Source organism: Cloeon dipterum, chromosome 1 (assembly GCF_949628265.1).
Source record: "Cloeon dipterum chromosome 1, ieCloDipt1.1, whole genome shotgun sequence".
Lineage (NCBI taxonomy): Eukaryota > Metazoa > Arthropoda > Insecta > Ephemeroptera > Baetidae > Cloeon > Cloeon dipterum.
In genome coordinates this window covers 39844123-39916065 of record NC_088786.1, presented here as the reverse complement: position 1 = coordinate 39916065, position 71943 = coordinate 39844123, and the positions used below count along the sequence as shown (strand labels likewise).

The window sequence follows — 71943 nt, the reverse complement described above, 5'->3', positions numbered from 1 at the left end:
CGTTTTTAATTCATAAATTTTTGTACTGCGTTTTAACAAGTCGAATTTTTCTGTATTGTATTTTTGTAATTTTTTGAAAATGAAATTTACTCTATTATACAGATGACTGCTCGCAATTCCAACGATATGAAACCTTCACTCTGTTATTGTGCTTTAATGAACAATAGATGTGATATTTTATGTCATATATTTATTAGAGAATTAAAGCACCTGAAAAAGCGGTTGCATATTAATTATTATTTTTCTAAGAGGCATGAATTTCACGAAATCGCACACTCAGATTATGAGTTTAACCGAAAAGAAAAACGATTTGTATATAACAAAAGAAAACCTTCCATCCTTTCATATTTTTGTGAGGTATTTTCAAAGATTTCTTTTGACATCACCTCTAAACTCTAGAGATGAAGAAAAATAGAAATATCGTTTGCCATCTCAAATGCTGCTCATTGTCACCCAAGAAAGAGGATCAGGTGGACGTGCGCATCGCGATCGTTGAGGGGGAAGAAAAATCTCATAGAGTGACGAGTAATCAAGTTTTTTTTAAATATCTTTCTCCAATTTCTATTCCTTTTTTAATCATTTATGGGTGAAGTCATTGTGTGCTAGAAAATATATATTTTGTGTTATTTTAATTTTTAAATTAATTTCCACCACATTTTATATTGTGAGTCGCTTTTAAATTAGCATTTTCGACAGCAAATTGTAAGAATTTTTTCCATATTTCAATGCTATAATTAATTTAGGACGAATATTCAACAGTCTCTTGTGAATTATTACGCGTTGAGCTCATTTAATTTTTCGGGTTACATATTTCCACTTTTTTTTATCTAATTTTGATTATTTTCCATTGTATCTTTTTCACATTTTTTTATAGTGTTAAATCACCGCAATTTCGAACTATTCCTCGTTGAAATTTTATCCGCAGGTAAAAATTGAAATTCAAAATACTTTTTAATAAATCAATTTTTGCAAGATCTTTCATCAATGTCCCCGCATGAGTGAATGTTTCTATTTTTAAATATTTCACGATAATTTTTTCTTTTGGAATGTCTTTTAAGAAAGGTGAATTTATATTTTTTAACATGTTTTTCTAAAAAATGAAATGAAAATATCGTGAATATTTCACATTGCTCTTCTTCAATAGGTCGCCGATTTCTCTCGTATTGATTGTTTGAGTTTGAGCTAGTTTGGAGAAAGAATTCTTTCTCTGCTGAAATATGTCTCTCAACGAAAAATCGTCCGGCGAAGACTTTTTTCCCGTTTCAATGGAAGCAAACAGGTAGAAAATTTATGTTTGAAATTTGGTTGTATGTTAATTTCATTTTAGCCCTGAGGCCAGAACAGAGGGGTTTAGGCAAGAAGAGGGAGAAAATGAAGATCTCTTGCCGGAATTAATGGAATTTCTGCAAGAAACCGAAATTCCATGGGCGGAAATTGATATAACAATCTGTCAGTTTGCTGCTATTCCACCAGAAAATGAGAGGTGATATATTTATTTTTTAGTGAAAAGAATTTCTCAATTTCTATTTTGATGTCAGCACTGAGGCCAAAATCGATGATGGTTTGCTGTTGCTGGAAGAGCTTGATCGAAATGAACTTTTTCCTGAACTCAACCAATTCCTGGGATTCGAGGAGGAACTCCAAAATCAATGCGCTGAAACAACGAACAGTGAGCCAGTTCCTAGTCCAGGACCGTCATCAGGAGAATACGAAGACTCGAATTTGAAGGAAAACAATGGTCGTGGAAAGGACGAAATCCAAGAAATGGAATTACAGACAAAATCCTCTGTTTCTTCTAAATCTGGATCAAATTACATAAGAAAACAAGACCACAGTGGCAAATGCTGCGAATGCAACAAGGTGTATATCCGTTTGTTGCAACACAACCAGAAGAAGCACAATGGAAAGTTGAAAAAGTGCACCACTTCTGGTTGCAGGAAATATTTCGCAACTGTTCAAAAGAGAATCGAGCACGAGCAACAGGAACATCAGGAACGAAAAAAATTCCAGTGCAAATTTTGCCATTACTCGGCAGAGCAGAAGAGTGACTTGAAAAGACATGTTCGAGTGAAGCATTCGGAGAAGAAAATCAAATGTGGACAGCAGAAGTATGTGGCAACATGTTTGCTTCGGAGGCAGATTTGAAAAGGCATATCAAGATGTGTCACAAACTGGAAAAATGTCCCACTTGTGGTAAAGAAAACAGTCTTGCTGCAATGTATGAGCACAAACGGTATGGAAGATGTCGTGGAAAAGTTGTAACATATTAACATTCGTAGTGTTAGAAACTGTTAAAGATTTTAGTTCGTACCTCGACACAAATTGATAAATCTTCTATTTCGGCGTAACGAGACATGCTGATGTAATATTTCGCAAACAATTCTCAAATAAGATGCTATAATTAAGGACAATTAATACCCAAAAGTATTACGCATAAATTTTAAAATTGACGACGGTTGTTGGCGCTGTAAAACAAAACAAATAAACTAATAAAATACACGGCCGTAAAGAAGCCCAATGACACGAACAAATTTTTTTATTTTATCCACTCCGCATTTTGTAACTAGACTGCATGGTACCGCAATGCAGAGAAGCAGTTAAGTAAATTTTAAAATTGATATGAATCGCTTCGATGCGTAGAATTTTTCATTTGTGTGAATAATTATAACATTTGTGATTTAGTTTGTTTTTAAATTATTTTTATTGGTATTTACAGGTTGGTAAATGATCCTGTCGGAATACACTTTTCAGCTCAAAATAGCATTTTCAACAACATGCAAAAACATAATTATCTTTATCTGATGCCACTTTGAGTGAACTGCTTGGTAAAATACGATTTCCATAAACTCGCGTATCTCCTAATTAACATTGCAATTTGATTATTTAATATTCTCTCGAAATATTAACGCAATCTTTTCAAAATACAATTAACTCGCTCGAGAGTTAGTCTCGTAACAGGAATGGAAAGAAATCTGCGATCAGAGAGGAACTAAAATTACGCTTAGCTTTTATCAAACAGGTGAGTGTTGTGTTTAAATTAATGGCAAATACAGAGCTCGCGTTCGTTATCAATCCAAGCGACGAGAGAGACGGAAAACAAATAAAAATTATGTGTCAGTTTCAACGAACAGAGAGCCTTCGGAATGTTACAGATTGAGTTAAACAAAAACAAAAGCGAATGTGATGCGAATTTTCTCCTGAAAAATCAGTGCTGGTGATTTAATTCAGTATGGCAAAAAATTACCTGAATGAGAAGATCGAAAAAATGTTTCTTCCTTTGAAATTAAAAGAAATAAATTTTATATAAATAAATTCTGCTTTCTTTACTCGAAAACAATTTAAAAATAAAAATTAGTGAATTTAGTCCTTAAAATCAACAAAATAAGCACTGATTAACGAGAAGAAATCGCATCAAATCGTGGCAAAAAGCTGGAGCCATTGCGTAGTTCAACTTCTGGCCGGCGGAGGGCTGCGGTACTTGGCCCGGATGTGCAGGAAGCCTTCGCTGGGCGAGGCGGGCGTCGAGTGTCTGCTGCTGTTGGACAGGCCGAGCCGGTTGATGCCGCTCGAGCGGCTGTTGGTGCGCGAGTTGCCCGCCGACGAGTCGCCGCGGCCCAGCACGCGCACCTGGCACGGGTCGTGCCGCTCCAGGAAATGCTCCAGCGTGTCCCACCCGCCGCCCACGCGCACCATCATGTGCCTCCCCTTCAGCAGCTGCAATTTACGGGTGGTTTAATTATTAAAAACGGTCGATTTGATCGTTAAATTCAATTTTTTGCTAAAAATTTGGTTTTTTATAATTTTAAAAATAATTTTAACATTTTTGTACGTTTCAATCGATTCCTGGGGGTTGAGAAAGGGGGTGGAAACTATGATTTCGATTTAAAAATGTTTTTGACGTGCGAGAAGCGGCGCAAAGCAAATCGCACGTTTCTTTGGCGCGCAAAACGTTTGAATCTTAAAATCGCTACTGCGCATGCGTCCCCCTCTGACGTCACAGCTGCCCCAGCTTCCAAGAAGCATTGCTGATACGTCAGAGGGATGACGCATGCGCACTACCAACCAAAATATTCAAATGTTTTGCGCACCGAAAACCGTTTTTCGACCTGAAAAATTAATTTATTCAACCCTGAGGAATTTTTAAAACAGAAAAAAACCCTGAAACTCACTCTGACGTAGACGTTGCGTCCAGCAATGTTGTACTTTCCTCCGCCCAGGCGTCTGACCTTGAGCTTGTCGGCGCATTTGGGGTTTATGCCGTCGGCGTCCGGTGCTGCACCGGCCTCGTCCTCGCATCGGCACTGCCTGCGGGCCTCCCTGGCGGCCTGCTCGACCTTGCGGTCCAGCTCGGTGATGCCCTTGGAGGAGGTGGGCGTGCGGTCCTCGCTGGGCGTGCGGCTGCGCGGCTTGCGCAGGCTGGGAATACGCGTGCGGCTGCCGGCCCTGACCGCCGACGTCGACGCCGACGCAGACGCGTCCGGCTCGGCGCTGTCCTCCAGCACCGGCAGCGTCGCCCGCCACGCGTCCGGCTCGTCGTCTTCTTCGCCGCCGCTGCCGGGACGAGACCAGCGCCCGCTGCTGTTCGGAGACCCCAAAGACATCACAGACGACGAACTGGAAAGATGGTTTTTGGGTTAAAATCTGATTTCGTTTTGAATAAATAGCTTTGAAAAAGAAAACCAGAACTAAACTTTTTACACTCAAAAAAATTATTAAAAAATTTAGCCTTCAGAACATTGTTTACCCATTAATATTCAACAAGGGTATGAAAGGGGTAGGGGAAATCATCCCTTAATGCCTTTGAATGATCAGAGGAAGTTGAGATGAGTCCAACGGTAGTCAGTTTTTGCAATTCTGATGGTTAGAACCCGAGATTGGGAGTTTGCAATAATTGCAAAAACGCAAAAATCACGAATTTTCCGACTTTTTTTCGTGTTTTGCAAGCTCCAAATCTTGGGTTCTAAATATCAGAATTGCAAAAACTACCCACCGTTAGAAACATCTCAACCTACCCTAGATATCTGAAGGGTTCAAATGGTGCTCATTTACCACCCCTTTCAACCCCCTCCCAAAATAGATTGCAGCAAAATGTACTCGGAAGCATTTTTCCGCGGGTTTTAAAATATTTTAGCAATTAGTGGGTGGGGGTAGGAACCCCCTAAACCCTTCAGCTTGCTAGGGGAGGTTGAGACGAGTCAAAAGGTTGTTAATTTTTGCAATTCTGGTGATTAGATGACGAGATGTGGAGTTGGCAATAATTGCAAAAACACGAAATTTTCGACATTTTCGTAATTTACAAACTCCAATTCTCGGGTCCCAATTTTCAGAATTGCAAAATTTAGCCACCGTCAAACACATCTTGACCTTCATTATAAAGCTGAAAGGTTTAAGGGGTGCAATACTTCCACCCTTTTAAAGCCCCCTCGCAATGAATCTCGGTAAAAATGGACTCTGGGCATATTCCGCGTGTTTTTAAATTATTTTAACAATTAGTGGGAGGGTAAAAGCACCCTTTAAACCCTCTACCTGGTCACGGAATGTCGAGACAAGTCGATCGGCATGCAATTCTTGCAATTCTATAGTGGTTAAAAACCGTGATCTGGAGTTGGCAATAGTAAAATGAGTTGGAGCAACCTCAAAAAATATCACATTTATAATAAATTATGATAAAAATAATCCAAATATTATCTTGACTATTTAAAGATAAAAGCAGGCGATGTATGTTTTAAATTAGTATATTTTTGTGCTTCATTTTTACATTTGAATTTGTCTCTATCAGGGTTTTGAAGCTATATCTGATTTTTAGTACAATCGAAAATAGAAAAAATTCTGTGTATAACAAAGGAAAACCTTCGCTTAATGAAGACTTCCAAATCACAAAATTCCCCCTAGGCCATAAAATTCCATCCGGTATTCTCAAAGAGTGAAAAATTTCTTTTGACATCACCAAAAAATTATAGAGAAAAAAGAAAATAGAAATATCGTTTACTATCTCGAATGTTGCTCATTGTCGTCGAAGAAATAGGATCAGGTGGACGCTCATCACGATCGCTGGAGGCGAGGAAAAACCTCATAGAGCGACAAGTATTCAATTTTTCGATAATTTCTCCAATTTCCAAACCTTTGTTTCTCGTAGCCTTATTGTGCTATCAAATTTCAATGGTCACATTTTAGATAATTTAAAATTATTGTATGCTCTTTAGCAAATTGTGTCCTAGCGTACTTTTAAATCAGCTGTTGTTCGCTGGTATATTTTAGCAATTTTTATTATCTTTCAACGCAAATTAATTTAAGAAGAATTATTGAATACAGTCAGGCTATAAAATACTGCCGTTACTTGCTGTTAGCTGTTATTATAATTCTTCATTCTGTTGAGCTCTGATTACGTATCGATTTTTTTCAAATTCGATGAATATTATGCAATACATAATTCTTTTACTAGTGTGAGTTGATCAAAATTGTTTATTATTCCTCGTTGTGTTTATATCATGCCAATTAAATATTGGAATTCATAATTTTCTTAAATAAACGCAAGTAATTTTCATACATATAAGCCAAATATCGTTTTTATCTACTTTTCCAATCCACGGAAAGTGTTAAATGTCAAAATTTATATTAATAATAAATCCATTTTAAGGAAGATAAATTATTTTATCTAAATCCCCTGGAATGAATTTTTTAAATATCTCTTGAAAATATTTCCTTCGATAAATTATGAATGTTTATTTATTTCTATTACCATAGGTTTTCTACGTACAGAAAAGAAAATATCGTGAATCTTTCGCATTCCTCTTCTTCAATTGGACGCTTTCTTCCCTCTTGATTGTTCGAGTTTGTGTTAGTTTGGAGTAAGAATCCTTTCTGCTCCAAATGTCTCACGAAAAAGAAACGTCAAACAAAGCCTTCTTTCCTGTTCCTCTAGAAGAAAACAGGTACAAAATTACTTTATAAAATTATGTAAGTTAATATTTTTTATTGTAGCCCTCATGCCGGAAGAGATGAATTTCGGCAAGAAGAGGGAGATCAAAATGAAGATCTCTTGCAGGTGTTGATGCAATTCCTGGAATCTGAGCAAGTTCTCGACCTTCCATGCGCGGAAACTGATACGAAAAGCAGTGAACTCGTTCAAATTCCACAAGAAAAAGAATGGTGCCGATTTTAATTTATTTTCAATTTATAAAAGAATTTTAATTTCTAATTTTGTAATTGGATAACAGTCATGAGGCCGAAAGTGATGGATTGCTGATGCTGGGAGATATGGTTGAACAAAAAGATCTCTTCCAGGACAATAAACAATTCCTGAATCTCGAGGAAGTATTGCAAGTTCATAGCGCAGAATTACTGAACAATGAGCAGGATTCCACTTCAAGACAACCGTCAGGAGAAAACAAAATCCTGAATATGAAGGAAAACATTGATCGTGGAATGGAAGATATCCAAGAGCAGGTGGAAGAAGAGAGAAAATCTTCTGCTCCTTCCAAAACTGGATCAAACCACAGTAAAAAACGAGACTATAGTGGCAGATGCTGCGAATGCATCAAGGTGTATCTCGATATTTTCCAACACAACCAGAAGAAGCACAATAGAAAGTTAAAAAAGTGCACCATTTCTGGTTGCAGGAACTATTTCGCCTCTGCTCAAAAGAGAATCGATCACGAGCAAGATGAGCATCAGGAACGAAAGCAATTCCAGTGCCAACTTTGCCATTACTCGACAGAGCAGAAGAGTCACTTGAAAAGACATGTTCTTCTGAAGCATTCGGAGAAGAAAATCAAATGTGGACAGCAGAAGTGTGGCAAGATGTTTGCTTCGGAGGTTTATTTGAGAGATCATGTCAGGAGCTATCACAAAATGGTAAAATGTCCCACGTGTGGCAGGGAAATGAGCCATCGTGGTTTGTATGATCACAATCGATATGGAAGATGTCCTGGAACGGTAGCAAAGTGATAGACTTGAAATATACCATTTTCTGTGTTATCTATTTATGCTATTTGTAGATTTTAGATCAAATGCCTCGACCCATATATATAAATATTCTCTATATTTCTGACTATAGCGTTACAACATATTTCGCAAAAATTTTCAAATGATATACGCGTTAAAGACAATTAATACCCTAAGAAGTTTCTACGTAAAAAAATAAATTTTGAATTTGACGAAGGTTGTTGGCCTCTGTAAAACAAATCAACTAATAAAATACAAGCTCGTAAAGAAGCCCGAATGACAAGAACAAAATTAATTTTATTTTATGCACACCGCATGTAAAATACGAGGAAAAAGCTTTTTCACGGGTGTTCTGAATCATCTGGACACTTCACCGCTTGTATTTCATTGATTTTCTTCTATCCAGACGGCGATTAAACGTCTTCGCTCATGCTTTGCATTTGAAAGTTCGCACCTGAAGCTTTTTTGAATCAGTTGCATCTCTAATTTACAACTACGCAAAAGAAATTGCTCTTTCGTTAGCGCAACCGTGTTCAAAACACGGCCAGGCAGCTAAACAAATGGATCCAAAAGTCCATAAATAGAACTTCATTCTAAGAAAAATATGGTCCTGTTAATGTTGATTAAAAATTAATTTTGAAATCGGAGTTTCTAATTTTATTCAAATGGGTCGAAAGGCTTTCCTCCAAACCCTTTAGCTGGTTTAGGGAGCTTGACACGAGTTGATTGGTATGCACTTTTTGCAATTCTGTTGGTTTGGAGTTGGCAATTAATGCAAAAAATTAAAAATCTGTATAGAGTTAACGCAACCTCAAAAAAATATAAATGACATCTTGACTATTTTAAGAAAAAAGAAGACGATGTTCATAAGTATAATATATATGTTTTTAAATATTTTTTTTTAATCCTGCACTTTTACATTTTGATTTTTTTCTGTATTCTATTTTTGAAATTTTTGAAAAATGTAATTTACTCTAAATACAGATGACTGCATAATTTCAACGGTATGAAACCTTCACTCTGAAAAGTGCTTTATTGATTCAGAGTATTAAAGCTTTTGAAGAATTGCTTGCATATATTTTAAGATTTTTCGAAGAGACATAAATTCCAAGAGCTGCATGGGCCTCCCGAGCCCCAAGCTGGCCCGTCCCATTCGGGTTTTGCCACTGCGCCCCTCAATCAGCCAGAACAAAGCCAGACAAAGGCGGTGGGCAATCCTCGGAGGGGCAGGTCGGCGCGGAGCATCGAGAGGCTGAAGACCACCGAGGCGGCGAACAGCAGCGGCCAGTCGGACGGGGAATAAAGAAGCCTGAGCTCTTTGTCAAAGGTGAATCAATTCATTTTCAGTGTGATAAACAGTTTTTGCCTACCGATTTTATCAAAATCATTTGTTTGAACGCACAATCTATTGCAAATATTAATCACATGAGGTTGCTCAGACACTTCGTATCTAATAATTGCGTAGACATAATCGGAATCTCGGAAACATGGCTAAAAGAAAAGCATGATATCGACCAACAATTTAAAATTGAGGGTTACAAGTTAGTGCGGCATGACCGGCCTAAAACACGTGGCGGCGGCGTTGCTTTTTATATTAAAGAGGGTATTAATTTTAAAATCGTGCTGCAGTCAGAGTGTACACTTTCTAGTTCAGCTGAATTCATTTTTCTTGAAATTAAGACAGAATCCAAAAGTTTACTGACAGCCATAGTTTACCGTCGCCCCATGAGATGCGTTAATTTTGACGCTTTTTTTCAGACGTTGCACAGCCTATTTCCACTTTTTGATAATTGCGTAATAATGGGTGATTTCAATGTTAACTTCGCGGAGCAGTCTGGACAACTCGATGGCCTATTAACTAATTTTAGTGATTTCGCATTGAATCGTTTGCCAATTAATGATACTCATGTAGCTTTTAATTCGCCTACCACAATAGATGCAATTTTTCTCTCGTCTAATTTGTCATGCGCTGCTTTTGGGAAGTTAGCTAATCCACTCTCTCACCATAGTGCTCTCTTTGCGATTTTAAACGCCAAGATTGTTTTGAAAGATCAAGTTGTGAGATCCATTCGCGAGTTTCACAAAATTGATCTTGAAAAACTTCAGCAGAGATCGCATGAGATCGAGTGGCATGAGGGAATGGACGTGGCTTCTCTTGATCAGCGCGTCTCAAATTTTTCAAAAAAACTAATTTCTCTTTTTGATGAAGTCGCGCCCACAAAGAAAATCGTAAAATCGGTAAAATTTAAACCCAAATTAAAAAGAGACATTGATGAGCTTGCGAGAGAGCGGGACAAAGCGCGCAAGGTAGCCGAGAAGAACAAGTGTCTCGAGTCATTTAATAAGTATAAATCACTCCGCAATAAGGTTAAACAAAAAACGCTTAATTTCAAAAAGTCAATAATTTTCCAGTCCTTAAATGAGGTTGCTTCAACTAAGCACATGTGGGGCAAATTGCGTGAGCTAGGGCTGATGAGAGGAAAGACGGGAGGTGCGGATTTTCCTATTCCAGTGGATGAGCTGGTTGTTGGGCTCACGGTGCGGCGGCGGGCGGAAGTTTTGAGTCGTATTGACTTGGACTTTCGCCTGCCTCATGCAATCGTGGGCGGTGAGAAATTATATTTTAGTCATGTCATTCCACTGGAGGTAAAATACGCACTTCGCGGAATAGTCTCCTCTGCTGAAGGAGTGGACGCAATTTGTACCAAAATGCTTAAATTGACAGCTGACTCAATTTTGCCATCGTTAACAAATATTGTTAATGCCTCTTTACAAACAGGTCACTTCCCGTCCGAGTGGAAAAAAGCTATTTTAATGCCTCTACCTAAAGTTAGACACGCGGTTGCTTGTAATGATTTTCGGCCTATTAGCGTCCTGTGCACTGCGTCTAAAGTGCTTGAAAAAATCGTCCACGACCAGCTGATTACGTACTTAAATATACATAACGTGATAGACGAGTTCCATAGTCCGGCTTCCGCAGGCAGCATAGCACGACCACAGCGCTTTTGAAAATCTCTGAGGACTTGCGGATTTCTAATTTCCGTGGTGAGGTAACCCTTATGGTCTTCCTTGATTTTTCGAAGGCGTTTGATTTGGTCGATCACGCTCTGCTGCTCAGGAAGCTGACGCAGCTAAATTTTTCTGATTCAGTTTTAAATTTTTTTAAAAACTTTCTAAGTGAGAGAGAACACGCGATTCGTGACAAGGACGGAAAATTCTCAAGGTGGGTCCGCATCGAGGCCGGAGTTCCTCAGGGGTCGGTGCTCGGTCCGCTTTTGTTTTCCGTCTATACCCACGACGTAGTGTATCTCTTTCAAAATCGGTGTAAGTACCATATGTACGCAGATGATATTCAATTGTATATTAATTGCAAGCCTGAGGAGTTGGAGCACGCTATTGCGGTTATGAACAATATTTTGTGCGACGTGGTCGCCTGGTCGGAAAAGCACGGTTTAAAGCTCAATCCGCGCAAGACGCAGGTGCTAGTTGTTGGCTCTGAGAGATCGCACTCAAAGCTAAACTTGGCGCAGTTAAGTAAAGTTAAAATGAACGACACTGAAATTCAATTCAGTGATGAAGTGGAAACTGGCTGTGTTGAATTTGACTATAGTGACAAAGTAAAAAATTTAGGAGTTGTTTTTGACAAGCATCTGAAGTGGGTGGGTCAAATTTCTAAAATATTTCAAAAAGTTTATGGTTCACTTAAAAATGTAGAAAAATTTCGAAATGTCACGCCAGAAAAAATAAGAATTAAACTAGTAAAAACTCTAATGCTACCCCATTTTGATTATGGTGATATCGTGTTCTGTAACCTTAGCGCGGAGCAACTGAATAAGCTGCAAGTTTTACAGAACAACCTCATGAGGTATATATTTGACGTCAAACGCGGGCAAAACTTGTCATCTTTGTATAAAAAGTGTCGTATCTTAAAGATTACAGACAGACGTCAATTGCATGTATTAACACAAACACATAAGATTTTGTACAATAATTGCCCTGAATATTTAAAATGTTATGTTACCCCCATGCGCGATGTTGACTTGATAGGCAGGTCCAGAGCTCATCGATTGAGGCTTCTGGCTCCGCGTGTAAATGTTACTGTGCCTGAACAGTGCTTCCAAGTGCAGTGCTATCGTCATTGGAATAGTCTTTCACCAAATTTGTGTATGAACGAGAATTCAAGTGCATTTAAGAAGAAAATTGAAGAAGCAATATTCTCCAGCTACCATTAATTATTACTTCCTTCCAAATGTTGTTCCTACATAATTGTATCATTACTTTATGGATGTGTGCTGATTTGGGGCAGAGTTGCCCTGTCAGCCCATAATAAACTTAAATTTTGAAACTAAATTCCATAAAATCGTACTCTTTTATTTTGAGTGCAACCAAAAAGAGAAAACGCTTTTTATATAACAAAGAACAACCTTCCCTATTTCTCACAAAATTCCCCTTAGGCCATACCATAAATTCCATCCTTTCATTTGATTTTGGTATTTTCAAAGAGTGGAAAATATCTATTGACATATATTTCACCAAAAATTCTAGAGAAAAAAATTGAGATATCGTTTACCACCTCGAATGCTGCTTATTGTCGTCGAAGAAAGAGGATCAGCTGGACGCGTCCGCATCACGATTGTCGAAGGGGAAGAAAAACCTACCCATTAAGCGACGAGTAATCAAATTTTCTATATAACTCCAATTTCTATTTCTTTTTGTTTCACGTTTAAAGGTGAATCCATGTGTGTGTAACAAAAAACTTTATATTTTGATTTACTTTAAATTAATTTGTAACTCGCGTCAACTAATTGAGAGTCTCATTTTAAATCAGCTTTTTCGACAGAAAATTTTAGCAATTGTTTTTTACATTTTAACGCAAATTTTAAGACGAATTTTAAACAGTGAAATTGTTGTGAGTTAGTTCATTTCTGCGGTGAACACATTTAATTTTTCTGGTTATATATCTTGTTTTTTTCCAATTTCAAATCATTCCTCGTTGAATTTTTATCCAGGCAAATTTAGAAATTATTCATCATCATTGTTAAATATCCATTTTCGTTAAGTTAAGTCATTTCATCTATGTCCGCGCATGAATGCTTCTATTTTGAAATATTTTTCGAGAATTTTATCTTTAGAAATGCCCCAAACAATAATGAGTGTGTCTTTTTTTAACAAATTTTTTTACAAATTGAAATGAAAATACCGTGAATATTTTACATTTCATTTCTTGAATTGGACGATTTCTCCCATCTTTATTGTTCATTGAGCTTGTTAGGGGATAGAAATCGTTCTGCTGAGATGTCGCTCAACGGAGAAATGTCCAGCGAAGCCTTATTTCCTGTTCCAATGGAAGAAAAAAGGTAAAAATTTTCCATTTTGATATTTAAATTTGGAATTTGGTTGATTTTCTTTTTCATTGTAGCCCTGAGCCAGGAACGGAAGGATTTAGACACGAAGGGGGAGATCGGAATGATGATCTCTTGCAGGAATTAATGCAATTCCTAGAATTTGAGCAAGAAACTGAAATTCCATGGTCGGAAATTGATATAACAAGCAGTGAGTTTGCTCCTATTCAACCAGAAAATGAGAGGTGATATATTTAATTTTTTAGTGATTTAGTGAAAAAGATTTCTTATTTTCTATTTTGATGTCAGCACTGAGGCCAAAATCGATGATGGTTTGCTGTTGCTGGAAGAGCTTGATCGAAATGAACTTTTTCCTGAACTCAACCAATTCCTGGGATTCGAGGAGGAACTCCAAAATCAATGCGATGAAACAACGAACAGTGAGCAAGATCCGACTCCGGAACCCTCATCAGGAGAAAACCAAGACTCGAATTTGATGGAAAACAACGATCGTGGAAAGGAGGAATTTCAAGAAACAGAATTAAAACGAAAATCTTCGGCTCCTTTTAAAACTGGATCAAATGACATAAGAAAAAAAGACAGAAGAGGCAAATGCTGCGAATGCAACAAGATGTATCCGAATATTTTCTATCACTCCAAGAAGGATCACAATGAAAAGTTGAAAAAGTGCACCGCCTCTATTGATTGCAAACAATATTTCGCTTCAGCTCAAAAGAGAATCGAGCACGAGCAGAGGGAGCATCTGATCCGAAAAAAATTCCGCTGCCAATTGTGCCATTACTCGACGAAGAATATAAGACTGATTTGAAAAGACATGTTCTACGACACCATTCGGAAAAGAAAATCAAATGCGGACAGCAGAAGTGTGGCAAGATGTTTGCTTCAGAGGCAGATTTGAGAGATCATGTCAAGTGGTGTCACAACATGAAAAAATGTCCCAAATGCGGTACAGAAATGAGCCTGAAAGCAATGTATAATCACAACCGGTTTGGAAGATGTCGTGGAAAAGTTGCAGAATGAGAGACTTATAACATAACATTCGTAGTGTTAGCACAATTATAGATTTTAGTTCGTACCTCGACACAAATTGATAAATCTTCTATTTCTGCGTAACGAGACATGCTGATGTAATATTTCGCAAACAATTGTCAAATAATATGCTATAATTAAGGACAATTAATACCCAAAAGAATTTATGCATAAATTTTAAAATTGACGACGGTTGTTGGCGCTGTAAAACGAATAAACTAATAAATAAAGTACACAAAGAAGCACAAAAACACGAAATTTTTTTTTTATTTCATCCACTCGGCATTTTGCAACTAGACTGGTACCAATGCAGAGAAGCAGTTAAGTAAATTCTAAAATTGATATGAATCGCTTCGATGCGTAGAATTTTTCATTTGTGTGAATAATTATAACATTTTTGATTTAGTTTGTTTTTAAATTATTTTTATTGGTATTTACAGGTTGGTAAATGATCCTGTCGGAATACACTTTTCAGCTCAAAATAGCATTTTCAACAACATGCAAAAACATAATTATCTTTATCTGCGATGCCACTTTGAGTGAACTGCTTGGTAAAATACGATTTCCATAAACTCGCGTATCTCCTAATTAACATTGCAATTTGATTATTAATATTCTCTCGAAATATTAACGCAATCTTTTCAAAATACAATTAACTCGCTCGAGAGTTAGTCTCGTAACAGGAATGGAAAGAAATCTGCGATCAGAGAGGAACTAAAATTACGCTTAGCTTTTATCAAACAGGTGAGTGTTGTGTTTAAATTAATGGCAAATACAGAGCTCGCGTTCGTTATCATTCCAAGCGACGAGAGAGACGGAAAAAAATAAAAATTATGTGTCAGTTTCAACGAACAGAGAGCCTTCGGAATGTTACAGATTGAGTTAAACAAAAACTAAAGCGGATAATATGCGAATTTTCTCCTAAATAAATCAGTGCTGATGATTAATTTCGGTATGACAAAATATTACCTGAATAAAAAAAGATCCAAGAGTTTCTTCCTTTGAAATTTAAAGAAATTTCTAAATTTCTGCTGCTTTCTTTACTCGAAAACAATTTAAAAATGAAATTCAGAGCGAATTTAGCCCTTAAAATCCACAAAAATAAGTGCCGAGCACTGATTAACGAGAAGAAATCGCATCAAATCGTGGCAAAAAGCTGGAGCCATTGCGTAGTTCAACTTCTGGCCGGCGGAGGGCTGCGGTACTTGGCCCGGATGTGCAGGAAGCCTTCGCTGGGCGAGGCGGGCGTCGAGTGTCTGCTGCTGTTGGACAGGCCGAGCCGGTTGATGCCGCTCGAGCGGCTGTTGGTGCGCGAGTTGCCCGCCGACGAGTCGCCGCGGCCCAGCACGCGCACCTGGCACGGGTCGTGCCGCTCCAGGAAATGCTCCAGCGTGTCCCACCCGCCGCCCACGCGCACCATCATGTGCCTCCCCTTCAGCAGCTGCAATTTACGGGTGGTTTAATTATTAAATTCAGTCAATTTGATCTTTAAATTTAATTTTTTTACTAAAAATTGTTTTTTTATAATTTTAAAAATAATTTTAACATTTTTGTACGTTTCAATCGATTCCTGGGGGTTGAAAAAGGGGGTTGAAACTATTATTTCGATTTAAAAATGTTTTTTGACGTGCGAGAAGCAGCGCAAAGCAAAACGCACGTTGCTTTGGCGCGCAAAACGTTTGAATCTTAAAATCGCTACTGCGCATGCGTTCCCCTCTGACGTCACAGCTGTCCCAAGCTGCCAAGAAGCATTGCTGTGACGTCAGAGGGATGACGCATGCGCACTACCAACCAAAATATTCAAATGTTTTGCGCACCGAAAACCGTTTTTCGACCTGAAAAATTAATTTATTCAACCCTGAGGAATTTTTAAAACAGAAAAACCCTGAAACTCACTCTGACGTAGACGTTGCGTCCAGCAATGTTGTACTTTCCTCCGCCCAGGCGTCTGACCTTGAGCTTGTCGGCGCATTTGGGGTTTTTGCCGTCGGCGTCCGGTGCTGCACCGGCCTCGTCCTCGCATCGGCACTGCCTGCGGGCCTCCCTGGCGGCCTGCTCGACCTTGCGGTCCAGCTCGGTGATGCCCTTGGAGGAGGTGGGCGTGCGGTCCTCGCTGGGCGTGCGGCTGCGCGGCTTGCGCAGGCTGGGAATACGCGTGCGGCTGCCGGCCCTGACCGCCGACGTCGACGCCGACGCAGACGCGTCCGGCTCGGCGCTGTCCTCCAGCACCGGCAGCGTCGCCCGCCACGCGTCCGGCTCGTCGTCTTCTTCGCCGCCGCTGCCGGGACGAGACCAGCGCCCGCTGCTGTTCGGAGACCCCAAAGACATCACAGACGACGAACTGGAAAGATGGTTTTTTGGGTTAAAATCTAATTTTGTTTTGAATAAATTGCTTTTTGATAGGACTGAACTTTTACGCTTAAAAAAATTTAAAAAATTGTGCCTTCAGAACATTTTCTACCCATTAATATTCAACAAGGGTTTGAAAGGGGTAGGGGTTATCATGCCTTAATGTCTTTGAATAATCAGAGGAAGTTGAGACAAGTCCAACGGTAGGTATTTGTTGCAATTCTGATGGTTAGAACCCGAGATTTGGGGTTTGTAATAATTGCAAAAACGCAAAAATCACGAATTTTCCGGCTTTTTTCGTATTTTCCAAACTCCAAATCTCGAGTTTTTATTATCAGAATTGCAAAAACTAACCACCATTAGTCACATCTCAACCTACCCTAAATATCTGAAGGGTTCAAGCGGTGCTCATTTACCACCCCTTTCAACCCCCTCCCAAAATATATTGTAGCAAAATATACTCGGAAGCATTTTTCCGCGGGTTTTAAAATATTTTAACAATTATTGGGTGGGGGTAGGCACCCCCTAAACCCTTCAGCTGGCTAGGGGAGGTTGAAACAAGCCAAATTGTGGGTATTTATGCAATTCTGAGTTTAAGAACCCGAGATTGGGAGTTGGCAATAATTGCAATAACGCTAAAATCACGAATTTTTCGTTTTTTCGTATTTTGCAAACTCCAAATCTCGAGTTCTAATTATCAGAATTGCAAAAATCACGCACATTTAGACACATCTCAATCTACCCTGAAAAGCTGAGGGGTTAATCGCAAATCAGCAGAAAAAATGTAGTTTTTAGCATTTTTCAGCGGGTTTCAAAATATTTTAACAATTAGTACGCGGGGGTAAGCACCCCCTTAACCCTTTAGCTGGTTGATGCAGGTTGAGATGAGTCGATTGATGGTTAATTTTTGCAATTCTGGTATTTAGAACCCGAGATTTGGAGATGGCAATAATTTCAAAAACACGAAATTTTCGACATTTTCGTAATTTACAAACTCCGATTCTCGGGTGCCAATTTTCAGAATTGCAAAATTTACCCACCGTCATACACATCTTAACCTACATTATAAAGCTGAAAGGTTTATGGGGTGCAATACCTCCACCCTTTTAAAACCCCCTCGCAATGAATCTCGGGAAAAATGTACTTTGGGCGTATTCCGCGTGGTTTTAAATTATTCTAACAATTACAAGAGGGTAAAAGCACCCTTTAAACCCTCTACCTGGTCACGGAAGGTCGAGACGAGTCGATCGGCATGCAATTCTTGCAATTCTAATGGTTAAAACCCGTGATCTGGAGTTGGCGATAGTTGTAAAAACACAAAATGAGTTAAAGCAACCTCAAAAAATTATCACATTTGTAATAAATTATGATAAAATAGTCAAGATATTATCTTGACTATTTTGAGATAAAAGCAGGCGATGTATGTTTTAAATAAGTAATTTTTTGTACTTCATTTTTACATTTGATTTTTCTCTATATTATATTAAATCATATCCGGTATATTGAAGCTTTCGAATAATCACTTTCATAAATTTTAAAATTTTTGTAAGAGGCATAAACTTCATAAAATAGTACTATCTGATTTTTAGTACACCCGAAAATAGAAAAAGATTTGTGTATAACAAAGGAAAACCTTCGCTTCATGAAGACTTCCAAATCACGAAATTCCCCCTAGGCCATAACATAAATTCCATCCGGTATTCTCAAAGAGTGAAAAATTTCTTTTGACATCACCAAAAAATTCTTGAGAAGAGAAAAATAGAAATATTAGTTTTTACCATCTCGAATGTTGCTCATTGTCGTCGAAGAAATAAGATCAGGTGGACGCTCATCACGATCGTTTAAGGCGAGTAAAAACCTCATAGAGCAACAAGTATTCAATTTTTCGATAATTTCTCCAATTTCCAATCCTTTGTTTCTCGTAGCCTTTGTGCTATCAAGTTTCAATGGTCACGCATTTTCGAAAGTTAAAAATTAATATACTCCTTAGCCAATTGCGTGAGTTTACTTTTAAATCAGCTCTTGTTTGCTGGAAAATTTTACGAATTTTTTTATTATCTTTCAACGAAAATTAATTTAGGACGAATTATTGAATACATGCAGGCTATAAAATACTGCTGTTACTTGCTGTTATTATAATTCTTCATTCTGTTGAGCTCTGATTACTTATCGATTTTTGTCAAATTCGAATAATATTATCCAATACATAATTTTTTACTAGCGTGCGATGATCACAAATTTTGATTATTCCTCGTTGTGTTTATATCATGCAATTTAAATATTGGAATTCATAATTTTCTTAAATAAACGAAAGTAATTTTCATGCATATAAGCCAAATATCGTTTGTATCTACTTTCCAATCAACGGAAAGTGTTAAATTGCAAAATTTACATGAATAATAAATGTATTTTAAGTATGATAAATTATTTCATCTAAATCCCCTGGAATGAATTTTTTAAATATATCTTGAAAATATTTCCTTTGATAAATAATGAATGTTTATTTATTTCTATTATAAGGTTTTCTACGCACAGAAAAGAAAATATCGTGAATCTTTCGCATTCTTTTTCTTCATTTGGACGCTTTCTTCCCTCTTGATTGTTCGCGTTTGTGTTAGTTTGGAATCCTTTCTGCTCCAAATGTCTCACGAAAAAGGAACGTTAGGCGAACCCTTCTTTCCAGTTCCTCTAGAAGAAAACAGGTACAAAATTACTTTATAAAATTATGTAAGTTAATATTTTTTATTGTAGCCCTCATGCCGGAAGAGATGAATTTCGGCCAGAAGAGGGAGATCAAAATGAAGATCTCTTGCAGGTGTTGATGCAATTCCTGGAATCTGAGCAAGTTCTCGACCTTCCATGCGCGGAAACTGATACGAAAAGCAGTGAACTCGTTCAAATTCCACAAGAAAAAGAAAGGTGCCGATTTTAATTTATTTTCAATTTATAAAAGAATTTCTCATTATTTAATTGGATAACAGTCATGAGGCCGAAAGTGATGGATTGCTGATGCTGGGAGATATGGTTGAACAAAAAGATCTCTTCCAGGAAAATAATCAATTCCTGAATCTCGAGGAAGTATTCCAAGTTCATAGCACGGAAATACTGAACAATGAGCAAGATTCCACGTCAGGAGAAAACAAAGACCTGAATATGAAGGGAAACATTGATCGTGGAAAGGAGGATATCAAAGAGATGGAAGAAGGGAGAAAAACTTCTGCTCCTTCCAAAACTGGATCAAATGACATAAAAAAACGTGACCAAAGAGGCAAATGCTGCGAATGCAACAAGGTGTATCTCAATATTTTCGACCACAACCAGAAGAAGCACAATGGAAAGTTGGAAAAGTGCACCATCTCTGGTTGCAAGGAATATTTTGCCTCTGTTCAAAAGAGAATCGAGCACGAGCAACAGGAGCATCAGGAACGAAAGGAATTCCAATGCCACTTTTGCCATTACTCAGCAGAGCATAAGGGTAACTTGAATAAACATATTCGATATAAGCATTCGGAGAAGAAAATCAAATGTGGACTGCAGAAGTGTGGCAAGATGTTTGCTTCAGAGGCAGATTTGAAACAGCATGTCAAGATGTATCACAAAATGGAAAAATGTCTCAAATGTGGTAGAGAAATGAGCCTTGGTGCAATTTATAAGCACAACCGGTATGGAAGATGTCCTGGAACTGTAGCAAAGTGATAGACTTACTTGAAGAAACATTTTTTGTGTTTTAAGAATTCATAGATTTTATTTCATATCTCGAAATAATATACATATACATTCCCCATACTTCTGACCAGCGTAACGACATGCTGATGTAATAATTCGCAAACAATTGTCAAGTAAGAAGTTAATGACAATCAATAACCACAATACGAGTTTCTTCCAATAGAAATTTAATTGAAATGAATTTAAAGTCTGACGACGTTGTTGGCCTGTAAAACAAAAAAACTAATAAAATAGAAGCCCGTAATAAAGCCAATAACTTGAACCAAAATTCGTTTTATTTTATTCACGCCTTTAAAACATGAGAAATAAAACCTTTTCCATTTGCAATCTGATCATGTGATCATCTGATCACTGCCGCTTATTGCATTTAATTTTCTAAAGATATAGATAAATTAACTTGACTTGGATAAAACTTGATTGTGTGGGATTAATCTTGAGCAGTATTTTTTCTAATTATCAAGCGATATAAATTAAAAAAAACATAGTTTTCAGCGTTCATAACATTTTTTACCCATTTAAATTCAGTGAGGGATTAAACGGGGTATAGAGGGATAAGCATTCCCTAAAACCTTTGAATTGCCAGGGGAGGTAAAGACGAGTCTAGCGGAAGAGTTAATTTCTGCAAGTTTGGTGGATGGATTGCGACTGGCAATAATTACAAAAACGTGAAAATATTACGGATATTTTCGATATTTTCATATTTTGGCAACGTCAAATCTCAGGTATTCAGAATTGCATAAACTACCCATCGTCGTTAGACACATTTTAATATACCTAAATCGCTGATGGGTAAAAGAAATTGGCACCATCCACCCTTCCACCCCGTCGCAAAAATTATTGCAGCAAAATGTACTCAGAGCATTCTTCCAAGGGGTTTTAAATTATTTTAATAATTATTGGGTGGGGCTGAGCACCCTCTTAACCCTTTAGCTAATTGAGAGAGTTAAGAATAAGTCGAAAAATGGTTATTTATTTCAATTCTGATGCTTAAGACCCGAGATTTGGAGTTTGCAATAATTGCAAAAGTACGAAAACCACTAGATTTTTTAGAATTTTTCGTATTTTGAAAATTCCGAAATTCGGGTTCTAAATATTTTAATTGCAAAATCTACCCACCGTTAGACACATCTCAACGTAACTAAAAGAGCTCTAGGATTAAAGTGGTATTCTCCCTCCACCCCTTTCAACCCCCTCAAAAATTATCGCAGCCAAATGAACTCAGAGCATTCTTCCTAGGTATTTAAATTATTTTATCAATTAGTGGGTGGGGAAAAGCACCCCTTAAATCCCATTATTTGTTGCTTAAGGGTAGGTCGAGGTGAATCAAAAGGTATTCAATTTTTGCAATTCTGGTGATTAAGAATCCGAGATTTTTGGTTGGAGTTGGCGCAACCTCAAAAAATATTTAATATTTTTAGATAAAAGCAGGCGATGTGCGTTTTTAATTTATAAATTTTTGTACTGCGTTTTAACAAGTTGAAATTTTTCTGTATTGTTTTTGTAATTTTTTGAAAATGCAAATATTTAGTTTCAAAATTTAAGTTTATTATGGGCTGACAGGGCAACTCTGCCCCAAATCAGCACACATCCATAAAGTAATGATACAATTATGTAGGAACAACATTTGGAAGGAAGTAATAATTAATGGTAGCTTGAGAATATTGCTTCTTCAATTTTCTTCTTAAATGCACTTGAATTCTCGTTCATACACAAATTTGGTGAAAGACTATTCCAATGACGATAGCACTGCACTTGGAAGCACTGTTCAGGCACAGTAACATTTACACGCGGAGCCAGAAGCCTCAATCGATGAGCTCTGGACCTGCCTATCAAGTCAACATCGCGCATGGGGGTAACATAACATTTTAAATATTCAGGGCAATTATTGTACAAAATCTTATGTGTTTGTGTTAATACATGCAATTGACGTCTGTCTGTAATCTTTAAGATACGACACTTTTTATACAAAGATGACAAGTTTTGCCCGCGTTTGACGTCAAATATATACCTCATGAGGTTGTTCTGTAAAACTTGCAGCTTATTCAGTTGCTCCGCGCTAAGGTTACAGAACACGATATCACCATAATCAAAATGGGGTAGCATTAGAGTTTTTACTAGTTTAATTCTTATTTTTTCTGGCGTGACATTTCGAAATTTTTCTACATTTTTAAGTGAACCATAAACTTTTTGAAATATTTTAGAAATTTGACCCACCCACTTCAGATGCTTGTCAAAAACAACTCCTAAATTTTTTACTTTGTCACTATAGTCAAATTCAACACAGCCAGTTTCCACTTCATCACTGAATTGAATTTCAGTGTCGTTCATTTTAACTTTACTTAACTGCGCCAAGTTTAGCTTTGAGTGCGATCTCTCAGAGCCAACAACTAGCACCTGCGTCTTGCGCGGATTGAGCTTTAAACCGTGCTTTTCCGACCAGGCGACCACGTCGCACAAAATATTGTTCATAACCGCAATAGCGTGCTCCAACTCCTCAGGCTTGCAATTAATATACAATTGAATATCATCTGCGTACATATGGTACTTACACCGATTTTGAAAGAGATACACTACGTCGTGGGTATAGACGGAAAACAAAAGCGGACCGAGCACCGACCCCTGAGGAACTCCGGCCTCGATGCGGACCCACCTTGAGAATTTTCCGTCCTTGTCACGAATCGCGTGTTCTCTCTCACTTAGAAAGTTTTTAAAAAAATTTAAAACTGAATCAGAAAAATTTAGCTGCGTCAGCTTCCTGAGCAGCAGAGCGTGATCGACCAAATCAAACGCCTTTGAAAAATCAAGGAAAACCATAAGGGTTACCTCACCACGGAAATTAGAAATCCGCAAGTCCTCAGAGATTTTCAAAAGCGCTGTGGTCGTGCTATGCTGCCTGCGGAAGCCGGACTGGAACTCGTCTATCACGTTATGTATATTTAAGTACGTAATCAGCTGGTTGTGGACGATTTTTTCAAGCACTTTAGACGCAGTGCACAGGACGCTAATAGGCCGAAAATCATTACAAGCAACCGCGTGTCTAACTTTAGGTAGAGGCATTAAAATAGCTTTTTTCCACTCGGACGGGAAGTGACCTGTTTGTAAAGAGGCATTAACAATATTTGTTAACGATGGCAAAATTGAGTCAGCTGTCAATTTAAGCATTTTGGTACAAATTGCGTCCACTCCTTCAGCAGAGGAGACTATTCCGCGAAGTGCGTATTTTACCTCCAGTGGAATGACATGACTAAAATATAATTTCTCACCGCCCACGATTGCATGAGGCAGGCGAAAGTCCAAGTCAATACGACTCAAAACTTCCGCCCGCCGCCGCACCGTGAGCCCAACAACCAGCTCATCCACTGGAATAGGAAAATCCGCACCTCCCGTCTTTCCTCTCATCAGCCCTAGCTCACGCAATTTGCCCCACATGTGCTTAGTTGAAGCAACCTCATTTAAGGACTGGAAAATTATTGACTTTTTGAAATTAAGCGTTTTTTGTTTAACCTTATTGCGGAGTGATTTATACTTATTAAATGACTCGAGACACTTGTTCTTCTCGGCTACCTTGCGCGCTTTGTCCCGCTCTCTCGCAAGCTCATCAATGTCTCTTTTTAATTTGGGTTTAAATTTTACCGATTTTACGATTTTCTTTGTGGGCGCGACTTCATCAAAAAGAGAAATTAGTTTTTTTGAAAAATTTGAGACGCGCTGATCAAGAGAAGCCACGTCCATTCCCTCATGCCACTCGATCTCATGCGATCTCTGCTGAAGTTTTTCAAGATCAATTTTGTGAAACTCGCGAATGGATCTCACAACTTGATCTTTCAAAACAATCTTGGCGTTTAAAATCGCAAAGAGAGCACTATGGTGAGAGAGTGGATTAGCTAACTTCCCAAAAGCGGCGCATGACAAATTAGACGAGAGAAAAATTGCATCTATTGTGGTAGTCGAATTAAAAGCTACATGAGTATCATTAATTGGCAAACGATTCAATGCGAAATCACTAAAATTATTTAATAGGCCATCGAGTTGTCCAGACTGCTCCGCGAAGTTAACATTGAAATCACCCATTATTACGCAATTATCAAAAAGTGGAAATAGGCTGTGCAACGTCTGAAAAAAAGCGTCAAAATTAACGCATCTCATGGGGCGACGGTAAACTATGGCTGTCAGTAAACTTTTGGATTCTGTCTTAATTTCAAGAAAAATGAATTCAGCTGAACTAGAAAGTGTACACTCTGACTGCAGCACGATTTTAAAATTAATACCCTCTTTAATATAAAAAGCAACGCCGCCGCCACGTGTTTTAGGCCGGTCATGCCGCACTAACTTGTAACCCTCAATTTTAAATTGTTGGTCGATATCATGCTTTTCTTTTAGCCATGTTTCCGAGATTCCGATTATGTCTACGCAATTATTAGATACGAAGTGTCTGAGCAACCTCATGTGATTAATATTTGCAATAGATTGTGCGTTCAAACAAATGATTTTGATAAAATCGGTAGGCAAAAACTGTTTATCACACTGAAAATGAATTGATTCACCTTTGACAAAGAGCTCAGGCTTCTTTATTCCCCGTCCGACTGGCCGCTGCTGTTCGCCGCCTCGGTGGTCTTCAGCCTCTCGATGCTCCGCGCCGACCTGCCCCTCCGAGGATTGCCCACCGCCTTTGTCTGGCTTTGTTCTGGCTGATTGAGGAGCGCAGTGGCAAAACCCGAATGGGACGGGCCAGCTTGGGGCTCGGGAGGCCCATGCAGCTCTTCAGGAGAGAGCTGCGCTGCTGCACGGTTCCGCTTTTTCCTCTTGGTCACTGGTCGGTCAGCAGCTGGGGCCGACGCACTCTCACACTCGTCTGCATCATCATCATGGTGGAGGACTCCCGGTTGTTTGTACTTTTCGACCCAACCAAGCACTCGCGTATCCTGGACATAAACTTTTTTGCCAGCGACGAGCAGATGGTCGCGGCGCATCTTCACTTGTACGCTTGCTTGGAGGGCCGACTTTCTCGCTGTGTTTAATTCCCGTTTTACTGCTCGCTCTTCCGGTGTGAGATCGTCCGAAATCACCACATTCGTCCCTTTCAACTTGTAGGCAATCCGCAGCGCTCTAACTTTGTATTCCTGACTGAAAAAGCGGACCACAATGGGACGAACACGACCGTCCGGCCTGCCAGTGCGAAATGCAGATTCTACCAGCTGCTCCTGTGGGCGCTTCTCCAGTTCCAGGTGCTTGAACAGAACGTCTTCAAGGGCTTGTTCCAGTGTAACGTTAGACGGGATCCCAAAAATAACCATATTTCGGCGACGATTTTCAGATTCCTGCACGGCCAGTCGCTTTTCCAGATGAACGACACGGCTGGCGAGTTCATTTTTCTCTGCTCTCAGCTCTTCAACTTCGGTCTTGATTTCATTTAGCTGATCGCCGAATCCTTCAACCACGCCGCGCAGATCCCCAATCGCATCGTTAGTCACTTTCAGTTTCTCGTCCAGCAGCTTACTCAGGGTCTCAATCAGTTCAGATGTCGGTCCAGGGTTCCGTTCGATGTCCCCCATTGCGAGCAAGAGGATGAGAAAATAAATTCCCATACCGCAAAACACTTTCACTATAGTAGCTGTTGTTATTATTTTGGCACTTAGCAGGAATTGCAACGGTGAGCGGGTCGAGCGAATTCCAGGAAGGTAAATCATGTCTAGACCTGCACGTAGCCTTGGTAACTCGCACCTGCATTGCCGGTGTCGCCTGCGTGCCATGCGATTTTCTCTAGAATCAAAGCGTCCGAAGTGCAGCAGCAAAATCCAGACCGGAAAACTCGGCCCTCGGACAGTGTCGGCATCATCCATCCCGTCCGACGGCTGTTTCCACACCAGCAGACGTTCATGGACACAGTTGACACGCCGCACCACCTGGTTAGGTTGAAAAACCGCTGAAATCGCAAGGTAAAGCAGGAGCTGCTTTACCTTGCGTGCTGTAGCCATTGCGTACTCCCCTCTTTTTCTCTATTTACTCTATACAGACCGACTGCTCAATTCAAACGATATGAAACCTTCGCTCTGTTATATAGTGCTTTAATGAACAAGATGTGATATTTCATATCATATATTTATCAGAGAATTAAAGCTTCTGAAAAATTGGTTGCATATAAGTTAATATTTTTCTAAGAGGCATAAATTTCACGAAATCGCACTCTCTAATTTAGAGCGCAAACTAAAAGAGAAAATGATTTTAATATAACAAAAGAAAACATTCCTATACTTCTCACAAAACCCCATGGGCTACAACATAAATTCCGTCCTTTCATATTTTTGTGAGGTATTTTCATAAATTTCTTTTGACATCACCTCTAAATTCTAGAGAAGAACAAAAATAGAAATATCGTTTGCCATCTCAAATGCTGCTCATTGTCACCCAAGAAAGAGGATCAGGTGGACGTGCGCATCGCGAGATCGTTGAAGGGGAAGAAAAATCTCATAGAGTGACGAGTAATCAAGTTTTTTAAATATTTCTCCAATTTCTATTCCTTTTTTTAATCATTTATGGGTGAAGCCATTCATGTGTGCTAGAAAATATATATTTTGTGTTATTTTAATTTTTAAATTAATTTCCACCACATTTTATATTGTCAGTCGCTTTTAAATTAGCATTTTCGACAGCAAATTGTAAGAATTTTTTCCTATATTTCAATGCTTTTATTAATAGGACGAATATTCAAGAGAATCTCTTGTGAATTAATTTAAATTATTATGCGTTGAGCTCATTTAATTTTTCGGGTTACATATTTCCACTTTTTATTCTCTAATTTTAATCATTTTCCAATGCATCTTTTTCACATTTATTTATTTTAATGTTAAGTCACCGCAATTTCAAGCTATTCCTCGTTGAATTTTTATCAGCAGGTTAATATTGAAATTCAAAATCCTTTTTAATAAATCAATTTTTGCAAGATCTTTCATCAATGTCCCCGCATGAGTGAATGTTTCTATTTTTAAATATTTCTCGAGAAATTTTTCTTTAGGAATTTCTTTTAAGAAAAATGAATTTGTATTTTTTTAACATATTTTTCTAAAAAATGAAATGAAAATATCGTGAATATTTCACATTGCTCTTCTTCAATAGGACGTCGATTTCTCTTGTCTTCATTGTTGGAGTTTGAGTTAGTTTGGAGAAAGAATTCTTTCTGCTGAAATGTCTCTCAACGAAGAATCGTCCAGCGAAGCTTTTTTTCCCGTTTCAATGGAAGAAAACAGGTAGAAAATTTATGTTTGAAATTTGGTTGATTTTCAATTTGATTGTAGCTCTGAGGCCAGAACAGAGGGATTTAGGCAAGAAGAGGGGGTAGATCAAAATGAAGATCTCTTGCCGGAATTAATGGAATTTCTTCTAGAAACCGAAATTCCATGGGCGGAAATTCATATAACAAGCTGTGAGTTTGCTTCTATTCCACCAGAAAATGAGAGGTGACATATTTATTTTTTAGTGAAAACAATTTATTATTTGCTTTTTTGATATCAGCTTTGAGGCAGAAATCGATGATGGTTTGTTGATGCTAGAAGAGCTGGATCGAAATGAACTTTTTCCTGAACTCAACCAATTCCTGGGATTCGAGGAGGAACTCCAAATTCAATGCGCTGAAACAACGAACAGTGAGCAAGATCCGACTCTGGAACAGTCATCAGGAGAAAACCAAGTCTCGGATTTGAAGGAAAACAATGGTCGTGGAAAGGACGAAATCCAAGAAATGGAATTACAGAGAAAATCCTCTGTTTCTTCTGAATCTGGATTAAATGACATAAGAAAACAAGACTGTAGTGGCAAATGCTGCGAATGCAACAAAGTGTATCTCAAAATTTCCAAGCACAACATCAAGAGGCACAATAGAAAGTTGAAAAAGTGCACCACTTCTGGCTGCAGGAAATATTTCGCCTCTGCTCTAAAGAGAATCGAGCACGAGCAAGAGGAGCATCAGGAACGAAAGAAATTCCGCTGCCAATTGTGCCATTACTCGACAAAGAATAAGAGTGATTTGAAAAGACATGTTCTACGACACCATTCGGAAAAGAAAATCAAATGCGGACAGCAGAATTGTGGCAAGATGTTTGCTTCGGAGACAGATTTGAAACAGCATGTCAAGTTGTGTCACAAAATGGAAAAATGTCCCAAATGCGGTAGAGAATTGAGTCTTGCTTCAATGTATGATCACAATCGGTATGGAAGATGTCCTGGAACGGTAGCAAAGTGATAGACTTACTTGAAGAGTCATTTTTTAGTGTTATAAGAATTCATAGATTTTATTTCATATCTCGAAACATACATATAAATTCTCCATGCTTCTGACCAGCATAACAACATGCTAATTTAATATTTCGCTGACAATTGTCAAATAAGACGTTAATGACCATCAATACCCACAAGAGTTTCTTCGTACAGAAATTAAATTGAAATAAATTTTAAGTTTGACGACGGTTGTTGGCCTGTAAATCAAATAAAAACTATTCTAATAAAAGCCAGTATAAAGAAGCCGATAGCTTGAACAAAAAATCGTTTTATTTTATCCAATCTGCATGTCTGCTAAGCATGAGAATTAAAAGCATTTTTGATCTCTGATCATCTGATCACCGCTGCTTGTATATGTCATTCCTCACTTTCATTTTCTTTCATCCAAGAGAGTGCGTTGTGGTGACCTTCCCTGTAACACCATGACAAATGTTAAGTCCGCCGCTTCTTACATTCCACGCTGAAACCGAGCTGCGTGCCCTTTTCCTCTAGCTCAACGTCGCAATAGCTGACATCACCAAAAAATTCCAGAGAAGAGAAAAATAGAAATATTTGTTTTAACCATCTCGAATGCTGCTCATTGTCGTCGAAGAAATAGGATCAGATGGACGCTCATCACGATCGTTGAAGGCAAGGAAAAACCTCATAGAGCGACAAAGTATTCAATTTTTCGATAATTTCTCCAATTTCCAATCCTTTGTTTCTCGTAGCCTTCGTGCTATCGAATTTCAATGGTCACATAGTTAAAAATTAATGTACTCCTTATAGCCAATTGCGTGAGTTTACTTTTAAATCAGCTCTTTGTTCGTTGGAAAATTTTAGGAAATTTTTTATTATTTTTCAACGATTATTAATTTAGGACGAATTATTGAATACAATCAGGCTATATATACTGCTGTTACTTGCTGTTATTATAATTCTTCATTCAGTTGAGCTCTGATTACGTATTGATTTATTTTCAAATTCGATGAATATTATAGAATACATGATTACTTTTTCTTAGCGTGTGTTGATCAAAAATTTTATTCCTCGTTGTGTTTATATCATGCCAATTAAATATTGGAATTCATAATTTTCTTAAATAAACGAAAGTAATTTCCATGCATACAAGCCAAATATCGTTTTTGTCTACTTTTCCAATACACGGAAAGTGTTAAATTTCAAAATTTATATGAATAATAAATCCATTTTAAATAAGATAAATTATTTCATCTAAATCACGTGGAATGAGAATTTTTTAAATATCTCTTGAAAATATTTCCTTTGATAAATTATGAATGTTTATTTATTTCTATTACCATAGGTTTTCTACGTACAGAAAAGAAATTATCGTGAATTTTTCGCATTCCTTTTCTTCAATTGGACGCTTTTTCTTTCCTCTTGATTGTTCGCGTTTGTGTTAGTTTGGAGTGAGAATCCTTTATCCTTTCTGCTCCAAATGTCTCACGAAAAAGAAACGTCAGGCGAAGCCTTCTTTCCAGTTCCTCTAGAAGAAAACAGGTACAAAATTACTTTATAAAATTATGTAAGTTAATATTTTTTATTGTAGCCCTCATGCCGGAAGAGATGAATTTCGGCCAGAAGAGGGAGATCAAAATGAAGATCTCTTGCAGGTGTTGATGCAATTCCTGGAATCTGAGCAAGTTCTCGACCTTCCATGCGCGGAAACTGATACGAAAAGCAGTGAACTCGTTCAAATTCCACAAGAAAAAGAAAGGTGCCAATTTTAATTCTTTTTTCAATTTATAAAAGAATTTCTAATTTTTTAATTGGATAACAGTCACGAGACAGAAAGTGATGGATTGCTGATGCTGGAAGATATGGGTGAACAAAAAGATCTCTTCCAGGAAAATAATCAATTCCTGAATCTCGAGGAAGTATTCCAAGTTCATAGCGCGGAAATACTGAACAATGAGCATCAGGATTCCACTTCAGGACAACCGTCAGGAGAGAACAAATACCTGAATACGAAGGAAAACATCGATCTTGGAATGGAGGATATCCAAGAGGTGGAAGAAGAGAGAAAAACTTCTGCTACTTTGAAAATTGGATCAAATGACATTAAAAAACGAGACCAAAGTGGCAACTGCTGCGAATGCAAACAGGAATATATCCATATCTCACAACACTCCAGGAAGAAGCACAATGGAAAGTTGGAAAAGTGCACCACTTCTGGTTGCAAGAAATATTTCGCCTCAGCTCAAAAGAGAATCGAACACGAGCAACAGGAGCATCAGGAACGAAAGGAATTCCAATGTCAATTTTGCCATTACTCGGCAGGGAGGAAGGATAACTTGGAATCTCATATCCGAGTGAAGCATTCAGAGAAAAAAATCAGATGTGGACAGAAGAAGTGTGGCAAGATGTTTGCTTCGGAGGTTTATTTGAGAGATCATGTCAGGAAGTATCACAAAATGGTAAAATGTCCCACGTGTGGCAGGGAAATGAGTCATTATGGTTTGTATGATCACAATCGGTATGGAAAATGTCCTGGAGCGGCAGCAGAGTGATTTACTTGGGGAAACATTTTCTTAGTGTTAAGAATTCATAGATTTTAATTCATAATCTCGAAATAATATACATATACATTCCCCATAATTCTGACTAGAGTAACGACATGCTGATGTAATAATTTGCAAACAATTATCAAATAAGAAAAGCTATTATGACAATCAATACCCACAATAAGTGTTTCTTCGTATAGAAATTTAATTGAAATGAATTTAAAGTTTGACGACGGTTGTTGGCCTGTAAAAAAATTATCTAATCAAATATATGCCCGTAATGAAGCCAATAACTTGAACCAAAATTCGTTTTATTTTATTCACGCCTTTAAAACATGAGAAATAAAACCTTTTCCATTTGCAATCTTATCATGTGATCATCTGTTCGCTGCCACTTGCATTTAATTTTCATTCATTTTCAAAAGATATGGATAAATTAACTTGACTTGGATAAAATCTGATTGTGTTGGATTAATCTTGAGCAGTATTTTTTTTCTAATTATCAAGCGATATAAATTTAAAATAACATAGTTTTCAGCGTAAATAACATTTTTTTACCCATTAAAATTCAGTAAGGGATTAAAAGGAGTATAAAAGGATAAGCATTCCCTAAAACCTTTGAATTGCCAGGGGAGGTAAAGACGAGTCTAGCGGTAGTTAATTTCTGCAAGTTTGGTGGATGGATTGCGACTGGCAATAATTGAAAACGTGAAAATTACGAAAATTTTCGATATTTTCATATTTTGGCAACGTCAAATCTCAGGTATTCAGAATTGCATAAACTAACCATCATTAGACACATCTTAATATACCCTAAATAGCTGATGGGTAAAAGAAATTGGCACCATCCGCACCCTTTCCACCCCCTCAAAAAATTATCGCAGCAAAATGTACTCAGAGCATTCTTCCTCGGTTTTTAAATTATTTTATCAATTAGTGGGTGCTGGGGAAAAGCACCCCTTAAATCCCATTTGTTGCTTAAGGGTAGGTCGAGGTGAATCATAAGGTATTCAATTTTGCGATTCTGGTGATTAGAATCCGAGATTTTTGGTTGGAGTTGGCGCAACCTCAAAAAAAATTTAATATTTTTAGATAAAAGCAGGCGATGTGCGTTTTTAATTTATAAAATTTTGAACTGCATTTTAACAAGTTGAATTTTTCTGTATTGTATTTTTCTAATTTTTTGAAAATGCAATTAGCTCTATACAGACGACTGCTTAATTCCGACGATATGAAATCTTGACTATGTTATAGTGCTTTAATGAACAAGATGTGATATTTTATGTCATATTTATCAGAGAATTAAAGCTTCTGAAAAATCCGTTGCATATAAGTTAGTATTTTTCTAAGAGGCATATATTTCACGAAATCGCACTCTCTGATTTAGAGCCGAAACGAAAAGAGATAATGATTTTATTCTAACAAAAGAAAACATTCCTAATTCTCACAAAACCCCATGGGTTACAACATAAATTCCGTCCTTTCATATTTTTGTGAGGTATTTTAATAAATTTCTTGTGACATCACCTCTAAATTCTAGGAAGAAGAAAAATAGAAATATCGCTTGCCATCTCAAATGCTGCTCATTGTCACCCAAGAAAGAGGATCAGGTGGACGTGCGCACCACGATCGTTGAAGGGGAAGAAAAACCTCATAGAGTGACGAGTAATCAAGTTTTTTAAATATTTCTCCAATTTCTATTCCTTTTTTAATCATTTATGGGTGAAGCCATTCATGTGTGCTAGAAAATATATATTTTGTGTAATTTTAGTTTTTAAATTAACTTCCAGCACAGTGTGAGTCTATGCTTTTAAATTAACAATTTCGACAGCAAATTGTAAGAATTTTTCCTATATTTCAATGCTAATTAATTTATGACGAATATTCAACAGTCTCTTGTGAATTAATTTAAATTATTATGCGTTGAGTTCAATTAATTTTTCGTGCTACATTTGGACTTTTTATCCAATTTTAATTATTTTTCAAGGCATCTTTTTCACATTTTTATTTTAATGTTAAATCACCGCGCAATTTCAAATTAATCCTCGTTGAATTTTTATCTAGGTAATTATTGAAATACAAAATCCTTTTTAATAAATCCATTTTTGCAAGTTCTTTTATCAATGTCCCCGCATTAGTGAATGTTTCTATTTTAAAATATTTCTCGACAATTTTTTCTTTAGGAATTTCTTTTAAGAAAAGGGAATTTTTATTTTTTTAACATATCTTTCTAAAAAATAAAAGGAAAATATCGTGAATATTTCTCATTGCTCTTCTTCAATAGGACGTCGATTTCTCTCGTCTTTGATTGCTGGAGTTTGAGCTAGTTTGGAGAAAGAATTCTTTCTGCTGAAATGTCTCTCAAGGAAATCACGTCCGGCGAAGACTTTTTTCCCGTTTCAATGGAAGAAAACAGGTAGAAAATTTATGTTTGAAATTTGGTTGATTTTCTATTATATTGTAGCCATGAGGCCAGAACAGAGGGATTTAGGCAAGAAGAGGCAGATCAAAATGAAGATCTCTCGCAGGAATTAATGCAATTCCTGGAATTCCAGCCTGGAATCGAAATTCCATGGGCGGAAATTGATATGACAAGCAGCGAGCCTGCTCCTATTCCACAAAGAAAAGAGAGGTGAGATTTTTTGTGAAAAGTATTTATTATTTGAAAAGCGTTTCATATTATTTCCTATTTTGATGTCAGCTCTGATGCCAAAATCGATGATGGTTTTCTGATGCTAGAAGAGCTGGACCGAAATGAACTTTTTCCGGAATTGAATCAATTCTTGCCATTCGATGAAGATGAGCTCCAAATTCAATGCACTGAAACAATGAAAAATAAGCAAGATCCCTCTCCGGAACCTTCATCACGAGAAAACAAAGACTTGAACTTGAAGGAAAAAATTGATCTTGTAAATGAGGAATTAGAGAGAAAATCTTCTGCTCCTTCCAAATCTGGATCAAACAACATCAAAAAACCAGACTACAGTGGCAAATGCTGCGAATGCAACAAGGTGTATCTCCAAATTTCACAGCACTCAAGTTACAAGCACAATGGAAAGTTGGAAAAGTGCATCACTTCTGGTTGCAAGAAATATTTCGCCTCAGCTCAAAAGAGAATCGAGCACGAGCAACAGGAACATCAGGAACGAAAGGAATTCCGCTGCCAATTCTGCCGTTACTCGGCAGAGCAGAAGGATAACTTGAAAAAACATGTTCTTCGGAAGCATTCGGAGAAGAAAATCAGATGTGGACAGAAGAAGTGTGGCAAGATGTTTGCTTCAAAAGCAGATTTGAATAACCATGTCAAGAAGTATCACAAAATGGTGAAATGTCCCACGTGTGGCAGGGAAATGAGCCATCATGGTTTGTATGATCACAATCGGTATGGAAGGTGTCCTGGAAAAGTTGCAGAGTGAGAGACTTGAAATATACCATTTTCTGAGTGTTAGCACTTTAAAGATTTTAGATCAAATGCCTCGACCTATATATATAAATATTCTCTATTATCTGACTATAGCGTAACAACATATTTCTCAATAAATTTTCAAATGATATACGCGTTAAAGACAATTAATACCCTAAAGAGTTTCTAGGTAGAAAATAAATTTTAAATTTGACGAAGGTTGTTGGCCTCTGTAAAACAAATCAACTAATAAAATACAAGCTCGTAAAGAAGCCCAAATAACAAGAACAAAATTAATTTTATTTTATCCACACACCGCATGTTAAATGTGTGAGAAAAAAGATTTTCGCGTGTGTTCTGATCATCTGGATTTCGCCGCTTGCATTTTTTCATTCTTTTCTTCTATCCAGACGGCGAGTAAACGTCTTCACTCCAGCTTTGCATTTCAAAGTCGCACACGAAGCTTTTGTTTAATCAGTCGCATCTCTAGTTTACAACTACGCAAAAGAAATTGCTCTTTCGTTAGTGCCACACCGTGTTCAAAACAACGGCCTGGCAGCTAAACAAATGGATCCAAAAGTCCATAAATATAACTTCATTCTAAGAAAAATAAGGTCCTGTTAATTTTAATTAAAAATTATTTTTGAAATCGGAGTTTCTAATTTTATTCAAATGGGTCGAAGGGCTTTCCTCCAAACCCTTTAAATGATTTAGGGAGGTTGACACGAGTTGATCGGTGTGCAATTTTTGCAATTCTGTTGGTTTGGAGTTGGCAATTAATGCAAAAAATTAAAAATCTGTATAGAGTTAACGCGCAACCTCAAAAAAATATGAATGATATCATCTTGACTATTTTAAGAAAAAAGAAGGCGATGCTCAAAAGTATATTTTTTTAAAAAATTTTTTTAATCCTGCACTTTTACATTTTGATTTTTTTCTGTATTATATTTTTGAAATTTTTGAAAAATGTATAATTTACTCTAAATACAGATGACTGCATAATTTCAACGATATGAAACCTTCACTCTGAAAAGTGCTTTAATGATTCAGAGTATTAAAGCTTTTGAAAAATCGCTTGCATATATTTTAAGATTTTTCTAAGAGGAATATAAATTCCATAAAATCGTACTTTCTTATTTTGAGTGCAACCAAAAAAAGAAAACGATTTTTATATAACAAAGGAAAACCTTCCCGGCCTATTTCTCACGAAATTCCCCCCTGGCCATATCATAAATTCCATCCTTTCATTTGATTTAGGTATTTTCAAAGAGTGAAAAATTTCTATTGACATTTATGTATCACCAAAAATTCTAGAGAAAAAAAATAGAGATATCGTTTACCACCTCGAATGCTGCTTATTGTCGTCAAAGAAAGAGGATCAGCTGGACGCGTCCACATCACGATTGTCGAAGGGGAAGAAAAACCTACCCATCAAGCGACGAGTAACCAAATTTTCTATATAACTCCAATTTCTATTCCTTTCTGTTTCACGTTTACGTGTGAATCCATTTCTGTGTAAAAAAACTTATATTTTGATGTACCGTTTAAATTAATTTATAACAAGCGTCAAATAATTGTTACTCTCATTTTAAATCGACAGAAAATTTTAGGAATTGTTTCATAAATTGTAACGCAAATTATAAGACGAATTTTAAACAGTGAAATTGTTGTGAGTTAGTTAATTTCTGCGGTGAACACATTTAATTTTTCTGTTTACATATCTTGTTTTTTACCAATTTCAAATTATTCCTCGTTGAATTTTTATCCTGGCAAATTTAGAAATTATTCATCATCATTGTTAAATAAATCCATTTTCGTTAAGTTAAGTCATTTCATCTATGTCCGCGCATGAATGCTTCTACTTTGAAATATTTCTCGAGAATTTTATCTTTAGAAATGCCCCAAACAATTAATAATGAGTGTGTCTTTTTTAACAAATTATTTTACAAATTGAAATGAAATTACCGTGAATATTTTACATTTCATTTCTTGAATAGGACGATTTCTCCCGTCTTTATTGTTCATTGAGCTTGTTTGGAGTTAGAAATCGTTCTGCCGAGATGTCTCTCAACGGAGAAATGTCCAGCGAAGCCTTATTTCCTGTTCCAATGAAAGTAAAAAGGTAAAAATTTGCCAGTTTGATATTTAAATTTGGAATTTGGTCAATTTTCTTTTTCATTGTAGCCCTGAGCCAGGAACGGAAGGATTTAGACAAGAAGGGGGAGATCGGAATGATGATCTCTTGCAGGAATTAATGGAATTCCTAGAATTCGAGCAAGAAACTGAAATTCCAAGGGTGGAAATTGATGTTACAAGCAGTGAGCTTGCTCCTATTCAACCAGAAAAAGAGAGGTGATCATTTTTTTTATTGTGAAATTTATATTTATTATTTTATATTTTGATATGTCAGCTCTGAGGCCAAAATCGATGATGGTTTGCTAATGCTAGAAGAGCTTGATCGAAATGAACTTTTTCCGGAAATCAACCAATTCCTGGGATTTCGAGGAGGAACTCCAAATTCATTGCGCTGAAACAACGAACAGTGAGCAAGATCCGACTCTGGAACAGTCATCAGGAGAAAACCAAGTCTCGGATTTGAAGGAAAACAATGGTCGTGGAAAGGGCGAAATCCAAGAAATTGAATTACAGAGAAAATCCTCCGCTTCTTCTAAATCTGGATCAAATGACATAAAAAAACTAGACTATAGTGGCAAATGCTGCGAATGCAACGAGGTGTATCTCAAAATTTCCTGTCACTCTAAGAACAAGCACAATGGAAAGTTGATGAAGTGCACCACTTCTGGTTGCAGGAAATATTTCGCCTCTGCTCTAAAGAGAATCGAGCACGAGCAAGTGGAGCATCAGGAACGAAAGAAATTCCAGTGCCAATTTTGCCATTACTCGGCAGAGCAGAAGGGTAACTTGGATAGACATGTTCGATATAAGCATTCGGAGAAGAAGATCAAATGCAGACAGCAGAAGTGTGGCAAGATGTTTGCTTCAGAGGCAAATTTGAAAATCCATATGAAGTGCATTCACAAAGATGAAAAATGTCCGAAATGTGGTAAAGAAATGAGTCTTGCTTCAATGTATGAGCACAAACGGTTTGGAAGATGTCGTGGAAAAGTTGCAGAATGAGAGACTTGTAACATAACATTCGTAGTGTTAGCACAATTATAGATTTTAGTTCGTACCTCGACACAAATTGATAAATCTTCTATTTCGGCGTAACGGGACATGCTGATGTAATATTTCGCAAACAATTCTCAAATAAGATGCTATAATTAATTACAATTAATACCCAAAAGAATTCATTCGTAGAAAATAAATTTTAAATTTGACGACGGTTTTTGAGCGCTGTAAAACGAATAAACTAATCAAATACACGGCCGTAAAGAAGCCCAATAACACGAACAAAATTTATTTTATTTTATCCACTCCGCATTTTGTAACTAGACACTAGACTGGTACCAATGCAGAGAAGCAGTTAAGTAAATTCTAAAATTGATATGAATCGCTTCGATGCGTAGAATTTTTCATTTGTGTGAATAATTATAACATTTTTGATTTAGTTTGTTTTTAAATTATTTTTATTGGTATTTACAGGTTGGTAAATGATCCTGTCGGAATACACTTTTCAGCTCAAAATAGCATTTTCAACAACATGCAAAAACATAATTATCTTTATCTGATGCCACTTTGAGTGAACTGCTTGGTAAAATACGATTTCCATAAACTCGCGTATCTCCTAATTAACATTGCAATTTGATTATTTAATATTCTCTCGAAATATTAACGCAATCTTTTCAAAATACAATTAACTCGCTCGAGAGTTAGTCTCGTAACAGGAATGGAAAGAAATCTGCGATCAGAGAGGAACTAAAATTACGCTTAGCTTTTATCAAACAGGTGAGTGTTGTGTTTAAATTAATGGCAAATACAGAGCTCGCGTTCGTTATCATTCCAAGCGACGAGAGAGAGGGAAAAAATAAAAATTATGTGTCAGTTTCAACGAACAGAGAGCCTTCGGAATGTTACAGATTGAGTTAAACAAAAACAAAAGCGGATGTGATGCGAATTTTCTCCTGAAAAATCAGTGCTGGTGATTTAATTCAGTATGGCAAAAAATTACCTGAATGAGAAGATCGAAAAAATGTTTCTTCCTTTGAAATTAAAAGAAATAAATTTTATATAAATAATTTTCTGAATTTCTGCTGTTTTCTTTCCTCGAAAACAATTTAAAAATAAAATAAAGAGCGAATTTAGCCCTTAAAATCCACAAAAATAAGTGCCGAGCACTGATTAACGAGAAGAAATCGCATCAAATCGTGGCAAAAAGCTGGAGCCATTGCGTAGTTCAACTTCTGGCCGGCGGAGGGCTGCGGTACTTGGCCCGGATGTGCAGGAAGCCTTCGCTGGGCGAGGCGGGCGTCGAGTGTCTGCTGCTGTTGGACAGGCCGAGCCGGTTGATGCCGCTCGAGCGGCTGTTGGTGCGCGAGTTGCCCGCCGACGAGTCGCCGCGGCCCAGCACGCGCACCTGGCACGGGTCGTGCCGCTCCAGGAAATGCTCCAGCGTGTCCCACCCGCCGCCCACGCGCACCATCATGTGCCTCCCCTTCAGCAGCTGCAATTTACGGGTGGTTTAAATAATAAAAACAGTCAATTTGATCGTTAAATTTAATTTTTTTGCTAAAAATTGGGTTTCTTATAATTTTAAAAATAATTTTAACATTTTTGTACGTTTCAATCGATTCCTGGGGGTTGAAAAAGGGGGTTGAAACTATTATTTCGATTTAAAAATGTTTTTTGACGTGCGAGAAGCGGCGCAAAGCAAAACGCACGTTGCTTTGGCGCGCAAAACGTTTGAATCTTAAAATAGCTACTGCGCATCCGTTCCCCTCTGACGTCACAGCTGTCCCAGCTGCCAATACCAAGCATGAATCATGGCTGTGACGTCAGAGGGATGACGCATGCGCGTTACCAACCAAAATATTCAAATGTTTTGCGCACCGAAAACCGTTTTTTCGAGCTGAAAAATTAATTTCGACCCTGAGGAATTTTTAAAACAGAAAAACCCTGAAACTCACTCTGACGTAGACGTTGCGTCCAGCAATGTTGTACTTTCCTCCGCCCAGGCGTCTGACCTTGAGCTTGTCGGCGCATTTGGGGTTTTTGCCGTCGGCGTCCGGTGCCGCACCGGCCTCGTCCTCGCATCGGCACTGCCTGCGGGCCTCCCTGGCGGCCTGCTCGACCTTGCGGTCCAGCTCGGTGATGCCCTTGGAGGAGGTGGGCGTGCGGTCCTCGCTGGGCGTGCGGCTGCGCGGCTTGCGCAGGCTTGGAATGCGCGTGCGGCTGGTGGCCCTGACCGCCGACGCCGACGTCGACGCCGACACGTCCGGCTCGGCGCTGTCCTCCAGCACCGGCAGCGTCGCCCGCCACGCGTCCGGCTCGTCGTCTTCTTCGCCGCCGCTGCCGGGACGAGACCAGCGCCCGCTGCTGTTCGGAGACCCCAAAGACATCACAGACGACGAACTGGAAAGATGGTTTTTTTTGGGTTAAAATCTGATTTTGTTTTGAATAAATTGCTTTTTGATAGAACTGAACTTTTTACGCTTAAAAAAATATAAAAAAAATTTAGCCTTCAGAACATTTTTTACCCATCAATATTCAACAAGGGTTTGAAAGGGGTAGGGGTTATCATCCCTTAATGCCTTTGAATGATCAGAGAAAGTTGAGAAGAATCCAACGATAGTTAGTTTTTGCAATTCTGATGGTTAGAACCCGAGATTTGGAGTTTGCAATAATTGCAAAAACGCTAAAATAATGAATTTTCCGGCTTTTTTCGTATTTTGCAAACTCCAAATCTTTGGTTCTAAATATCAGAATTGCAAAAAATAGCCACCATTAGTCACATCTCAACGTACCCTAAATATCTGAAGGGTTCAAGGGGTGCTCAATTACCACCCCTTTCAACCCCCTCCCACAATATATTGCAGCAAAATGTACTCGGAAGCATTTTTCCGCGGGTTTTAAAATATTCTAGCAATTAGTGGGTGGGGGTAGGCACCCCCTAAACCCTTCAGCTTGCTAGGGGAGGTTGAGACGAGTCAAATGGTGGGTATTTATGCAATTCTGAGGGTAAGAACCCGAGATTGGGAGTCGGCAATAGTTTCAAAAACGCTAAAATCACGAATTTTTCGGCTTTTTTCGTATTTTGCAAACTCCATATGTCGAGTTCTAATTATCAGAATTGCAAAAATCACGCACCTATAGACACATCTCAATCTACCCTGAAAAGCTGAGGGGTTACAGGGTTGCTTACATTTCACCCCATTCAACCAACTCGCAAAAATCAGCAGAAAAAAATGTAGTTGTAAGCATTTTTCAGCGGGTTTCTAAATATTTTAACAATTAGTACGCGGGGGTAAACACCCCCTTAACCCTTTAGCTGGTTGATGGAGGTTGGGATGAGTCGAATGGTGGTTAATTTTTGCAATTCTGGTGGTTACAACCCAAGATTTAGAGTCGGGAATATTCGCAAAAAATACGAATATCTCGAATTTTTCGATTTTTTCGTATTTTGCAAACTCGAAATCTCGGGTTCTAATGATCAGAATTGCAAAAACTACCCACCGTTAGACACGTCTCAATCTACTCTGAAGAACTGAAGAGTTTACGGGGTTCTAACTGTCCACCCCTTTCAACCCCATGACACAAATTCTCGCAAAAAATGTACTCAGGAGCATTTTTCCGAGTGTTTTAAAATATTTTAACAATTAGTGTGTAGGGGTAAGCACCCCCTAAACAATTTAGTTTGCTAGGGGAGGTTGAGACGAGTCGAAAGGTGGGTAAAGTTTGCAATTCTGGTGGTTAGAACCGGAGATTTGGAGTTGCAAATATTAGCAAGAACGAGGAAAATTTAAGAAAAAATCGAAATTCTTGATAACTAGTCAGAATGTGAAGAGCACCCCTATTTTTTAAATTTAACCCCCAGGAGATAATTTTTTTACTCTTCAAAGCTTTCAAAAATACATCGCTCAGTTCTCACTTTTTGAGTCCGATTTTGAGGTCGGAGTCCTCCTCGTGGAGGGGCGGCGTGGGCGAGGGCGGCCGCCAGGAGAACAGGGAGGCGGCCGAGAGGCCAGAGTCGGAGAGGGCGGTGCCGGGCGCGGGCGACATGCGGCTCGTGTTGAACGGCGAAGAGCACTCTGCGATTTCGCGCTCGAACTGCACCAGGCCGGACGGCTCGACGCCGAAGCGCGACGACGCCAGACGCGACACCTCCAGCAGACACAGCACCACGTTCCGCGGCGCCGCGTGCATCACTGCAAAAAATAATCAAAAATTAATTCACGTTTAAATTCAAAAGAAGGAAGGAATTTATTTTTATTTAAATTAATTTGTTTTTGTTATGTGTGTATTTTCGTGTGCTCCAACTACCCTGACGCCAGGGTTAGAATTTTAACCTGTTTTATTGCGGTCTTGTCTGACCTCAGGGATGGCTCCTAGCTGATGGCTCCCTGCGTCAAAAAATATCCGAATTCTAAATTTTATGGACACAGAAATGCGATTTTTTTCGAATTTTGATCATTTTTGTATCAAAAACTGTTGGTTTCCCCGTCGTAAAATTTTCTAGGCATATTGACAGACACTGGGGAAAATATTTTCCAATTTAGAAAATTCTTAATAAATTTTAATGTTAATTAATTTAAAAAAAAAATAACAATTTGGGGGCTGGAAAAAAATTGCAAACAATTACATCATAATTATAAAATTATTTCCTCTACGCCGATGAAGACATTCAAAAAGTTTGTCAGAAGTGGGATTCGAACCCACGCCTGGAGAACCAGACTGCGACCTGAACGCAGCGCCTTAGACCGCTCGGCCATCCTGACACTTGCCAAACAATGGCGAAACCGGAGTAAAAGAATAGAAACTCTCTAAACGTTCTTTTTACTGTTCACGCCAATTTTATTTAGACGTTTTAAAGACGATTTTCTTAAGTAATAAGAGGAAATGAGATTTTTCATAGCAAGAAGCTGAGAAAGAAAGTAAAAATAAGGCCACGTGACTGCCGAGACCCCGCTTAAGCAGCATGTGACGTGTGCGAACGGCACATTTATTTAAAGCCTCTAGTTCTGCGCGCCGACACGAATAGGCAGACAAAATTTTTAGCAAAATCCTTTTTTATATGTTAAATGTGGGAATTTTCTGGCGTAATTTGATTTCAAAATTGCAGATAAATTAAATTATAGTTCAATAAAAATTTCAAAGTATCACAATAATTAATTTTTTCTTGCTTTGAAAGGGTAATACACCAATTCCAGTTGAAAAAAAAACATTTTAAACGTAAAAACTAAATTTTAAATATTTTTCCTTGCAAAAATTCAAAAACAAACCGCCCCATACCCCTAAAAATCATAAATAAATATTTTAAAAATCAAAACCTATAATAATTACCCAAATCATCGGACTCGAAGATGAGGTTTTCGTGCACTCCGAGCTGCCGGCAGAATTTGATGAAGTTCTCCGAGTTGTCGCGCGAGAAGAAACTCCTGCGGGCCGCCTTTTGCCAAATGCGGCCGCCCAGTTTTGGCACAGGCTGCAATAAAGGGATAACAGTTAATATTTGATTTAAAATATTAAAATTTTAACTCACCCCCTTGGCACGTCCTTCCTCGACGGCGAGCTGAGCTTGCTCCTGGATCGTTTTGGCCAAGCGACAAACCACCAGCCCGTCGTCCAGCGCCTCCATGAAGTTCAGGGCGGTTATCGCACTCGTGTCTGCAATACAGGGTCAATTTTTTTATTAAGAAGTACAGGAATAAATTTTTAGGTTAAAAAAATTCCCCAAAAAACTGTAACTCTTGACTGGGTTGAGATTTCACCCTGAAATTTTCACCGCCCAACCTAGTTTTTGATCCTGAACAAATTTTCAATTTATGAAAAATTCGTAGGGCGAAGGTAAAAGTCACTTTTTGTGACCTTTTCTCGTAAATTCAAAATTAAGGGATGATCACCCCCTCCGATTTTTTCGGGCTTCATGGCTGAAATGTAGCCCGTGAAATTCTGCACAAGCACACCAAATTTCAAAGGTGTAATCACGATAGTTTAGCTGCAATTCCAATTTGAAAATTAAAAAACCTGCTCGGCCGCGCATGCGCAGTTCGCCTCTCGTTCGTAAAGTGTATTTTTTCGCATCTAATTCGCTTAGACAAATCAAGAAGGCCTAGAATGGACCTAGGAAGGTAAAAATCCACCTTCAGGGTCTGTACCTGACGTGACCCTGAGATACAAAATTACGAAAATTTCCAATTTCATCGAATTTTGTGTCTTTTCATAGGTTTTCACCGCTGTAAAACTCGAATAAAAAGCCAAAAATGCCAAATGACAATCCAAAAAACCTGTTCTTGAAATTTAATTGTTGCAGAAATAAATTTAAATTGCAAATAAATTATTTTTTAATAGTGGAAACAACCGCTAGTCGTACAAATTCTGACAGGCGCGGCGACGTCAAGCAGAGAAAATCAAATATAGAATTTTTTCCCACGCAAATCCGAAATCCGGCGTGTCTGATGACTGATTGTGAGTGAGTGAGCTGCCAATTACGCAATTACAGATTTCCTCCGGTGCAGAAGTAAATAAAAAAAGCGCACTTTGTTTATTTCCTGCTGCCCGTCATTTTTACCGTTATATACTTTTATTATTTGCGGCAGAAATTTCTTTTTCATTCCGAGAGCGAAGAAGAATTTAGTCCAGATTTGTGTTGATTTCCGCGTGATTGGACTGTTGAATAAATTTAATGCATCCTGCGCCGCGTGCTAATAGGACCAGTTTTCTTTTTGTGTCGCTCACACAACTCACAGAGCAAGTCCAACACTCGAGCGAGCGAGCGACACTCTCTCGCCTTTGCCTTTTAGGGCATGCGTCAATTATTAATCGCTTTAAAAGGAATAAATATAAATAAATATCCTCACATTTTACGCCAGCAGCTTTGTGCCGCGTCAATGCATATGTTAATTGCTTTTTAATCATTTCAATGGGATAAATAAAATGCAGGAGAAAGACACTACTTTTTATCTTAATTGTCAGATTAAAAAAAATTGTATTTCATTAAATTCCTCTCAGGAAATTCAAATTAAGTATAAATTGGAATTTTTGAGTAAAGCTAAAATTAATAATAAGTTAACAATTCACCAGTTGCATAAACCCTAAGTGTTCGAAGCCGCCAAAAAATGGCGCCACCATAGACTTTCAATTTTAAGGCACTTCCGCTGCGATTTCAGACTGAATCTAGCTACTGTGCATTCTTCAATTAATTTGCTGTTTTTTTGACGTGCTGAAAACCAAATCGGTTCAGCCAATCGCCGTAGAATCGTGAAAAACTATTTTTTGAAGTAAAAAAACTTTTCCAACGTTTCTACGGCGAATGGCTGAACCGATTTTGGTTTTCAGCACGTCAAAAAAAAAGCTAATTAATTAAAGAAAAGCTAAATAGCTAGATTGAGTCTGAAATCGCAGCGGAAATGCCTTAAAACCGCTTAAAACATAATTTTTAAGAAAGTCTGTGGTTGCGCCAACTGTTGGCGGCTTCAATAACTAAGGGTTTATGCAACTGGTCAATACAAAATAAATTAAAATGAAACAAAAAATTATTACAGAAAATTTAAAAAAATATATTTTTATGTGTTAGCGTCAGCAGCCAATCAAAATAAAAGGCCATTTTCGTTTAGAATTCTCCTTTCGGCATATATTTTTCCCTTTTCCGGCTCTTTTGATCCTTGCACACCCAGACTGACGGCTGCTTTAAAAATTCAAACGGCGCATAACCCTTTTTTTCATTCATTCATTCGATCCTCGCTCGAGGCAAAAACACACAAACCAAAATTCGCAGCCAACTCGGCGGTCTGCCTCGTAATTCATTAATGAAAAGCTTGATGAAAATTGATCGGCTATTCACCGTGCAGCCCCACCCAATTTTAATTCAATAATGTTCTAGTCGGTCCGCCGGAGTACATTTTTGAATTTAAAATGCAGCGAGCGAGCTACGGTATTGGAATAAATTTAATCCAATTACGGATTCAAATCGCATATTCAACGCGCAGCCTCTTTTGCGTCAAGGCCAGCGCGCGATCTGACATCTGAATCTAAAAAAGGCCGCGAGTGCCCCGATTTTCAGATAAAAAAAATAAAGAACAATAAAATTGAATCATTTTAATCTTTTATTCAATAGAGTGTGCCTTCTGCAATATAAATTAGATGCGACTGCATTTTAATAATTAATTAATTTCACCGGGGGCCGGGTTAAAATCTATGTTGGTTCCCGCCGGTCAGAATTCAATATATTCCATTTTAAAGCTGCGCAGTAAACTTGTGCGCATCTTAAGCATGCGCAGTAAGTTCAGATCGCTTCTTAATCTCACAGGGAGACTGAAAATCACTACTGCGCATGCGTGACCCTAATTAAAACCTTCTGCGCAGTCGAAATTCCCACCGGGTGTCCGGATTGCGATCTGTGTAGGTTCCCGACCGGTCAGAATTCAAAATGGCCTCGAAATAACGGATGCCAATCAAGACATAATCCAGCGGCCAATCAGAAGCGTCGAAAAAGGGGCGTGCCAACCTAATAATTTAATTCCCGCGTATTTTGTTACATTTCCATTGGCCTGTTGTGCCATCTAACGGTCGGTTCACCAATTAAAGGGCTAATCAAGCTGTTTTTTTGGTTTTGCTCTGCGCGTCGCGTGAATCCGGCCCCCGATGAATTAATTTATGTAATAAGTTCACTAAATTAAGTCTAAAAATTCTTTTTTTCTCAAAAGAAACATTTTTTTCCAGTGAAAATTGGTGTTCAACCAACCAGAATCACCGATTGATTTTTATTTAAAGCCTTTTAGCAATAAACTAAATGAGGCAGCAGGTGTGTGTGTGTGTGAGTGAGTGTGAGTCATGGGCCGGCGACGCCAAGTGCGTGCACGCGGTGCTCTATCGATTTCACCCCCGCCCCCTTCCAAGGCCTCCAAGCAAGGCAGGGGTGCTTTATTTTTTCTCACGCAACACAACACGCGCTGACCGTCATCAGGCGGCGTGCAATTGCGTAAAACTGCTCTGTTGCGGCGTTAGAGAAAAGAAAATAATAATAAGTGACTGGGGACTGGTTGTAAGTTGCGGAATAAAAAGGAAATGTCTCGGAATTGAACGCGGGGATTGGAGTTTATCTTTTGGTTTTTGTACGGCTTTTCTCTGGTTTAAAATTTGGACAAGTGGATATTGCGTTGACACTTTTACGGATTCGTTTATTTTTGGTCTGAAACCTTGAGGCACAGTTTGTTAGAAGGTGAACAAAATTATAATTTGATGAATCCTAAGACTTTCTGCAGGAAGAAATTATAATTTAAACTGATCTTGTCTGAAATCTTTTATTTTAAGTGCAAAATTTAAATTTAAATCGTTTTATTTAAGGGAATAAGCATAGATATTAAATTTGAAGAAAATAATCGACAGTTTAAACTGTTTCTATGGAAAGGCAATTTAAAAATAAAAATAAAAACGAAGATGAAGAGCGTAACTAAATGAAGGGGCGTGTTAAAGAGCCAATTTTCCAAAAAATCTTGAAAAGGGGGCGTGGCAGGTGCCTAAAACCGCGGGAAGTTGGAATTTTTTCCCTTTTAAACCGCAATTTTTGTCAAACCAAAACAAAATAACGATCAATCAACAGATTAAAAAAGTAAATTATTCGCAAAATTTAATAATATGAGGAAAGTATGGAACATTTCCCGATAAGAGGAATTTTTAGATTGGTTTTCAAATTACCAGAGTTAATTTAGATGGTTTTAAAGTCCAAAATTTGCATAATTTGTGCCCATATTTTAAATCAGGACGCAAAGAGAAATAACTTCCGTTTGAATTTGGTAAAAAAATCATTCCTTTAAAATATTTAAATATAAACTACATTCCAGTGGCTCATGTAATCGGCGAGAAGAAAGAACCGGTGTAACAACAAGAAATAAATGTGTTTATAAACTCATAATTATATTTGTTGGAGGACAGCGCACGAGTCGCACGAAGTGCAGCGGCGAGACGCGGTGCCGCCGACCGGCGGAGAAAGAGACGCGCGAGCGATGAATTTATTTCTAAATAGTGTCGGCGGTGGAATATCGCACTGCACGGCTGCTTCGGCGTAATTTGTCGAGTACGCGCTCTGCTAGCAGCAGCCTAATTAAAGTTTCCGGTTCATGAGAGGCAGCCGCGCGCGCGGCACCTTGCCTATACCACCTCCTCCTTTCCACTCATATTTAAAGAGGATGCGTAATCATATTTTCTATCAAATTGTATGGCAAATGTAGGAAAATTACAAAAAATTAATTTATCTCAAAAATAAATCAAAGAAATTGTGACAAGTCATTATTTTTTAACTGTCAACAGCTGCGTGGAACAGTTTATTTAATAAAATTTTCAGATCTTCAAGGCAAACGTGCTGTTGAAAAGCGGTTTATTTCACGTGGCGGAGGACTGCGCGGACTTTCTGAATGTAATATACACCGCCGCTGGCCAATCAGAACGTCTGCGGTCCTCCGCCGCATAAAATAGATCGCTTTTAGACGCTTTCTCATCTAGCAAAATAGGCGGGAATGAAATTATTAGGCCGGCACGCCCCTTTTTTGACGCTTCTGATTGGCCGCTGGACTGTCTCCTGATTGGCCTCCATTTTTTCGACGCCATTTTGACTTCTGACCGGCGGGAAACCAACACAGATCGCAACACGGACCCCGGTGGGAATTACGACTGCGCAGAAGGTTTTAATTTGGTTCACGCATGCGCAGTGATGATTTTCTGCCTCCCTGTGATATGAAGAAGCAATCTGAACTTACTGCGCATGCTTAAGATGCGCACAAGTTTACTGCGCAGCTCAAAAATGGGCGTATATTCAAACAACCATAAAAAGTTTATTTGACAGCCGGAATTTTTTTTTCGAGAATTTCCAGCAAATTAGGTCCAAGCTCAAATTTCCATCTCCATTTTAGCTCTTTTAAAAACAAAATTTTTAAATCGCCGAAATTTCTAACCTTTAAAAATTGAAAAAAATCCGTTTTTACGTAAAATTTTAATAGATCGAATTTTGATAGCTAGATTTTTGAATAATTTGTGAAAAGCAGTGTGAATCCTCTTGAAAACAAAGGCTGCTTCTTGCTTTGGCTGCTTTGTGTGCGTTTTATCGGCGGCCGGCATCGCACGCTGCCGTGCCTTTTCAGTTTTCATATTATTTGTTTCCGTTCGACACTCGCGCGGAGAAAATGCATCTCTCTATCATTTCCACGCGCCAGATGGCCTCGATCTGATCTCTGATCCCAATTGCTCTGCCTTATCTATATCCTTCGTTTGAATTTCAATAAAGAAAGTGTGAATTTCTTCCATTGGTCAGAGTTAAATCTAAAAATTGAAGGGTTTAAATATTTCCTAATTTAATAATTAGCTCTGTTTGGAGAAAGTGCGCGCGGTCTGTTAAAATGATTTATGTAGAACAGAGCCGCCCACGGCTTGTCCAAAAGCCGGCGAGTTTGTTTGAACGGTAAACAACAAGATTTTCGTTTTATGAGGATGAGTAGCACCGCGCGGCTTTCCTGTTTTCTCACTCTGCGTCCGCAGCAATAAAATAGCACTTCGAAAAGCCTTGATAGATATCGTGTTATTTTTTAACAACAACATTCTAAAAGACTTCTCAATTCGAAATAAATTACTGTCAACAATTTCTTAAATTTTTAAATTAATTTTTATTGTACCCCAAAAAATTATCTCCTTTAATTAAAATAAAATCCTAATCCGCAGCTTTTGGAGCCTGGCGATTCACTTTCCCCTTATTTCTTTCGCATTAGCAAACAAGTCCGGAGTCCAGCGCACTCGATTTTCGGCGTTTTCTCTTTTTCGCTCGCTGACAATGCATATAATTACACGCCAATTAACCCCCACGCGTTCAAATGGGATCAAATTGAGATTTTTGGCATGGTGGGCGAGAGAAGAATGCGAAAAATAATTTACTATTCCGTCCTGGCCTGGCACGAAAACAAAAAACAATGCATTGTGTCGAATGGAAACTGTAAATAATGCTCGCGAGCCGATCGGGTGTGAAACATTGCGATCAAATTGCTTCTGTTATTATAACCGTTACGTCTGGACGCGCCAGACAGCTGGAAATTCGCCAACTCAGTTTAATTGCTCCGCGTATGTGGTTGAGTAAAATTTATTTCCAAACAGTGGTGAAAGTGACATTACAAAATTTGTAATAATGCTGCTTCGTCCAAATATTTCTAAAGAAAAATCTGGGAAATTTATTTAGGGTATTCCGTGTATGCTAAAAAGGCGGAATTTGAAACGAATTAGTTGTTCGAGACCAAAATACATTAAATATCTTTTAATTTCTGACGTTTCATTAAAATTTTTAATAATCATCCGACCTGGAAGCGGATATCAGGTCGAGATACCCTGAAAAAGGTAGTTAAGGTGTATCTCAGGTTAAAGCCCCGTCCGAGACCTGTCCGATGAGGGGTCGTGGACGCAGATCGGATGAACAGCCGAATTTTAAGAAAAATAAAACCATTTTCACCCGTCACAAAGCCAAAAAACCGTAAAAAATTTATTTTAATTTTTCTATGGGCGTCAAAAATGTCAAAATCTGTTTTCAGACCGGTGTTGGACCTCTGCGTGCGATGGAACAGGTGGGAACCCATTATGGATCCCCGTCCGAAGGAAATTGTGAATTTCCGATTTCCAATGGGAAAAGGGCGAAAATCACGTTTTTGAAACTTAAAAATCCCATTAGTCCTAGGATTTTGATCGGATCGGCTCTTATTTGGTCTTAAAATGATCCCAGATAAATTTCGCGTCGACTAAGAAGTCGTTTTTGAATTTCTTCCTTAAACCGGAAGTTCGAGTTTTTTAAAATTTTGACGAAAAAAATCGTGAAAATTCGAAAAATGGTCTGATTTTGAAAAACTGCACACGAGCAGACGCGCCTTACCAAGGGGCGTTGATTGGTATCAAAATCAGCACCTTTCGGCCCAAAGGGCCCCACCTGGGCCCTAAAAACCAAAGTTTTTAATGTCACAAAATTCACGCTTTTTTTTTAATTGGCTCCTAATGGGTCGCGGACAGGTGTAAAATCGCCAACTGAGTTAAATTGTGTGAAATTATTTCAAAAAACAGTAGTGGCAGAAGTGAGTAAGAATAAAAAATCTCTAGAATGTTCTTACATCTAAAAATTTTAACAAAAATCTGAGAAATTCATTTGTGGTATTCCGCGTATGTTGAGCACGCGAAGAGGCAGACTGTGAAATTAATCAGTCGTTCGTGAGCCATTCAAAGAGCCAGACCTTTTACTAATTATAATTTATTTATAAATATTCCTGGCTCTATTTAATTTTTAAAACAGTTTTTTAAAAAGACATGGCTTGTCTCATTAAAATCCTAAGCGATTCTGCAGCAAAAGGTAAGTGAAATTATTTAATTTAAATCGGCAAGCGAATTTTCCTCAATTTTTTTCGGATCTCAGCAAAGTAAAATATTCCCTCTGTTCCAGAAACGTTGTACAGCTTGCTACAAAAATATGTCGAGAACAAACGGACGGTGGACGGACTGTCCAAGGTTGCCACCCTAAAGAATCGCGGCAAACGCAATTCCATCTTCGTGCCGAAAGGCAAGCGCCTTTGCGAGCGATGCGAACAATTCTACGAACTGGAATTGGATGAAAACGGAGATGCCAAGCCGCTGGACCCGGGAAATTTGTGCACATTCCATCCTGGCAAGCTTATAAAGAGGCCCAAATTTCAATTTATCTTCGAGTGCTGCTCTCGGAGGAAAGGCCAAAGCCCCGGCTGCACGAAGCACGAGTACCACGTCTCGGAAGATCCGCTTTTTGACGACAAGAGCGAGTACGTTTCGACCGCAGACGGCTGCGGATCAAATCGGGCGGTTTTCGCCCTCGACTGCGAAATGTGCATCACCAAGAACGGCTTCGAATGCACCCGCGCGTCCCTCGTGGACGAGAATCGGGTCGTTGTTTACGATACTTTGGTCAAGCCTGACACCAAGATCCTGGACTACGTCACGCAGTTCAGCGGAATCACCAGAGATTTGCTCGAGAAAGGTCCAACCAAGCCTTTGAAAGAAGTGCAGGAGGATCTGTTGAGGTTTATCAAGAAGGACTCTATTTTGATTGGACACAGCATCGACCACGACTTGAAGGCCCTCAAGGTAAGATAATCCGGATTATTTTTAATTTTAAATCACCATATTCCGATTTGTTTTGGTTCATCAGGCCAATCAGAAGCGTCAAAATCGTCGATAAGCTTTTAAATTAACTCTTTTCACAAATTTTGAAGCTGCGCAGTAAACCTTTGCGCATCTTAAGCATGCGCAGTACGTTCAAATCGCTTATAAATCTCACTGAGAGGCCAAAACGCATCACTGCGCATGCGTGACCCACATTCAAACCTTCTGCGCAGTCGCAATTCCCACCGGGGTCCAGATTGCGATCTGTGTTGGTTCCCGCAAGTCAGAATTCAACATGGCATCGAAATAATGGAGATTTTCAAAGTGCTTAAATTAACTTTTTATAGCTGTTTAAATATACGCCCTTTTTGAAGCTGCGCAGTAGACTTGTGCGCATCTCACACAGATTCATCTCACAGATTGGCTGAAACGCATCACTGCGCATGCTTGATCCAAATTAAAACCTCATGCGCAGCCGAAATTCCCACCATGGGTCCGGAATTTTCATGTTCAACCTTTTCAAACATAATTTTGTTTACGTTTGGAACTTTCCGCCGTACTCTACTAGACGCCATGTTTGCGCGTCACGTCAATCAAGCCCCCAATGAAAAAAATATTGTTTAAACCGAATTTCCCGCCGTGAGAAAGAGCCTAAAAGCGATCTATTTTACGCGGCGGACGACTGCAGACGTTCTGATTGGCCGGCGGCGGTAAATGCCAATCAGAACGTCCGCCACGCGAAATAGAGACACATATTCTGTCCCTATTAATTAACTCAATTCACTTTCAGCTTCACCATGACAAGTTAGTGGACACCGCCATCGTGTTTCCGCACAGAAATAAGAACAAGAGGAACTCTTTGCGGTGGCTGGCTAATAATATAATGGGACGGAAAATCCAAAATCACGGTAATGACAAAGTTGGCACGTTTTTAACTATATTAATTTTGAAATTTGCAGGAAGTGGCCACGGACACGACAGCGCAGAGGACGCGAAGACGTGCATGGACCTGATGCGTTTTAGAGTCGGACTTTTTTGACAACATGAACTCCCCCATAAAGGATAATTTTAAATTTGTGAATATATTTATAATATTATAAGCCCGGCAGAAATAAAATAATGTACTTTTGTACAGCTGAATGAAATAAAAAAATGTCTCGTATATTTATGGCTGGTTGAATTAATTAATTAGAATGAATGGATGCTCCACGGCTTTCAGAAAAATTATAAAAAAATAATTAATGACGTCATTATCATGCTCGCTGACTGGGCTGATTATCTGTGCCGTTTGTGCAATTTTTTTCGGGCGTAGAATTATGATTTAAAAGGAAAATCCTCGGATTTCTTCAGATTCTCCTGCTTGTAAATGCAATTTTGGCTCTATAAATTTATAAAAAAAAAACCAGGAAGTGAGGCGTAAATCTAAGTGCTTTTTCTCACGCATAAATCTCTGCAAACAACAAATAATAATAAAAAAAGTAACGTCATCATCCGGGCGAGAAGGAGAGTATTTGCAGGAGGGGGCCGCGGGTTGACCCGCGGCCGCTCGGAGGTCACACTCGTAAATCTGAAAAGCGGTCGCGCGCGCGGTGCACAATGAGAGGCAAGTTTCCATTTCGGGGCATCGGCGGAGCGGAGAGCGGGGGCGGCCACGGACACCCACTCGCTCGCCGAGCGGCTCTAAAAATTTGCCTAATTACATATACACGACACGGACAAAACGCATCATCGCGGCGAACGTGTCTGCGCAGTTAAAAAGCGCGTTTCACGAAAATAAAATTACAAATTTCAAAGGCAGAGAATTCAATTCTGTTATTTTCTTTAATTTAAAAAAATGTCATCATTAATTAGATTATTTTCCAATTTTTAAGTCCATTTTAAAAGACTGAATTTTTTAAATTTTCCTGGGCGAAAATTTAACAGACAAGAAACGTTTTAAAAAAATTAAGGTTGAAAATTAACGCCATTTGTTTTTTTTTTATCAGAATTTGAACATTTATTTATCCATAGGAAGCCGGATGCACGTGACGCGCAGACATGGCGTCTGGTACGGTAAGGCGGGAAATTTGAATGTTTTTTATTTTTCTTTTAATAAACAGCTGATTACCCGGAAATTGGCGAATCGACCGTTAGATGGCGCATCAGGCTAATGAAAATTTAACAAAATACGCGGGAATGAAATTATTAGGTTGCCACGCCTCTTTTTCGACGCTTCTGATTGGCCGCTGGACTGTCTCCTGATTGGCTACCATTATTTCGAAGCCATATTGACTCCTGACCGGCGGGAAACCAAAACAGATCGCAACCCTAGGCCCCCGGTTGGAATTGCGACTGCGCAGAAGGTTTTAATTCGGTTCACACATGCGCAGTGATGAGTTTCAGCCTCTCTGTGAGATTTAGAAGCGATCTGAACATACTGCGCATGCTTCAGATGCGCACAAATTTACTGCGCAGCTTCAAAATGGGCGTAAATTCAGACAACTAATTTAAGCACCTTGAAAGCCTCCATTATTTCGACGCCATATTGAATTCTGACTGGTCGGAAACCAATACAGATTGCAACCCATGCCCTGATAGGAATTTCGACTGCGCAGAAGGTTTTAATTTGGTTCACGCATGCGCAGTAATGAGTTTCAGCCTCTCTTTGAGATGAAGAAGCGATTCAAACATACTGCGCATGCGTTAAATGCCCACAAATTTAGTGCGCAGCTTCAAAAAATTAAACAGCCAAGAAAATGTTTTTAAAACAATACGGTAGTCAATTAATCGCATTTATATTTGATCAGAATTTGAACATTTTACCGTAAGAACTATTTTACACAATATTTTAAAATAAAATGTGCAATAATTTTAAAAGTTTGGTGTTTTAGCAACAATCAAAGTGCGTGGAAGGTGTGGGAAACCGACCTGCTAACACACAAACGCGGGCAAACAAAGCCTATTCGCGAATCGCACGCCTATCTCCTTTTACAAGGCTCGCGTGTTCCGAGCTAATATTCCATCGCGCAGCAATTTGGCGCTGGCTTTTCATCAGCCGACGCCCGCCAATGTGACAAAGCACCTGCGAATTTTGATCTTAACATCAAGAATCGAAACAATGGGAACGCGTAAACAAACATTTTAGAATAAATTAAATTCCAGAGGTGTGACCAACGCGGAGAATTTGTTGTGACATTTATTTACGAAGAAGCGAAATAAACTATCACTTTTCGAGCAATATTGCGGGCAATTAGTGATTTTCAGGAATGCCGCTAATTGCGCTCTTTCTTCACACACAGAAAACGAAATCTTTCGCAATGGTAACACACAGTTGGGCGCAGTTTCGAGAGCAAATATTATTAAAGGCGTCGCTTTGCTAATTTCGCCGCAGGGAACTGTTGTCATAATTATATAGTTTTTAAAGAGTGCCTTCCTTGACGAGCGTTTCAGGTCGAAATTGTTCGTGCCTGCTCATGATAATACGGCTGGTAAAATTAATCTGGGCTTGGGATTGTTTTAAATGGGATTTTTTTGTACTTTTATAAAAGAACTGAACAAAATTACATTTGACGGGGGTTAAAGGGAGCCGTTTTTGGTTCTATTTGACGCAGAATGTTTCTACGAGTTTAAAAAACATTGGTTTTTGCCTCTACGACCCATAGAAGCCGAGTTATTAATTTTTTAATTGGAAAAACGTGATTTGGACATTATAAAATTTTGATTTCGGGGCCCAGGTGGAGCCCAATGGGTCAAACGATGCCAATTTGGGCTTCAATGGATGACCCTTAACAAGACGCGTTCAACAGTGTGCAGTTTTTCAAAATCGGACCATATTTCGAATTACTACGATTTTTTTAATGTCCGATTTTCAGAAAAGCTCAAAATTTATAATAATTCAACGGATTGATGGATTTTAAGTCACAAGGTCTTAAACGAAAGGTCTCACCAAGCTCTATCATCTGAATTACCCTGATGACCTTTTCCAGGGTAGCTTACCCTGAAATCGGTTCCAGAGCCACCTTTCCGAATTTTTCCAACGCCAACTCTTAAAATTCACCCGGCAAGTGCAAAAATATTTAGAAATTCAACCAAAAAAATTAAACTGTTGAAATTTCAGGCATTTCAATCCCCGATTTTTTTTATAAAAAAAAAATTAAAAACTCACCCAAGAGCTTGTTGAGCCAGTCAGCGAGGTCTTCCTGGAGGGGGAGCAGCTGCTTCTGCTGGGCGGTGAGGATGCGTTTCTGGTAGAACTCGACGTACTCCTCCTCGGTCTCGATTTGCGGCGCCGCCGGCGCCGACAGCCGCTGCTCGCGGGCGCCGGGCGCCGACAGCGGCCGTCGGGGCGGCGAGAAGCTCCGGCGGGGCGTCGCGGCGAAGAAGGTCCTGCCGCCCCCGGAGGCGGCGGCGGGGGCGGCGCTCACGGGGCTGCTGATGCCGCTGTACGAGCGCCGCGCCGGGCTCCAGATGTCGCGCGGCCGCGACGGAGACACCGGCTGCGTCTGCAGACCCCGACACAGCGTGCTGCTCATCATCTTGCAGCTGAAACAACAAGCAGAAATAATCGAATTAATTGTTTCCAAATGAGGAAATTTTGAAATATTTTGATAACATAAAATTTCAACATTTTAACAAATTCTTACATCACAAACCAGTTTTAGGATAGTCATTCGACAGTTTTGGCTTTTTATTTGAGCTGTACGGCAGTGAAAACCTATGAAAAGACACCAAGCTCGATGAAATTGGGAGTTTTTGAAATTTTATATCTCAGGGTCACGTCAGGGTCTGACCCTGAAGGTCGATTTCAACCTTCCTAGGTCTACCCTAGGCCCTCTTGGTATTTCTAAACAAGTTAAATGCGGAAAAATACACTTTACGAACGAGAGGCGAACTGCGCATGCGTGGTCCTGCAGGTTTTTAAATTTTCAAATTGGAATTGCAGCAAAACTATAGGGGTTACACCTTTGAAATTTGGTGTGCTTGTGCAGAATTTCACGGGCTACATTTCAGCCATGAAGCCCGAAAAAATCGGAGGGGGTGATCATCCCTTAATTTTGATTTTTCGAAAAAAGGTCGCAAAAGGTGACCTTGACCTTCAACCTGCGAATTTTTCCTAAATTTAAAAGTTGTTCATGATCAAAAACTGGGTTGGGCGGTGAAAATTTCAGGGTGATTCCTCAACCCACTCAAGAGTTATAGTTTAGAATTCGATTTTCGGAGATTTTTTAGATTAAGAAGAAATAGGAAACGCCCCCATTCCTGAGCTTTTAACCTGGAATTTCACCATTTTTTATTAACCAGTACTTTTAAGTGGCATCTAAATATTCCAACGCCAAAAAATCCCGTCCATTCCAAGCGTCCTTCGTATTATTTTTTACTTAATTTTGACTTGCAACCCCACCACCAAATTTAATTAAAATCTTCGCCTCTAAAAATGCATAATTTAAATAAAATTACCAAACTAAATTGTAGCAATGCTCCATCCCAGTCTGGAAACTCAGCCTGTGGGAACGAAGGAAAGAAAGTGCGGCTGCCTCGCGGCTAATTGTAACGCGATACACGGGCCGGCGCGCTCGCGTTTTGTTGCCGGTCTGAAATCGAATACATTGAATATTATGCGGAGCGAGTGACGTGTGTGTATCAAAGTACATTCCCGTTGGCCTCCCACGCCGAGCTAGTAGTGTCGCAGAGCAGCACAAAAAATAATAATAATATGTATATCGCCACGAATAAGAAACGAGACAGAGACACTTGGAAGGTTGGCCGCGTGACATCATGTCCTTTCGACCCGCAACCAGAAAGAAAATTCTTCATAAAATAATATTTATTTTAAATATTTGTTTGTGCTCTGATTTAAATAAAACCTGTTGTTTAACGTTGTTTATTAGATATTTGTTGGTTTGAAGGAAGATTTATTTATTTATTTTAATTTAGTAAATCGTCGGGAATAGGTTTGATATTTTTTTTAAATATTTTTATTAAAAATTAAAAAAAAATAAAACCCCCTTAAAAATCTTAAAAAGAAGTGGTAAAAAGACCCTCCTGAAAGCAGTATAAATAAATCTCTTTTTGGCTGTGCACTGATTTTGTGAGACGATAATCTAAAAGCATTTGATTTACATGTGCGTCCCCCGTTTTCCCGCCCTCATGCATAGTCACTCAGATCCCGTTTCCCCTGTAAATCGGTGCTTCCCTTTTATACTTTATGCATCGGCATTTAATCCCTGCGTGGCTGCGCGTCTCTGGAAGGAAACCACTCGCTCACTCACATTTCTAAAGGGAAGGAAGCGCCGAGAAAAAGGAGAAAAAGGCGAGGGGACGCGCGGCAGCAGCTGCATCGCGCCTCTGTTTAGTTTGTGCTGGCCATGTGCAGTGGAAAACTAGACTCTCTTTTTCTCTGTCTCGCACCCGCCGCCGCGGCTTTGTTTATAACAAGCAGGGACCTGCCCCAAGAAAATCTGGCTTTGGCTAATCCTCTCTTGCTTTTTAAGGGTTCCTCTCTCGAAGAAAAGACGTGACGAGGGATTTTTTTAACTGTTCATTCTCATGAGGAATGTGCAACACACTTGAATTATCAAATAAGACAAAAAAGGCTCGTTTTTTTACCATCAATACCAAATTATTTTGTTAATTGAAGTTCCCTGTCTTCCCGGGTAAAATAAAAACGCAAAAAACGGGAATTTTGGCGCAAAACCTGGCCAGTCGACGCCTCTCGGTGCCAAACGAAGGAAAATAAAGTCAAAATTACACTCCGGCCCTTAGGTGAATTTAAATAAAAATCAGAAAAATGACTTTTTGCGCAGATTTTGGGGGCTTTTGGGCCCGAAGGGGCGCACGGGGGCCACTTTAGGATTCATTCAATGCAGAATGTTACCACGAGTCCAACGAACATTGATTTTTTACTCTACGACCAATAGGAGCCGAGTTATAAATTTTTAAAGGTTGAAAAACGTGATTTGGACATTACAAAATGTTGTTTTCGGGGCCCAGGCGGGTCCCAATGGGCCACACGATGCCGATTTGGGCACCAATCGATGCCCCTCAATAAGGCGCGTTTAACCGTGTGCAGTTTTTCAAAATCGAACCATTTCACGAATTATTACGATTTTTTGAATGTCCGAATTTCCGAAAAGCTCAAAATTTTTAATTATTCAACGGATGGATGGATTTTAAGTCAAAAGGTCTTAAACGAAAGGTCTCACCAAGCTCTATCTGCTGAATTACCCTGACCACCTTTTTCAGGGTACCCCACCCTGAAATCGGTTCCAGATCCACTTTTTGAGATTTTTAAACGTCAGAATTTTCCGGTAGAAGGTAGAAAATTGTAATCAGTCATTTTACAGACTGGAAAAGTATTTTTAAAGTGAAAATTCACCTGTATATATGAAAAATTAATATTTTACAGTTAAAACAGCTGGATTAAATGTTCCCGTGACGATTAGAGGCTCACAACAGAGAAAAAATAATAAAATTCATTAGAATTCTGCTCCCGGCTGTTGTGCCTGGACGGAAATGAAAGATAAAAATAAAAAGCAAGCAGCATGACCAACAACTAGCAAATTTAAAATATATAATATAATATAAATCCCCTCCTGCCTCATCTCATCCATGCAAGCAATAAGCACATCAAATTTTGTCAGAGCTAGAAATGCCGCGAGAGGAGAGTAAAGACCCGCATGGGATGGGATGGCAGTCTATCTCTGATCCGATTATCATAATTTACAAATAAAAGGGTGGCATAGAAAAATAACAGGAAGCCGAATCGAGAGAGAGCGGAGAGAGGAGAGCGTCCTGTGGTATGTGTTTTCGATGCATGCGTGGGATATGCGTTTATAAGAGGAGGAAATTAAACATAATGAATGCCATCTCGGCCGCGATCATTATAATTCCGGCCGGCCGCGGTCTCTCTCTCCTGCTTTCCTGCATTCAAATTCCGTGGGTGTGCGGCCAACACGAGCGGCCGCCATCCGGCCACCAACCAACTAAATTATATTTTCGGTTTTGTTTTGGTCGCTCGTCGCCTCTGATTATATTTATTTCTGAAACGGTCTACGTGCGCCGGACACTGACCTGCCCATTCGCTGTGCAATTATTTATGGCCGCGGCCAATAAATCATAGAGCTTACACCAAACACGCGAGCGTTATTTCGATCGGTCACATTTTTTATTGCTTTCCAATTTGGGGCACGTCCAGTTAGGTTGGTACTAAAATGGCGGCACTGCGGCAAAATTCGATTAGGATGGTTTCCTCAAATGAGATTTGATTTAGAATTCATTGGAATTGCGAAAACCTTCGCAAGAGAATAAGAATTCTTAGTGAATTTGAAAATTCTTGGAAAAACCACACATTTAAAATGGCGGGAAAACCCAGTGAACGCTTTAAAAGATGGGCGTCAGTCCATACTCTCTTATTTTCCCACGCCAGGTGGCACTGGTATCCTTTTTTATATCTCAGCTGTTTCCCGCCAAAATGTTCCAGTATCTTTATAATTTCTTTAAACTGTTCTTAATCCTAATTTTGACTGCAAATATGGCTGTTCATTGTAAAAATACATGGTAATGCTGTTTTTATTTTTCAATTGAACAGTTTTCTTGTTGAATTCGCAGTGGAATTTAATTTTACTGACAATCAATTATCATCAGTTACGTTGGTACTAAAATGGCGGCTCTGCAACACAATTCAATAGTTGGCTTTCTCGTTTCAATTCAATTCTCAACTGAAATTTCAAAGATTGTCAAATTTCTTGTTGCTTAATTGAGCGGTATTAAAAAATTCCTTGAAAATTGAAAAATGGCGGGAAATCAGAGAGTGTTTTCAAAGATCAGTGTTCCATGACGTCATCGCCGCTTTCTTAATCTTCCCTGCTCGCTAGGTGGCAGTAGCATCGTTTTTATCTCAGCTGTTTTTCCCGCCAAAATGTTCTAGAATCTTTTTTAACTGATTTTCGCCAAGCAAAATGATCGTGAATCGAATTAAATGATTAACAAACTGTGTTTTCAGACGAATTCAATAATTTTCTAGTGAAATTCGCGATTAAACCTGTCAATGAGTGGCGCCAACCGTCAATTTCTACTTTTAGAATATGTCAACGCCCCAAATTCAAATTAATTACTCATTCTGTCTATTCTAGATGTAAAATTAATGTAATTTAGATGCTTTGAAACAATAAATAAGCTCAACCAATCTCAATAAATACAACAAAAAATATTTCTTGGCTTGAAAATTGTATAGTTTGGGTTTCTACCGCGATTGACAGAGCCGATTTTAGGGTTTAGCCCTTCAAAAATACCAGGAATGCAACCTACAGCAGGAATTAACCTAATATTTAAGCAGAAAATAAAAATAAAAATTATAGAAGCAGTAAACAAATCAGCGTTTGTGTCAGCGTTTAAAAATACATTTTCTGTTATTCTGCCAGCTGCATGGCCGGTGGTTGAATTTGCATTATTTAATCCGCCGCGGGACAACCTTCTCGTGTCTGCCTAACAATTAATCAGGGGCCGTGGGTTTCCTTTGCTTTCAGTGTGTGCAGACAAAGTGACAGATATTCCACCCACATGCAAGAAGCACGGCTGCAGGTGTCTGTTTGGAAAATTTGCGCGCAGTTCCGCCGCTCGAGAAGAAGAGCCGCGCCGGTGGGTTCGAAACCCACACAAAACCTGGTAGCGGCGGCGATGATTGCGAATTTTATGTCCTTCGTGGGTGGGAGAGAGGAGGCACGCTCGAATTTACAATGAGAAATCTCGTTAAATTACACGCCGCCTTGCCAGAGCTAGAAATAATTGATTCGCACATAAAAGAGAATTCTTCTTTTTTTTTGCACACCGAATCACCGTAATTTGGTTCCGCTCTCGGCCCATTCTGCCGCCGCGCCAACTTCCGCGAATTATTATTTGCGTGTGTGTGTGTGTGTGAGCCGCGATCTCTACTTGCGAAAGTGGAACGAATTAAATTTACAAGTGTGCGAAAATTAGATTTTTTTCTAAATTTAAATTATTTTTCTGGCAATTTTGGTTCAATTATTTCTTTTCTCTTAATAAAATTATTTTAAATCAATTAAAATGCCTAATTGAACACTAAAAACCAGTTAAATCAAATTTAAAATTTTTTGAGAAATCTCGGAGGCTCAATAATTTATTCCTATTGAAATTTCTGTCCTTTGCGGCACTTTTCTATTTTTAAAACACGTTTCTAACCAATCAGGCCAATATCAAGGGGCTCATTTTCGAATCTGTCATGCGATAATACCGGAAATTACCTGAAATCTGCTTAATTTCCACGAAAAACCGGGAGGAAAACAAACAACACGTGATAGAGACGCTGCATTTAACTTGTTTCACGGCTCTCCCATCTGGACGGCACATGCTGGAATGCACTCCCCCAACATATGGGCAGGTAAACAAACAAAAGTGCGGGAAACTTTTTTAGGGAAAACGCGCGAGCTGCTTCTGGGGAGGATTAGGACGGGAGATTATTTTTTTCTGTATTATCTGCGCTCCCTTTCACGTTCCCGACGAGTTTGTCGAGTTCTACGGGCTCGTTTCTACAAATTTTACCCTGATTTTCCGGGAAAGGTGCTTCAAAGACAACTAATATGCAAATATCATCAGATTTGCTCGAAATTAATGAAAAAAAAATCATTAAAAACTGACCTGGGAACGGATATCAGGTCTGGGTACCCTGAAAAAGGTCGTCAGGGTACCCCATGTGAAAGCTCAATTAAATACCTGTCCGATGAGGGGCCGTGGTCGACGATCGGACGAATAGCCGAATTTTAAGAAAAATAAAACCATTTTCGGCCGTGCACGTCGCAAAGCTCGAAAAACGGAAAAAAATTAATTTTAATTTTTCTATGGGCGCGAAAAGTCTGAAAATTGGTTTCCAGACCGGTGGCAGTATTTGGCGTGTGATGTTGACAAAACCCTTCAATTTTTCTGCATGTGGAAAAAATCACGAATTTTTGATTTCCCAAGGAAAAAAGTGCAAAAATCACGTTTTTCCATCTTCAAAAGACTACCAGTCCTAGGATTTTATTCGGATCAGCTCGTAATTGGTCTTAAAATGATCCCAGATAAATTTCGCGTCGATTGAGGTGCTATTTTTAAATTTATTTTTTAAACCGGAGATGTGGGTGGCGGAAATTTCGACTTTTTCGAAAAAATTCGTAAAAATTCGAAAAATTGTCTGATTTTGAAAAACCACACACGAGCAGACGCGCCTTATTAAAAGGCGTCGATTGGTACAAAAATCAGCACCGTCGGGCCCATAGGGCCCCGCCTGAGCCCCGAAATAAAAAGTCGGAAATGTCTCAAATCGCGTTTTTTCGATTTTAAAAATTAATATCTCGGCTCCTATGGGTCGTACGACAGAAAACCAAAGTTTTTCAGACTCGCCGTAAAATTTCAGACAGTACCAAACCTGAATTTAAAAAAATTTAATATTTTTTAATTATTACGATGAAGGACAGATGGATAATCCACAAAAACAATTAAAAATTGCATCAGACAAAGCTGGTAATTGGTGCGGGCAGCGAGGCCGGCACAAAGCGAAAGCCGCGGGAGCGTAAAACGCGCTGTTAGACCGCGGCGAATAGACACAGAAAGCGCGAGCGAACAATATACATGTGATGTGTATGGTCGCGTGGCCAGTGCACCCAGCGAGCGAGTCGCGCGGCGCGGCGCCGAGGGCAGCCAACTATGAATTATCTCCTTCTCTCTCTCTCTCTCGCAGCGAATTCAATCATCGCAACAAAGCCAGCAAGCAAAACAGAGGAAACAGACTCGACTAAGCAGCCACGGCCACTGCTAATTCGGCCTTTTTAACAGAAAACACAAAGAAAAATAAAATCTAATCTTGTATTTTAATAATTTAAATAATTTTTCTAAGGCATAAAATCATGTTTTCTTATTTGATTACCAAGATTTTAATTTTTATATGCGTCTAAAATGCTTTAAATGACTTAACTCTAAAAAATAGTTTATTTTTTTCTCGATTTTTCACCAAATAAATTTTAAAAATAGATTTTTTATGGCATGACACCATTCTTTCCGTTAAACGACTGTTTCTTGCCGTAATAAAAAAGCGATGAATACCTTTTCCCAGGTCAAGACGTCAAGAGGAGGCAATAATTTGGAATAACGAATGCAAATTGCTGCGAAGGATGCGCGTGGGAGTCGATGCTGTGAATTGTGAATGAAGCTGTGTGTTATTAGTGTCAATTCGTCCCGTGAGAACAAACGCGTCCGTCGATATATTCTTGTTTATTGACAAACACAACGCGCACGGCGTGAAACTTGAAATAAAAACGTCCGCAGGAAATCCATAATAATGGCATCAGCAGAGAGTGTGTGTGCGGTTTCTTTCTGCAAAAATAAGCCGGCTGCGTTAATTGCAACGCGCGAAAACAAACACGGTAGTTTGTCGTAAATTGATGTTTTGCTAAACTAGCCCGGAAATCTCGACACAGATTGGTTAAAAATCCTAGGAATTAAAAAATTAGAGGTGTTTGTAATTTTCTTTCTATTTTAAACGGGGGTCGGTGCTTCAGGGCCGCGCAAATATGGCCGATTTAAGGGTTCAAATGGTATTTTAGGCTTTAAACTTCAATTTAAAATGATTTAATTAATCATTATTTTATTTTAAATGTGCTAGGGGCTCTTAAAGAATTTTTTAAATCAAAATTCAGGGTACGGCACCTGTTGGAAAATCCTGCGCAGTATAGAGGACAAATTTTCCAAATTTTCATGCCATGTTGAATTAATTGCGGTGTAAAGAATTAGTAGAAAACATTCAGCGTTATATGCAAGGTTAATTTTGAGTTACGCAAACACCACCTGAAGCTCTAATTCCGTGGCGAAACGTAAACAAGAGTGACTTACACGCTGCAGGTTTTGCTGCACCCGCAAATGGAGCTGCTTCGGTATTGCGTGAAACACGCCATGGTTTGCAACACAATTTTCCGTCGCCGGTGGCTGCTGAGAACAAAACAACTCAACTGTCAAAAGCCGCTCAAATATATTTATTCGCGGGCGGTTAGAAATTAAAAATGGTTATTCATTTGTTGCGTCAACGGAGGGAAAATTAAGTGGGCGGTGACGCCAAGGTGAACCGTTTCGGACACATTCTGATTAAATTATAATATCACTGGAGGCCATAAGGCGCGAAATTTGAATGTTTTGTTGTTGTTTCTACTTATTAACAGCTGATTAGCCCGGTAATTGATGAATCGACCGAAAAATACGCGGGAATGAAATTATTAGGTGGGAACGCCCCTTTTCTGACGCTTCTGATTGACCGCTGGACTGTCTCCTGATTTGCCTCAATTATTTCGACACCATATTGACTTCTGACCGGCGGGAAACCAATACAGATCGCAACCCAGTCCTCCGATGGGAACTGCGACTGCGCAGAAGGTTTTAAATTGGTTCACGCGTGCGCAGTAATATGTTTCAGCCTTTCTGTGAGATTTAGAAGCGATCTGAACATACTGCGCATGCTTAAGATGCGCACAAGTCTACTGCGCAGCTCCAAAATGGGCGTATATTCAAACAACTAATGAAAGCCCCCATTTTTTCGACGCCATGTTGAATTCTGACCAAAACAGATCGCAACTAGGGTGATTAATATAAAAAATTAATCAATTGGCGCATTGCAGTCTGAATTAACAAAAAAAAACTCCAGTTAGCACTGCTTTGATGTCTACATTTTAATTTTTTCTGCTCGGCGCAGGCTGTGTATGTGTATTGTGTTTGTTATTATTACGTGCTCAAGTGCGGTATAATTAAACGTGAGTCGAGCCGTGCAGCCGTGGAGGAAAGACACACTCGCTCACGTCACTCCTGCCTTTATTTCAATCATTTTTTTTTCATTTCTGCAGCACACGTTATGCAAATCAGCCTGGAATTGAATTACACGCACGCTGCGAAAATTATATCTTCTGTCAGCTCAACATTGTAAAGGAGTGTCAGAAATAATGTAGAAAATGCTGGAACACGTGCCAAAAGATTTTTGTTTGAAGGATATAAGAGCCTTTTATGGAATGTGAGCCTTTCAGACAGCTTTAAAAATTAAACGTTTATGATTTTGACGGTTTTATTGGCAATCAGTCAGGCTTAAATAATAAATATTCGTGTTGGTGACCTTCGAAAGGAAAGGATAATTTTATTTTTGACGATTCAGTGGGCTTTCATAACACATGGCGTCTGGTATTTTTGTTATTATTTCTTTATCAACAGCTGATTAGCCTGGTAATTCGTGAATCGACCGTTAGATGGCACATCTGGTGAATGGATATGTAACAAAATAAGCGGGAATGAAATTATTCGGTCAGCACGCCCCTTTTTCGACGCTTCTGATTGGCCGCTTGACTGTCTCCTGATTGGCATCCATTATTTCGACGCCATATTGAATTCTGAACGGCGGGAAGACCAACACAGATCGCAACCCGGACCCCGGTGGGAATAACAACTGCGCAGAAGGTTTTAATTTGGTTCACGCATGCGCAGTGATGAGTTTCAGCCTCCCTGTGAGATGAAGAAGCGATCTGAACTTACTGCGCATGCTTAACATGCGCGCAAGTTTACTGCGCAGCTTCAAAAGGGGCGAAAATTCAAACAACTATAAATTTCGTCGCCATATTGACTTCTGACCGGCGTGAACCAACACAGATCGCAACCTGGCCCCCTGTGCTAATAGGAGAAATTTCCCCTTTCCCCACAAACCGCCGAGAAAGGAGAAACTTATTCAGAGAAATAATATAATAATTTCTCATCCAGTGCGCGTATATGTTTTACCGTCGTCTTTTTCTCATTCTTATTATTATTCTCAAGGTGTGTTTCCTGGAGAGCCTTTGACCGCAAAAAGAATAAATCACGGCACGCAATTGTCCTGCTCTCGCGCCAATGGCGAGAGTGCAAAATAAATATAAAATTGGACTGCAGCCAATAACGAGCGACGCGCACGCACTGACCTTTGCGATTTATTTCTTTCTTTCTTGATTTGCTCGTTAAAATTTTTTATCGCCCCTGATTTATATATTCGCAAAGAGGAAAACGCCGCGTGGGCCGTTGCTCTCGAATAAAAAAAATAAATTTATAGGCATAGATGTGTTTATTTATTTATTTCTAGGCGCGATTTTAATTACACCGCGCTCTAAGTGCTCATTGTGGGAGTGAAAGAAAGAAAGAAAAGCGTTGCTGCACTGCACTGAACACTCGAGTGAGAGAAGAGCAAGCGTGCACTCAGCCCGTCTGCTGTTTGTTTTATCCTCGAGTAAGCACAAACTTCCTACATCTCAACACTCTGCCGCCCGATTACTTGCATTCACAGAGAAAAAAAACTACTTGAAAGTTGTTTTTTATTTACTGCAATTTGCAACAACTAAAATGATTAAAAAGAATATTATTCAAAGCGTAGGATAACCGATTTTTAGATATTTCACACCCATAGAAAAATTAAAATTATTTTTTTATGGATTTTCGGTTTTGTGACGTGCACAGGTTTTATTTTTGTTAAAATTCGGCTGTTTATCCGATCTTCATCCACGAACCCTCATCAGACAGGTCTTGGTAAGGGCTTCGATACTTAATCGACCTTTTTCAGGGTACTTAGACCTGAGATCCCCTCCGAGGCTGGTTTTATAGTACATTTTTTATCTAATTTTGAGAAATCAGCGACGTTTTTTCAACCTTTCTCAGGTCATGTGCCCTGAGGAGTGTTTTACCTGCACCGTCGCATGCGCAAGACCACCACCGGCCTAGAAACCGATTTTCAGACTGTTCGCGCCCATAGTAAAATTAAAATAATTTTTTTACGGTTGTTCGGATTCGCGACGTGCACAAGTTAAAAATGGTTTTATTTTTCTTAAAATTCAGCCGTTCGTCCGAACTTCGACCACGACCCCTCTTTGGACAGGTCTCGGATGGAGCTTTGACCTGCGGTACCCTGACGACCTTTTTCAGGGTACCCTGACCTGAGATTCGCTCCCAGGCCGGGTTTTCATGATTTTCAGTAATTTCGAGCACAGTATTTAGCGATACTCAGTGACGATTTTTTACCCTTGCCTGTCAGCAACCTTCCTAAGGTTGCACGCAACCTGAAATCGGAAAGTTTTGCCACTTATATTTGGGTCTTTTGGTCAATTTTGACGCCTCGACGGACAGATTCCCGAAGGGGCCAAGGGGCGAAAGACACTAAACATGTTTAGGGAAAAAAATAAATTGATATATTTAGAGGAATATTTTCCTGCTCTTAATATTTAAAGACCGATTTTGATCAGAATCGCGGAAAGAAATTTTTCAATTAGCTACTCATCAGGTTTCAATGTGTTTCAATGCATTTTTTTATTTCTTTATTTGCAACTATTTCCAATAATAATCGCGGCGAATTATTTTGAAACAATTAAGATAGTAAATTATACAAAAATTGCTCAATTCTAGCTGCACGTTTTTGCGTCTGGCTTTTGTTTCTGGCAGCGTCAGCACATAATCAGCAATTAATCAATAATGCTCGGCGTAAGAGGCAATAAGTAAGTCAATATTCCCGTCGTCGTCGTCGCCGTCAAGCGGCGGCGGCGGCTTGGAAATAAACTTGTGAGCCTTCCTTGCCTGCTCGCTCGCTCACTCACTGGGGGCGGATGCGTTATTTCAGACAATTCAGACGCCACTCACTCATGCCAGTCGTTCATTTGTTTGTTGTTGCGAATATTCATTTTCTTTCAATTATCATTCAACTGCTGATTGATCGCTGCCTGTCACCGCTCGAAATTATTCCAGACCATTCCGAAGACGGCAAAGATGTGTATTTCAACACCGTGTAGGGGCCAGGTTGGGATCTGAGTTCGTTCCCGCCGGTTAGAAGTCAATATGGCGTTGAAATTTATAGTTATTTGAATATTAGCCCATTTTGAAGTTGCGCAGTAGGTTTCTGCGCATCTGAAGCATGCGCAGTATGTTCAGATCGATTTTTCATCTCACAGGGAGGCTGAAACTCATCACTGCGCATGCGTGAGCCAAATTAAAACCTTCTGCGCAGTCGTAATTACTATCGGAGCCCAGGTTGCGATCTGCGTTGGTTTCCGCCGGTCAGAATTCAAGATGGCGTCGAAATAATGCAGGCCAATCAGGAAACAGTCCAGCGGCCAATCGGAAGCGTTGAAAAAGAGGCGTGTCAACCTAATAATTTCCCTCCCGCGTATTTTGTTACATTTCCATAAGCCTGATGTGCCATCTAACGGTCGATTCGAATATTTCCGGGCTAATCAGCTGTTAATAAAAAGAAAAACAAATCAAATTTCCAGCCGAACGCTACCAGACGCCATGTCTGCGCGTCGCGTGAATGCAGCCCCCGGTGAATTTCGTAAATTTATTTATTTTCCGAGTCCCCCTGCTTGTCAATTGTGAAGCAGCGCAATAATTCTGGCTGAATTGGCTGTCGACGGGTGATCGATTGTTCTTTATGCCGCAAGTGGAAATAATAATTCATAATACATTCCCCCTGTTTGCTCTGGTCTCTCGTGAAAGCACGCTACTTACACACACTGCACGCACGCACGCGGGCGGGCGGGCGGGCGGCATTTCATTTGTTGCTTGCGTAAAAAAAGGGAGAGAGAAAAAAATTCCTCAGCAGATTACAAAATTCGAGAAAAGGAAAAATTGCTGTTATCTTTTTCAAGATAAAAATATTTTTCGCGCTTTGATCAATAATTACACGGACTCATTCAAAGTTTGAGCAAACACGTGAGTTATCTGGCGTCGGCCAATATTGATTTTGCGATGCAAACTGGAGCATTGCTCTCGCAGCATCCAGTTCACGGGCAGCAGCGCAGCAGCAGCGCCGTGCAGAATTGGGCCACAATTCAAGGGTCCGCCGATCGATGCTCCCAAGCTGCTCCCTCGGAGCCGCCGCCGGAAAGTGAGACGCCACACGAATCGGAATTAATATTATTACCAATAAATATAGAATAATTTTTGTATTTATTATTATTTTCCTGCTCACGCGCACGTCAGACGCCAGCTACCAGCTAGGTGGAAATGCACCGAGATTTTATCTCTAATAAAAAAAGCTGGCTGCCGGCTTCCGCTCGCGCCGTTGACACATTTTCGCGGTAGAGTTGGCGAAATGATGTTTTTGCACTGCCAAATATTAAATTTTTAGACGCAGCAAAAACATGGCTCAATTTTTCCCCCAAAAAAAATTTTTTTTAGTGAAATTAATTCAGATTTGAGTAGGGAAACAGTCCTAAACATTTCAAAATTATTCTGCAGGTTTTTTTAAAAACATTTGCACTGCTTTTTAGGGAAATTTTGGCTCGAAAATTTGGTTTACACATTTTCAACGAAGATTTTCCGGGGTTTAGAAGCATCAATCCTATTTTGAATTGTGTTTTTAAGCCAAAAACAGCTGAAAATCTAGGATTAGAGTTGAAATTTTGATTATTTCTCGAAATTTTCAAAACACATTCGTCTATTTCCATCCCCAAAAATAAAATAATTACAGATTCATCTCTACAAGCGTTTAAAATCGGAAAAGGATTAAAACTGTTCAAGTGTTCCTTTAAAAAATCCATCTCATTATAAAAGAACATCTACTACTCTACTTAATTTATTTTGAAAAATTGTCTAATGCAGCTAAAACTCACGTCTGAAGCATTTAAAGAAGAAATATATAAAAAAATCCAAAGAATCAATTTTTATTAATGTTGAAAAATGAAAAAATGTGGAAAAACGTGCACAATATTTTTGAAAATTCAGAAAAATGAATAAAAAATAGAATTTATTTCAAATATTAATTAATTTTGCTGGGAAAATTCTCAATAGAGTCGTAAAACTGAAAAAATCTTATTTATTCTGATTTAAAGTCGAGCTTACAATCAAGAATATTTTGCATTGTTGAAGCTACAATGTGGAAAAATAAAATTAGGACCGACAAACTGTTAAATTTCTGAATTTTTCGCTTGAAAACGTTCCCTCTCATCGCGATCTATCCAAAGGTTCGCCAATTTTTAGGAAAAAATCCCTAAATTTTGAAAGAAATCGTGGTATTACAGTAGGGAACAGTGCTAACCGCTTAATTGACTGATTTTTCTCAACAATTAAAACGGAAACCTAACAAAGTTTTAGCTTATTCCTCATTTTTAAAGAAATTAGAGAAATTCAACCAGCAAAAAATGAAAATTTAAAAGAAAAAAATCTGCACAGTAAAGGAAATTTCAACCAATCCGACCGCAAATTTTAGATTTTTGGAATAAATTAATTTCCTGCGCGAGAAATTTCTCAAATTTTGTGTAAAGCCCCAAATTTCAAAGTTTTGGTAATCCAAAAACACCAAAATAATATCAGAAATAAATCAACAAAGTTAACAAAAAGAATTTTCATGGTTACAAACTGCAAACTGACCTGTGGGATGTGTCGGGGGCGCTGGGTCACCGAATTCTGAGTGCGGACGGCTGTGGTTGTTGATGTTGTTGTTGTCCGGTGTCGGTGCGGGCAGCGAGTCGCGCCGGCCACGGGCGCATCACGGGCTTTAACGCGCGTCGTCCACCCACTCGCAGCTCTGCCGTGCTACTGCCGAGCCGCGATGCCGATCCCGATCCACTCCTTTCCCTCCTTTCCTCCGCTCCGCGCTCCACTCCGCAGCTCGCGATCGACAGGCGACCGTGGCGCCGCCGCTCCGTCCTTCCGCCCTCCCTGCCGGCGGGGGTGCCGCCAACCCCTGCCGCCGGAAATATGTACGTCGCATCCCCGGGGAGCTGCGGTCTATTTGCCGAGCGAAATTGCGGCGTAAAAAGAACAATTTTCGTTTTTTTAAATTTAATTCTTTTTGGAGATTTGGGGAATTTTGATTAAGTTAATTCCAGATGATTTGAACTCGTAAATAGGAAAAAACTCTAAATTAAATGATTAAAATTAATTGATTTGTTGGATGCAAGAGTAAAAATTAAAAAAGTTCAAATTTTCTCCAAAACTTTCAGCGCTTGACAAATATAAATATTTTAATTATTTTATTTTAGAGAGAAATTTCATAGAAAAAATATCTTTTTAACTGCAAGTGGCTTTTACGCCCTGATTTCAGGTCACGCGTGACCTGAGGTAGGTCGGTGATAGTCAAAGG

At 39.0% G+C, this 71943-nt stretch overlaps 3 protein-coding genes and 1 non-coding gene across 6 annotated transcripts; all 4 read right to left on the bottom strand.

The window, feature by feature from the left end:
* Positions 1-2683: 2683 nt before the first annotated feature.
* On the bottom strand, positions 2684-4608 carry LOC135933940 (uncharacterized). Its single transcript, XM_065475373.1, has 2 exons — positions 4170-4608; positions 2684-3714 (listed from the first exon to the last, which is right to left on the bottom strand). Exons 1-2 carry the CDS (start codon positions 4599-4601, stop codon positions 3448-3450), a joined length of 699 nt encoding a protein of 232 aa, XP_065331445.1. The 5' UTR covers positions 4602-4608; the 3' UTR covers positions 2684-3447.
* A 10120-nt stretch (positions 4609-14728) lies between these two features.
* LOC135933895 (uncharacterized) lies at positions 14729-16671 on the bottom strand. The gene is made up of 2 exons (XM_065475303.1): positions 16233-16671; positions 14729-15777 (listed from the first exon to the last, which is right to left on the bottom strand). Exons 1-2 carry the CDS (start codon positions 16662-16664, stop codon positions 15511-15513), a joined length of 699 nt encoding a protein of 232 aa, XP_065331375.1. The 5' UTR covers positions 16665-16671; the 3' UTR covers positions 14729-15510.
* Positions 16672-38149: 21478 nt separating this feature from the next.
* On the bottom strand, positions 38150-71401 carry LOC135948025 (uncharacterized). 3 transcript variants are annotated; one of them, XM_065497068.1, is made up of 8 exons: positions 71229-71401; positions 64713-64808; positions 55999-56375; positions 43249-43373; positions 43050-43191; positions 41638-41914; positions 39677-40121; positions 38150-39213 (listed from the first exon to the last, which is right to left on the bottom strand). In XM_065497068.1, the coding sequence occupies exons 2-8, from the start codon at positions 64772-64774 to the stop codon at positions 38947-38949; spliced, it is 1695 nt and encodes a 564-aa protein (XP_065353140.1). In that variant the 5' UTR covers positions 64775-64808; positions 71229-71401; the 3' UTR covers positions 38150-38946. The 3 variants fall into 3 exon arrangements, with proteins under 3 accessions (XP_065353140.1, XP_065353139.1, XP_065353142.1); XM_065497067.1 differs by having other exon boundaries at positions 64713-64805; XM_065497070.1 differs by lacking the exon at positions 64713-64808.
* TRNAL-CAG (transfer RNA leucine (anticodon CAG)) lies at positions 42401-42484 on the bottom strand. Its single transcript has one exon. It is a non-coding gene; the product is annotated as a tRNA-Leu (tRNA).
* Positions 71402-71943: the final 542 nt, after the last annotated feature.

Coding starts and splice junctions, on each gene's coding strand:
- LOC135933940 (XM_065475373.1), bottom strand. CDS start 4,601: ATGTCTTTGGGGTCTCCGAACAGCAGCGGGCGCTGGTCTCGTCCCGGC. Junction 3,715..4,169: donor GACGCAACGTCTACGTCAGA/GTGAGTTTCAGG, acceptor CGTAAATTGCAG/CTGCTGAAGGGGAGGCACAT.
- LOC135933895 (XM_065475303.1), bottom strand. CDS start 16,664: ATGTCTTTGGGGTCTCCGAACAGCAGCGGGCGCTGGTCTCGTCCCGGC. Junction 15,778..16,232: donor GACGCAACGTCTACGTCAGA/GTGAGTTTCAGG, acceptor CGTAAATTGCAG/CTGCTGAAGGGGAGGCACAT.
- LOC135948025 (XM_065497068.1), bottom strand. CDS start 64,774: ATGGCGTGTTTCACGCAATACCGAAGCAGCTCCATTTGCGGGTGCAGC. Junction 43,192..43,248: donor AGGAAGGACGTGCCAAGGGG/GTGAGTTAAAAT, acceptor CCTTTATTGCAG/CCTGTGCCAAAACTGGGCGG. Junction 40,122..41,637: donor CTCAAAATCGGACTCAAAAA/GTGAGAACTGAG, acceptor CCATCTTTCCAG/TTCGTCGTCTGTGATGTCTT.